Raw genomic sequence first — 72089 nt, 5'->3', positions numbered from 1 at the left:
AAGAGGGGGAGCAGTCCCAACGGACCTCAGATCATCCTGAAGAAACATAAGAAACGAAATCTGGACCCTTCGACTTTCTACACGACGTGAGAAGACTGAAGAATCTCCCTTGTGGTCAAGGAGTGACCACCCTGTGCAAACAGGTACCATCCAGCCCTCGACCCTTGCTTTGCTGCAGTTTCCGCCGGAACTCGAGCGACAGAGATCGACGAGATCAAGCTTGCCTGCCTTCTACCTGCCCGATCCACTGTCCCTGCAGAGCTGAGACCCGTGGAGGCGACCGGAAGCGTGGGGCACGCCATCTTGAAAAGACCGTGCAGCCCACGAGTGACCCTCGAAGCTGTACACCGGGGTTTGAGAAGCCCCAGCCCCGAGCTCCACTTGCACCAAAGCTCACCCCTCCACACTCGACGAGTGCTGCGTGGGGCCCTTCTGCTTGTGTGCGCTCGACGCGTTGGCCCGGTCACGTGCCAGCTGGCTTGTGGCCCCTGTGCCGACAAACTTTGAAATACGACTCGCTTTTCTGGTTGCTCCAGATCTGCACCAGCTCCTGTGAAAAGGAGCACCCACTCTGACCCTCCTGGTTCGAGTGATAAGCAATCTCCCGGTTCCGCGTGGATTGCTTTTGCCAAGTGCTGTTTGCTGCAATCTTGAAGCCGACGGTGCTGACAGCGAGAGCCTACGTGGGACAGATCGTGACCTGCTCCTGGACATCGCAGATGCCCCAGAGCCCACGTGACAGCGGAGAGAAGCCTATCGACAACCGCCTGATTGCGCCCGACATTGCCTGGTTCCGTCCTGGTTCCACCCTGGTCACTGCTGAGTGACCCAGACTCTGTCCCCTCTGCTTTCAGGTACTTTTCTACTTCGATCCACCCTTGGATCGCACCGGACACTTCTGCTTCACAGCGCCTGCAGCTGCAACAGCTTCAAGCACCAAGAACCTGCGTGACAGAACCCGACGCCACTTCGACCCTGTGCACCCACGGCCTGTGGGTGAGGTAACTTTGCAACGCCGGTGTCCATACACTGGTACACACCTCTAGGGTCTGTGTCTAAAGTTTTGTGTTCCTAGGTTCAGCGGAAGTATCTTTAAATTCACTTTAACTGACTTTTACGCACCATTGACAGTGCATTGGTGCGCGCCGCACTTTCCGTGCTGCACCCGTCTCCTGTGGGCTACTCCCGACTTCTTCATTGCCTGTCCTGACTGCTCCCAGCGAATCTCTAGGCCCTAGGCCTAACCATTGTTCGATAAGTGTTACTTATACCACTTTTTTAATATATGGTCTGAGTGGCCACCCGCCCTCATCCATAAACGTGCAACTTTCTATGTGTAACAGTGCTTTTGATTTAACGCTTGTGCCCCTTTCCTCATAAAGAGTACTGGGGAGTAATTTAGAAATAAATACATATATTTTTATAATATATACTTGTGTGGTGTCCTTTCATTTGATTACAGGATTGTATGTGGTAAAACAGCTCGCTTAACACGACCTCTTAAGTTAAGCCTTTAAGGCTGCTTAGTCCATGCTACCACTAGGATAGCTTGTCTACAAGGTTGACTTACAACCTGACATCTTTGGGGTTTGTTTGGACTGATACCCAGTGGTTCCAGAATTGGAAACACTACATATCAGGCCAACTTCTCACACACTGGGTGCATTTATAAATGGTTGAGTTTTACTTCAGGGAATGGATTAGTACATGATGCTGAAAGGGTCACTATAGGATTGCAAGAGCAGTGACAGGGTGTTTGCTGGAGAGTATGGATACTGACAGGGGCATTGCAGGTCTAAAACACAAATGTGTAGGTAGTTAGATGACTACATGAATAGTGCATAGGAGTTTCAAGCAGTCCATGTCCTAAGACCTGGCTCACTGCATGAGTACATGGATACCGACTAAATGATTAGAGTGGTATACGGAGAGACACTGGATACATTTATTATTGGTTGAGTTTTACTTCAGTGAATGGATTAGTACATGGTGCTGAAAGGGTCACTATAGGATTGCAAGAACAGTACCAGGGTCTTTGCTGGAGTGTATGGATACTGACTGGGGAATTGTAGGCCTGAAACACAAGTGTTAAGGTGGTTAGAGCACTAGATGCATAGTGCATAGGAGTTTAAAGCAGTCTATGTCCTAAAACCTGACTCGCTGTATGAGTATTTGGATACTTGTGGAAAGATTAGAGTAGTATAAGAGGAGACACTGGGTGAATGTATTATTGGTTGAGTTTTTCTTCAGTGAATGGATTAGTACATGATGCTGAAAGGGTCACTATAGGATTGCAAGAGCAGTGACAGGGTGTTTGCTGGAGTGTATGGATACTGACTTGGGAATTGTAGGCCTGAAACACAAGTGTGAAGGTGATTAGAGCACTACATGCATAGTGCATAGGAGTTTGAAGCAGTCCATGTCCTAAAGCTTGACTCACTGCATGAGTACATGGATACTAAATGAATGATTAGAGTAGTATAACGAGAGACACTGGGTGAATTTATAATTGTTTGAGTTTTACTTCAGTGAATGGATCGGTACATGATGCTGAAAGGGTCACTTTAGGATTGCAAGAGCAGTACCAGGGTGTTTGCTGGAGTGTATGGATACTGACTGGGGAATTGTAGGCCTGAAACACAAGTGTGAAGATCGTTAGAGCACTACATGCATAGTGCATAGGTGTTTGAGGCAGTTCATGTCCTAAAGCCTGACTCACTGCATGAGTACATGGATACAGACTGAATGATTAGAGTAGTATAAGGAGAGACACTGGGTGAATGTATTATTGGTTGAGTTTTACTTCAGTGAATGGATTAGTACATGATGTTGAAAGGGTCACTTTAGGATTGCAAGAGCAGTGATAGGGTGTTTGCTGGAGTGTATGGATACTGAAAGGCGAATTGTAAGCCTGAAACACAAGTGTGACGGTGGTTAGAGCACTACATGCATAGTGCATAGGATTTTGAAGCTGTCCATGTCCTAAAGCCTGGCTCACTGCATGAGTACATGGATACTGACTAATGGTTATAGTAGTATAAGGAGAGACACTGGGTGAATTTATAATTGGTTGAGTTTTACTTCAGTGAATGGATCGGTACATGATGCTGAAAGGGTCACTATAGGATTGTAAGAGCAGTGACAGGGTGTTTGCTGGAGTGCAGGGATACTGAAAGGCGAATTGTAAGCCTGAAACACAAGTGTGACGGTGGTTAGAGCACTACATGCATAGTGCATAGGATTTTGAAGCTGTCCATGTCCTAAAGCCTGGCTCACTGCATGAGTACATGGATACTGACTAATGGTTATAGTAGTATAAGGAGAGACACTGGGTGAATTTATAATTGGTTGAGTTTTACTTCAGTGAATGGATCGGTACATGATGCTGAAAGGGTCACTATAGGATTGTAAGAGCAGTGATAGGGTGTTTGCTGGAGTGTATGTACACACAAATGATGGATAGAATGCAGAGCAAATCAAACATTCACCCCCAGTCAAGAGATCTGAGTTAAATCCAACGTTCTTGGGCTCATCATGCCCCCACCCCAGTTTAGACCCAGCCATGTGCAAACCAGTCTTTAACTTGTGCCTCTTGGAAACAGAAGAGCCCAAACTGCCAAGCCGGGTCCTCCCTGGATGGGAAACAAGCATCCTGAGACCGTTTTTGGGGCATTACCCTTCATCAGCCAGGCTACCTTGAATCCAGTGGCACAGTGCGCCCGGAACCCACGTATGGACATACCCGGCACATTTAGGGTGAGAAAGTAAAAGACACACAAATGATGGACAGAATGCAGGGCATATCAAACATTCACCCCAAGTCAAGAAATCTGGGTTAAATTCATAGTTCTTTTGCTCACCATGCCACGCCAGTTTAGACCCAGCCATAAGCAAATTAGTCTTGACCCTGTGCCTCATGGGAACAGTCTACCCGAACTGATAAGCCAGGTCCTCCCTGGACTGGAAACAAGCATCCTGGGACCGGTTTTGGGATATCACCCCTCATCAGCCAGGCTAGCTTGAATCCATTGGATCAGTGAGCAGGGGACCCACATCTGGGAATACCTGGCGCACTTAGGGTGAGAAAGCAAAAGACAAACAAATGGATGGAATGCAGAGGAACTCAAACATTCACCCCAAGTCAAGAGAACTGCTTCTAGTCCTGCTGCCTTTTTGGGCCCTCTCCCATAACAGTAGCCTGAGGGGGCTTAGAGCTTTGTGTCCCCCAACAAGACACTTTTACAAGAGCCTTGACGAGACCATCCAACCATTTTCAGCACTGCAATGCTCATAGAGGACATTACAATTAACATTGGCAAAGAGTAGGGGCGTGTCCAACAGCATGTCCGGGAAGCTGCACCCAAACCTAATCCTGCTATAATCATGTTCCTCCACGCCTTTTCTGGATTGTGCCTGTGGTCGGTGAACACGGGGAGGTACCGGTGTGCCCAAGAGGGAGTTTCATGTTTATTTCCTGGCCGAAATCGGGGCTTTTTCGGCGCGACTATCGGCGCGAAGCTCCTAGAATGGCGGCCGGGGCGGAGGGACATAAGCCCTGGGCCGTGCTATGGAGCCCTTTGTCCGGTGTGCCTGTGACAGACCGGGAGGACCGTGGCTTGTGGACGGTGGGGTGAAATTCAAGATATGCCCCCCCCCCGCCCCCCCCTGCTGTGGCGATGTGACTTGCGGTCTCTGCCTGACCCTGAGTGGTCCCGCTGCTGGTGCGGTGGGGCTGGAAGATAGTGGAGCTCCCACTGTTGGACTTGGGATGGAGCTCTGAGGTTGGGGGACAAATATTGAGGATTGCTGGTGCTGCCGGGAGCCCGTGTGGTGAGAGATTTGGGCCCGGGGGTGTCCTTGCAGGCTACAGCGCAAGTCAGCGGTGAGTGATGCATTGGGCTATAGCGCATACCGCGCAGCCTATGAGACCAGCAGCGGTACCGTGTTCCGCCCGGCTTCTGACATGCAGCGGTGCATTTGGGGACTGGGGGCTGCCTTGTGCCCCCCCTTTTTCTGTGAGCTGTGCCTGCTGAAAGCTAAGGGCTTGATTCTCTTCTCAGCCCATTGGAAACACACCCAGGGCCCCTATACCCTGCAAACTTGGACTTTAATGCTGGATGTTCCCCCTAGGCATCTCAGCGGACGGAGGTGAGGTGAGGCTGCGCAGCCTTCTGGCCTGGGGAATGCGGTGTGGTAGAGACCCAGCAATATGATAGAGTGATTCTTTGGGATACACCCAACACCAGTTTTTCAACCTCATACATGCTGATGTCGGAGCTCTTTGAAATGTGCCACAAATGGGTTGCTGAGCCCTGATCTTGTGGATCTACTGTGTGGGACAGCAAAGCAGCAGAGACTGCGGTTCTACTTGGCAGGGGATCTGTACTCTGGGAAGTGCTGCCGTCCCCCTACCCCCTTATACACAGGGTCACTTCTTGTGCTGACTTGGCTGGGCCTTGCTGCAGCTCCGTAGTCCTGACGTCGAAGGGGTGCTGGGCTGGGGCTCTCAGCCCTCCCTCACATCCCCCCCCGGCAGCTTAATCCAATAGAGACAAGTGATAAAAGGGAGACTGCTTATAGGTCCTCCACAATGGTGAAAGACAAGGAGCCCAAGACGGCCAAGCAGGGGAGGCTGGACCACTTTGCGAAAGTCCTTTCTTCGCCCGCAGGGGGAAGAGCGAAGCCTGCCCGTGCCCAGACACGGATGAGATCCTGCAGGCGATCCGTGCCTCTCATGAAAGCCTGGAGGGCAAAATGGCGGAGGTGCATACGGACGTTTCCTTTCTATGCCAAGACCTGTGCAAGGTTTCCGAGAGAGTGACCGAAGTTGAACAACGTGTCTCAGAGCTAGAGGATACCTCGCGGACCAGACATAGTGAAATAGCTGATCTCCAATTGGTAGTGAAGGACGTGGCCTGGAGAATTGACAATGCCAAAAACAGGGCCAGCAGAAACAACCTGCGATTTATAGGTTTTTCGGAACACGCGGAGCGCACCGACCCGGGACATTTTCTCTTTACCTTTCTCAGAGATGCCCTTCCTGAGGCACAATTTTCCCCAGGGCACATAGAATGCCGGGGTTAGACCGCAGCTGGGGCACCCCCCGGCCGCTGTTAGCTCGTTTCTTGAACTTTCAGGACAGGGATCTAATCCTCAGGGAGTTACCGAAGAAGGGGGAGATCAAATATGAGAACACAAGAGTGCTGGTGTTCCCTCACTATTCAAGAGATGTCCAAAAACAGCGGCGTACCTTTGATCTCATAAAGGTGAAACTCCGTGCCCTTGGGATTCAGTATATACTGCTGTTCCCGGCCAAACTAAAAGTTATTTTTCAGGTTACCACGCAGTTCTTCCAGACACCAGAGGGGGCATGGGCGTGGATTGAAGAGCATCCTCAGCTGCGACGTGGGTCACCTTCTCTTGCTCTCCTGGCCACTACCAAGCAGCCAGGCCCTGGATGGGAAAGGCCTCAAGTAAAGCAACGGAGACAAAAGCTCCAGCGCCAAACTTCCATCAGGGCTACACCAGGGAGATCCTTGAGGCTCAGAGATCAGAAAGCTACTATGTCAGATTTGGACGATGACACAGCGCTGGAGGACTTCTCAGATGTCCAGTGGCCATGGAGACTCTGATCAGTCGGACAAGCACGACTCCCAGATTTCGGACAATACACACCCTCTTCTGGAGAATATTCAGCAGTTGGAGGCTTCGGGCACGGGCCCCCGGGTGGGAACTCCTGCATGTTGCATTCTCTAAACAAAGGCGAGGAGGAATGATGCGTGGTGCTGGACGCCCTCCTGGAAACGCTGTATTATCCCCGTGGGGTAGAGGACATTTGGACCCTTTTCTACGAGGAAGGAAAGTATACAGTGGGTTGTTCTCTTTTGTAGTACTATATAGTTGAGTGTGGGGGGGGGCGTTACAGACCTCTGAGTGGTTTACCTGCACCAGTGTTGTCATGTTGATGAGGTTGGGGGTGGTGGGGATACCTGCAGAGTGTGGGGAGGGAGACACAATGGACACTAATAAATATTCTGGACTGCATGTTTGGGGTGGAGAGGGGGTTGGTTTTGTTTAGGACATTTGCATGAATACTAACATTAAAGTGAACTGGCATTACGGGGGCAGTGTTGGGGGGCTTAGATGGGAGCGGGAAGCTCTAACCTATCTTGTACAATGGCTACCGATGGGTACTCAGTTCTGACGTGGAACGTCAATGGACTTGGGAATAAGATCAAAAGGGGGTTAGTTTTGTAATATCATATTGTTACAGGAAACTCACCTCATGGGGCTACACTGCGCTTTCCTGGGCATGGGACAATATGCTAACCTGGCCCACATGGGATTCACCAGAGGATCAAGGGAAGTTGTGATTCTAATCAAGCGGTCACCCCCCTTCCGCGTCACTCGAAGGTGGGAGGATCCAGAGGGCATATATGTGGCGGTCCAGGGGATTTGGAATCATAGATGTTGGTTAATTGTCAGCGTTTATGCACCCCACATCTCCAGCAACATATGCTGGACAAACTGTCCAACCTCCTGCTGCAGGCTGGTCCTGCGTCACATCTTATAGGGGCGACTTTAATGACGTATGCGATCCTGCCTTTGATCATGCAATAACGTGACCGCGGCAGCAGGAGGCTACCACCTTGGCTAAGTTCTAGCTGGACCTCAGGCTCACTGACCTCTGGAGGCACCATTATCCAGCCACACGTGCATACTCCTACTTTTCTGGGGCTCACAGGGTGTTTTCTAGGCTGGACTATCTTTTTGCCCCAGCTGGTGAGATTGACTAGAGTGAGGAGACAGATTATTTAGCCAGGGGAATCTCAGATCATTCACCGCTGTACCTGTGTTTGGGGGCAGAAGGAGTGGTCAGGGCACAACATGGAGGCTGAATGTTTGGGCACTAAGGGACGAAACGGTTGCTACAGAGATTGGGGTGGACACTAAGGAAAATGAGGGCTCCGTGAAGTCAGTGGTCACTCTCTGGGAGGCCTTCAAGCCTGTGAAACGAGACAGGGCCCAGAATATTATAGCCCATAAAAAAAGACAGGACATTCAGGAGACACTGGTGCTGGAAAACAGGCTGTTGGAACTTGAAACAGGGAGTACCCCTTCTTTGAGTAAACATGTCCTCCGTCAAATAGATATTACTAAGCGTGAAAATCAGGCGCACGTTATTAAAGAGATTTGGGTGCATCAACTTGCAGTCCAACATAGACTATATTAGACTATATGAGACTGGAGACAGGGCGGGCAAATTGTTAGCGTGGTTGGGCAGGAAGGAGCAAGAGTCGAGATGGGTCTCATCTATTAAAGAAAAGGACAGTATTTATACCGCGCCTCAGAACATTGTGCAAAAACAACAGTGATGGACAGAATGCAGAACAATGTCATACATTCACCCCAGTACAGAGATCTGGGTCAAAATCCATCATTTTTTTGTTCACCACACCACCCCAGTTCAGACATGGCCATATGCAAATCAGCCTTGACCCTGTGCCCCATGGGAACAGTCGAGCCCGAACTGCAAAGCCATGTCTTCCCTGGACCGGAATCAAGCATCCTAGGACCGGTTTCTGGCTATCAGCCGTCTTCAGCCAGGATAGCTTGACTCCAGAGGCGTGGAGAGCACAGGACTCACGTCTGAGCATACCCATCCCAATTGGGGTGACAAATGCAAAAACCACAGTTGATGGACATAATGCAGAACAATGTCATACATTCACCCCAGTACAGAGAACTGGGCCTAAATCCATCGTTTTTGTGCTCACCACACCACCCCTCTTCAGACATGGCCATATGCAAATCAGCCTTGACCCTGTGTCCGATGGGAACAGTCCAGCTTGAACTGCCACGCCATGTCTTCCCCGGACCTGAATCAAGCATTCTAGGACCGGTTTCTGGCTATCAGCCGTCTTCAGCCAGGATAGCTTGACCCCAGTGGCGTGGAGAGCACAGGACTCATGTCTGAGCATACCCGTGAAGTATTTCGGGGTTCCCAAGGCCTACACGCTCCAGAGATTACCCACTTACACACAAGAACTGTTGGCACGGAAACTGTAAAATGCAAAGAACAAGTTTATTAAAACCCCATGGGGTGGTGGTACACTCAAACAGCACCCTTCGGTAATGCAAGAGGTATCACACCGAACACTGGTGTGACCCCGTTTATATACAATTTTGGGGCAATAAAAGTTTAGGCGGCACAAGTTAAGACACAGTTTTAGAGACATATATGGTCATGTTTCAGAATACTGCCAGCTCATTGGAGAGTTTCAAACCCGCTGGTCAGTTAGCGGCACATTCCTGAAGGTTTACGGGTCAGTAAGAACTGCGCATGTGTGGCTTGACCAGTACTAAAAATAGCCTGTTGCTGGGCAGATGAGAGTGGTCAGTGGAACGGACAAAGGACTAGAGGGCACGTCGGCCACGAGGCCGCTCATGGTCTAAGATGGCCGCTGCAACATTCAAAATGGCGTTTATCGTATATAGCCAAGTTAAGGAGGACAACGTGTAGGTTCAGCTAATCGCTAATCCAAATGGGCCAATTACGACAGACGACCCTTTTAGCGTTTAGCTGAATCTACCTCATAATGAACATAGTCTGGATGTTCGTCCTCGATGTCTATTAACATAATTTGTGTCACCTCTTTGTGTAGCATTATTTTGTCATGGGCAAGAGCTCGCCTCGATGGTAAGCAAGCTGATAGACACATCGAACATAAGGCAGGGCCACATTGGATACACAAGCATATAAAGAACATTGCTCCCACAAGTATACAAAGAATTGTCAACAGCTTCCAGCCCCAAGTTGCAATCATAGACCAGAACCATTCCGACAGTGTCCAAGTTCCATTGTCCGGGTGTATTTCGGCAGCTATTTTATGCAGCTTGGAAATAGCATCATACACAGATGGAGAATTGTCAGGTACGTAAACACAACAGCTGCTTCCGATAATTCTACATGCCCCCCCACGATCAGCTAAAACAACGTCCAACACCATCCTGTTTTGGAGGGTGACAATTCTAGAAATCTGCAGCTCTTCAGTGATATTCCCCAGGGCAATAGCAGTGTCATTCGCAACAGCCTCGACAACGCGTGTCAGCCGTCTTATTTTCCGGCTGTTCAATGCAGCCCCCACAAAGGAGAATAGTCCCAGATTGAAATCCACATACTGTTGTAATGCAGTGTCCGTTTGATCAATGTCCTCTAGGGCAACAGTTCGCTTAACTCTGTTCAAAACGAAATCGTGATACAGAGTGTAGTCATTGTGGTACATCGGAGGGGCAATGAATACAGGAGGTAGCACAAACGATACATAGCATGTGCCCAACCACCCCACTGGAAGCTGATGGTACCCCTTCGTTCCACAGATGAAGTAGGTGTTTCGAGATGCAACAAATGAAATGCCATTCGGGCTATCAAACGTGAGAGTAATATTACATTCGCTTTTCCCCACTGCAATCGTGCCCTTGTTTCTGATGCATAAATCAGCTTTTGTGGCAATAACATTTATAACATGAGCACTGGACACATTCACATTTCGCTGATTGCTATATATGCGTGGGGCAGATACATTATCAGGCCTGTATTCCTCCCATTCAAAACGTGTACCCTCAGCCCGGGGAAACCCATCTTTGTCATGGGAACATACTTTATTCAAACGGAAAAGCACCCCCCCTTTTGTTGGCCATCTCAAAGTAAAGAGGAGGGTGTACCAGGCATTGCATGACCCATTGTGCGAAAACGGGAGTGGAATAAGTGGGGTGCCCCCTCTCTTCTGGTGCCCGGGCAACATTCCACACACCCAGCAGTTAGAGGTATTGGTCATATTATGCGTGTGGTGAAGGATCTGAATGAAGCTGTTATTTAAGTACGTTTGGCGATGGCGTTCTTCATGGAATGGCAATGTAAAATGGAAATGTTCAGACGGCGCCGGGGTAGTCGACAACAAATGTTCTCGTACAGGCACCACGAGTTCGACTACCCAGGCTATAACAGCTATCACCACGATAGTAAAAACAAAGAGAAAGGCACCCAATATTTTCTTATCACGTGATGCCGTTGGTGCCATGGCTCAAGAAAGTTTGTGCAAAGTCTCAAGTGGCACAAATTGTTCACAATGTCTTTCACAAATTGTCTCAGATACACGTGAGTGTATACCTAAAAAAAAAAGAAAAATGCGGTGCTGAACTCCGAGGTAGCCGTTGTTTTCTTCTCCGGGCCAAGACGGGTGTCTCTACTCTGGCAGAACTGATCCCCCCCCCTTGGAATTCCCGGTTTCCGTTTCACAAACCTGGAGCGGTAACCAACCAGTCATAAAAAAAGAACAAAAATCTTCCTATCGCGGGCGTAGATTGTAGCGCTCTCTTCCGGTAGTAGATTGGTCCGGGAAGGCTCCCTCCACTTCGGCCGACGTCACAGCTGGGCTCTTTTCTTTCTCCAAGATCTCCTTATAGTCAGTCAGCACAGCAGGAGTCACCAGATCCGGAGAGACACGGCGACAATGTGTCGAATGCACCCACCGCTTCCTGTTCGTCACTCGTACTGCGGTGCGGGTCGCCAAGAGGACCTGCTCAGGGCCTTTCCACCTGGGCTCCAAACTGCTTGCTCTCTCAAACGAGCGGATCATCACGTGGTCCCCAGGACGAAGATCGTGGCCCTCTCCAGTGGAGTTATCAGGGAGCGCTTCTCGAACCTGTTGATGAATAGAGAGCAAATCATTTGTTAATCGTGCCAAATAATCATTCATCATAACACAAGGCACATCATGTATTAATCGCGGCTTGGGCACCCCCCAGATATTCATAGGGCGGCCAAACACCACCTCATAGGGCGTAAGGCCAGTTCGTGAGTGGGGTACTGATCTAAGAGAGAGCAGTGCTAGCGGCAACGCATCTGGCCACTTCAACGATGTAGACGCCACAATCTTGGCCAGCTTAAGTTTCAACGTTGCATTGTACCGCTCGACCAAACCTGCTGACTGGGGGTGGAATACAGCGTGGAACTTTTGCTGAATCCCCAACCCCTTCAGTACATATTCCACAATCTTTCCAACAAAATGGGGCCCATTATCGCTCCACAGAAATTTGCAAACTCCAAAGCGAGGAAAGAACTCCTTAAGCAACACCTTAGCTGTTGTCAAAGCCGTATTGTCTTTAGTGGGGTAGGCCTCAACCCATTTGCTAAAAGCACACACCACCACTAGGACGTACTTCAGGTTATTGCAGCGCTCGAGTTGGATATAATCCATTTGAAGCACTTCAAACGGTGCTGAAGGTGGAACGAACCCTCCTTTCGGAGTATGGGTCCCCTTCCCAGGATTGTGTTGCAAGCATACCAGGCAGGTCTGCACTACTCTCTTTGCAGTATTCGCAATCTCAGAATGTTCCCAAACTCGTGCTAAAAGCCGAGTGATTGCAAGAGCTCCGACATGGGCCAGTCCATGTGTCATCTGGACCATCGCCTGTAAGTAAGCCGCAGGCAATTTCCACTTCTCCATGTCTTTGCTTCTCCAACAACCTTCGTCATCTAGTACCCCATCTACTGCCCAAGCCGCGAGTTCAACTTCTGTAGCTGATTTTTGAATATCCCGTATCTCTGCTCTAGCATCACTCCATCTCTCAGCCTGTGATTGTACCACGTACATAGGGGAGCTAGTTCGGGACATAGCCGTCTGCCTTGCTATGCTGTCTGCAAAGGCATTTCCTTGGCCCACTTTATCCGTGATCTTTTTATGGGCACTGCACTTCACTATCGCTACTTTCTTGGGGCAAAGCAACGCGTTTAGGAGATCACGCACTAACTCTCCGTGCATAATGTGCTCCCCGTGTGACGTCAGAAACCCACGTTCCCTCCAGAGGAGCCCGAAGTCATGGGCCACTCCAAAGGCATACCGGCTGTCCGTGTATATGTTCACACATAGGCCAGCACTCAATTCGCAGGCTCTTGTTAACGCTATCAACTCTGCTGCCTGAGCCGATTTTTGTGGTATTCTAGCTGTTTCTACCACTGTCTTAAGAGTCGTGATCACATATGCTGCGGAAGTCGTACCATCTGGTAGCCTCAAGCACGACCCATCAACCCATAGTTCCCCATCCACATCAGGAAGTGGCACATCCTGTAAGTCAACACGACCCTTTGTCTGTTCCTCAGTCAGGAAAACACAGTCGTGATGTTTTTCTTCCTGACCCTCCTCGGCCGGATAGGGCAATAAAGTGGCGGGGTTCAAAGTAGCGCATCTTTTCAATGTTATGTGTGGCGCTAAAAGTGTCAGCTCATATCCTGTAAGTCGTGCACTCGTGAGGTATTGGGTCTTTGTTTGGTTTAACAAGGCATCTACCGCATGTGGAACTAACACCAACAATTTGTGTGATAACACTATGCCCTCACTCTGTCGTATGGCTACTGCTGTTGCCGCTACTGCTCGAAAACACCCAGGCAGCCCTCGCGCTACAGGGTCCAAAATGGCAGAGAAGTATGCACATGGTCTCTGTTTATCCCCATGTAACTGTACTAACACTGACAACGCACACCCATCATTCTCGTGCACGTATAATGTGAAAAGTTTCGTGTAGTCTGGTGTTCCTAACACGGGTGCGGAACAAAGGGCCTGTCTCAACTGCTCAAAGGCTTTCTGACATTCATCTGTCCACTCAAGAGGCATCGGTGTAGCTTTGGACAGTAATGCTAACAAAGGTTTTATGATATGCGAAAAACCCATAATCCATTGCCTACAAAAAGACGTCAACCCTATGAAGGCACGCACATCTCTCTGCGTGCGGGGGACTGGTGTGTCTAAAATTGCTTGAATTCGATCAGATGTTAATGCCCGCCCCTCCTTAGACAACAGATGACCGAGGTAGGTCACCTGGGGTCTACAGTATTGAAGCTTTTTCTTGGAAACCTTGTGATTGTTTTGTGCCAAAAAGGAAAGCAACGCAAGCGTACTCTGTTCACATTGTGCATAGGAGTCGGCGGCAAGCAGAAGGTCATCCACGTACTGGATGAGCGCCACGCCAGACTGCAATTTAAAGGAATCTAGTTGACGTTTCAAAGCCTGGCTGTAGATGCTAGGGCTTTCAGTATATCCTTGGGGAACACGACAAAATCTATACGATTTATTATTGAGCGTAAAACCAAACAGATATCTGCTATCTGGGTGAACAGGAATAGAAAAGAACGCATTCTTTAAGTCAATAACGCTAAAAGTGGTGGCTGTCGGTGGAACCAGAGTGAGCAAAGTCGTGATATCAGACACCACTGGATATTGGGGAATGACAATTTTATTTATTTCACGCAAATCAATAATAAACCGGTAGATCTTGCCATCTGAGTCTCTCTTAAGAATCGGTAGAATAGGACTGTTACAGACATTATAAGGGACTTCCTCCACCACCCCTGCAGAAATCAAATCCTGAACAATATGTGTCAGTGCAATTTCACCTTCCTTCGAAATCTTATACTGTGGCACTCGTGGTAGAGGGGCCCCCTCCTTAACAGTAATGTGTATTGGTGGAATGCGCATCTCTCCCACATCCGTATCCGAGGTCGCCCACAACGAATGCGGCAGAGAGGCCAAAGCAGGGATATTTAAAATGGCATAAAATCTGTCAGGGTCAGGGCAATCATCAGGGTCAGGGTAGTTGTCGTTCAGGATAACCCGCACTCCCTCTGGAGCGCAGCGTATCGTCGCTCGAAAATATTTAAGCAAATCAATGCCCAGGATATTGTCTGGGGTATGGGGTGATAACAAAAATTGGCCAAAACTAAAGTATTTGTCAATGCATAGTGCAAGGGGCTTGGACAATGGGCTGGGGGAGGGTGTGCCATCAAACCCTACACACGTAATCATTTCGCCAGACAGGGGAGCCCTCGGAACCAAGTTTTTCGACAGAGCGCTACGAGTAGCTCCTGTGTCGACTAGAAATTGATCAGTAGAACCTAAAATACCCGCTGTTACATATGGACCTTGCTGATCTACTGGCACTTCGACTGATTCCTTACCCCATCCTACGCAATCCTATGCATGCACATAATCTTGATGTTCCACATTCTCTCCTTCCGAAATCTGATATTGATTCCGTCTATCAAACGTATTTCGTTCGTCCTGGCCACGGCCCCTCTCCTCAACCTGTCTACGATCACCTCCGCCACCTCTTGTTCCCGTATAACCTCCTCTTGATCTTCCACTGCCCCTACCACGCTGACTACGCTGTTCACGAAGTACCGGACAATCTTCGGCCCAATGCCCAAACTCCTTACAATAAGCACACTGATCCTCCGCAATGTCCGTACGACCATACGACGCGTTACCTCCACCACGTCTACCTCTCTCATTCCCTCTACCCTGTGTTCCCCGAACCTGCGCCAACATCACCTTCGTTTTCAATTCCTTCGTCTTTTTCTCTACACTTTCTTTAGCCTCCACTTCCTGCCGCTCATAATACTGAGCCATAGTTAACAAGGACGCAGGGGTCGCCGTGGCCCAGGAACTCTCACTTGACTTCAATCGCTTTGCAATCTCTGGTAGGAGATTAGCCACATACTTATCTACAAACAAATGCCGACCCGTATCGTCAGTTAAAGATTGACCACTGTAATCATGAAACGCCTCCTCGAAGCGTGTAAAGAAATCTGAGACCGTTTCATCGGGTTTCTGCTTACACGACGTTAACATGGTCCAATCAATCTTTTTGGAGGGAACGAGCGTTTTTAATTTATGTAAGATAGCTGCCGGGAGATCTAGTATTAACTGACAAGGCTTACATGCTGGTTCTCTATTTAAATCTGCAGCATTTATTTCTTTCCATGTCCCCCCCAAAATCGTTTCATCATTAGTTTTACGAATTTGCCTCCACATATCAGGTGGTAAAATCAGCCCAAAAAACAAATCTATATCTACAAGAGTCATCACACAAGACGATATAGCCCCCTCCACCCCTTCATAAAATGCCGCCGGATTCTTCCGAAGATCAGGTAAAGAATTTTTCAAGGCCATCACATCCGCTCTATTCCATGGCGTATATACCCAGTTATACACAAAATACCCTTTCGCATCCTTCGGCAACTTATCATCATCCGTACCTTCCCCTTTTGGCGGAACATACAAAGGCGCAGCTTCACGCATAGGCATAACATGCAACGCAGAACTCTTATCTGAACCACGGAGAGAACACCCTCTGGCCTGCCCATCATGCTCCGATTCAGACTCCTTTAGTTTCTTTTTCCGCTCCTCCCGCAATCGAGTTGTCTCATCCCGCAGCTTGATCAATTGCGTAAACAGGTCATCAACATCTGAAAGATCAAAATCACCTTTAGTCACATTTTCACGGTATACTGACAACGCTTTAGGCTCTAACGTATCAGAGAGATCACGATACGCGCTCACAACCTCATCAGCCAAGGAAGACAAAAAATACATCAATTCAAGATTCGTCCACCCTGTTTTTTCTGATACCAATTGATCCTGAGTAACAGTACGCTTATTCACTTTGCGAGCCCAACTACGTAGATGAGCGGACCTCTCCGCAGTAAACCTGAGAGCGGATACACCCTTCTTGCCCGATTTATCCTGTCCGTCATCATCAGAATCCACAACTGGAGCCGTCGGCGTAACGTACAGAGGCGGTGACCGATCTAACAAAGAAAAATCATCAATTTCATTATTAAGGACAGGATAAAGTGGTCGACGAATAGGAAACTGACCAGTAGTTTGCAAATTACGTTCCCGTTCCTCCCTTTCTTTCCTCTCCTGAGCCTCCTTTTCCTCAAGCTGTAAAGCCTTATCCCGAGCAGCCTTGCGCTGCTCTTTGTCCGCCAAGGCAACCTCACGCTTCATTCGCTCACGCGCCGCTTTCTCCCACATTCGCACGCAATCAAACATGTTTTGTCTAGACCTACGTTGAAACATACATTGCTCTACAAATTGGATTTTACTCAAATCGTACGACCCGTGTAGGGGCCATTGCAATTCGGGATCGGCCTTGGTGTATTTATGCCACAATTTACTGTACATAATAGGTGGGAGGCCAAACTTGATATACATTTCCCTATTTGGAGTCCCCTCTGGGGGAGCCGGCTGTGATTCCGCTAACCTAATTGAGGTACCATCTCCAAGACAACACATTCCTCGGAGTGTGCTAAAAACAGGCATGTTCAAAAAGTATCACGAAAGCGTGACACCAGACCAAATGGCACTTACAGTTCTCCACACGTTTGTGCCGCTCAAAGGGAAAAAACAAAGTTAGAGAAACATCTCTACATGCCTGCCTATGTGAAGTGCACTACACATATAAGTTCAAAGATCACAAATTCACAATGTTAGCTAACTCAAATCAAAGTTCATAGAATTCGGCAAGCGTCCTCACCGATCACAAAGCACAGATTTTCAGTAAGCGTCCGAAGACTACCTTACCGAACACAATTCGTAGTACTTCAGTAAGCGTCCGAAGACTACCTTACCGAACACAAAGCTTACCAAATTCCCAAAGGTCCAGGTTCCAACTGCCAAGGTCTTGTAAGCCAAATCAGCCAAACGGCACTTTCTCAGCGATGCGGACACTTCGAAAACTCAGTCGGAGACCGGCGCCACCTGGAAGGTCAGATCGGAAGGAAAGGAAAAAACACCGTGGCAGCCAAGACTCGGGTCACTCGTGGCAGCGCGCGCCCATGGCGGATTTCCAAGCCTTCGTCACGACCTCTCCTTCGGGCATCCGAGTCGCCGATGAGTCCCTTCGTGGTCGCCAATTGAAGTATTTCGGGGTTACCAAGGCCTACACGCTCCAGAGATTACCCACTTACACACAAGAACTGTTGGCACGGAAACTGTAAAATGCAAAGAACAAGTTTATTAAAACCCCATGGGGTGGTGGTACACTCAAACAGCACCCTTCGGTAATGCAAGAGGTATCACACCGAACACTGGTGTGACCCCGTTTATATACAATTTTGGGGCAATAAAAGTTTAGGCGGCACAAGTTAAGACACAGTTTTAGAGACATATATGGTCATGTTTCAGAATACTGCCAGCTCATTGGAGAGTTTCAAACCCGCTGGTCAGTTAGCGGCACATTCCTGAAGGTTTACGGGTCAGTAAGAACTGCGCATGTGTGGCTTGACCAGTACTAAAAATAGCCTGTTGCTGGGCAGATGAGAGTGGTCAGTGGAACGGACAAAGGACTAGAGGGCACGTCGGCCACGAGGCCGCTCATGGTCTAAGATGGCCGCTGCAACATTCAAAATGGCGTTTATCGTATATAGCCAAGTTAAGGAGGACAACGTGTAGGTTCAGCTAATCGCTAATCCAAATGGGCCAATTACGACACCCGTCCCACTCGGGGTGACAAATGCAAAAACAACAGTTGATGGACAGAATGCAAAACAATGTCATACATACACCCCAGTACAGAGATCTGGGCCTAAATCTATAGTTTTTTTTCTCACCCCACCACCCCAGTACAGACATGGCCATATGCAAATCAGCCTTGACCCTGTGCCCCATGGGAACAGTCCAGCCCGAACTGCCAAGCCATGTCTTCCCTGGACCGGAATCACGCATCCTAGGACCGGTTTCTGGCTATCAGCCGTCTTCAGCCAGGATAGCTTGACTCCATTGGCGTGGACAGCACGGTACTCACATCTGAGCATACCCGTCCCACTTGGGGTGACAAATGCAAAAACAACAGTTGATGGACAGAATGCAGAACAATGTCATACATTCACCCCAGTACAGAGATCTGGGCCTAAATCCATCGTGTTTTTGCTCACCACACCACCCCAGTTCAGACATGGCCATATGCAAATCAGCCTTGACACTGTGCCCAATGGGAACAGTCCAGCCAGAACTGCCAAGCCATGTCTTCCCTGGACCGGAATCAAGCATCCTGGGACCGGTTTCGAGCTCAGCCATATTCAGCCAGGATAGCTTGACTCCAGTGGCCATGTCTGAACTGTGGTGGTGTGGAGTGCAAAGAAACGATGGATTTAGGCCCAGATCTCTGTACTGGGGTGAATGTATGACATTGTTCTGCATTCTGTCCATCAACTGTTGTTTTAGCACAAAACACTGTGAAGGCATTTGCCTGATATTATTCGGAACCTCATGCAACCCAGACGCAAACAACCGAGACGCAAATAACTCATTACCTTGAGAAGGTTGAGCTCCCCTGCTTGGCCACTGATGAGAGGGATAGGCTCGACAGGAAATTACTCTGGCAGAGGTCCCAGAGGGGAATCTTTTAAAGCATATAGTTCCCTACTGGTGCCACAGCTACTTAGGATGTTTCTGGCCGCAAAAGAGGAAGGGTTCTCCCAGCAGATCTTAGACTGGCGACAGTGGTGGTGATTCCTAAAGAGGGGAAACCCCCAGATGATTGTGGGTCCTATCGACCCATTTTGCTTTTGAATGTTGCAAATAAATTCCTGGCCACTGTTCTGGCGACACGCCTTGTGACCGTTATCACTTCCCTGATACATGGAGACCAAATGGGCTTCATGCCAAAACGTGCCACACGTTACAACCTATGAAGAGTAGCCAATTGGATGGATGTGGTCAAGGCCCGAGAGGAGGCTCATTTGTGGCTCTCCCTAGTTGCAGAAAAGATGTTTGACACCATCCATTGGCCATTCATGCGACACACTTTAGAGAAATTTGGCTTCGGCCCGGGATTCCAGGAATGGGTGGCATTACTATACACTGCTCCTGAGGCCAGGGCTAGGGTAAATGGTGCTCTTTCAGAGATCTGGCCGATTCGGCGGGGGACTAGGCAGGGCTGCCCGCTTCCCTCCCTATTGTTTGCGCTCACTTTGGAACCTCTGGCCTGTGTCGTTAGGGCCTCCCCGAGACTGGGTGGATTCGTGGATGATGCCCGACAGATAGCGGAGGAACGCATATTGTTATATGCAGATGAAATTTTGCTGTATGTGACGAATCCGACATACCTGCTCCCTCAAATCCTGCGAATAGTTGATGATTATGGGTACCATGCAGGATATAAGATTGACTGGACCAAGACCACATAATATTCAGTGGGGGTGATGGAGACTCAGGCTTTACCTAGCTGCTTCCAGTGGTCCATGGAGGGCTTTACTTACCTTGGTCTTTACATTACTTTGGATGTGCATGTACATTACTTAGTCTTGCTTGCAATATTTGGCGGGTCTTCTCAAATTTCCAAGAGGATGTTAGGAGATGGCGGAAGCTTCACTTAACCATTATGGGCAGGGCCGTCATGTTTAACATGGTAACCCTCCTGCAGCTGCTCTACATATTGCAAAATACTTATATTAAGATTCCATATATGATATTTAAGGGTATTGATAGTGAGCTACGGTCCATCCACGTATTGCACTTTCAACACTGCAGCGGAATCCCTATATTGGGAGTTTGGCTTTTGCAGACATTAGGTTCTATTATAGAGCGACTCACCTTATTGCCATTAATGAATGGGTTCATGCATCTGAGGATCATTCAACTTATAGGCCTGAAAGACTCCAGTTTAGAGAATGAACCCTTCTTCACTATCTTTAAGGAGGTAAGGGAAGTAGTAGACTACTCCAGGTGACCCAGAGGATGTTGGAGGCATGAAAGAGTGCAGAGCGACAAATGAAGTGGGACCAAAAATGCACCAGAGAACCCCCACTGTGGGAGGGGAATAGAATAAAAGAGATTGGAAAATTGAGTGGATTTAGGCACTGGGCCTTAATAGGGATCTCTACAATTGGTGACGTCCTTGACCATGGTGTGTTGGTCTCTTTACACACGCTCTAAGCTAGATATCAACTACAAAAAACTCAGACAAATTCATATCTTCGTCTGCAGCATGCTTGGGTTGCAGAGGGGTTGGATGGTACGACGTTACCGGAATATGCCCATTAGAAGGTCGTCTTCTTCAGGAGGAACTCCCAGGAAAAGCTATTTCCTTTACTTACAAACCTTTACTTAATAACATGCCTGATAGACTGGGTGCACTTCGTGCAAAGTGGGAAAGGGTTACCGGTGTGTTGGAAGAAATTGGTTGGGAGGCAGCTCTCATTCATCCATGTGAAGTAGCAATCAAGTTGAGGTTACGTCTCATCCAGTACGAAATACTACACCGCACATATTTTCATAGAGCCAAATTGCACACAATAGGAACAGCAGCAAGCCAGGAATGTCTTTGTTGTCGCACTGAGCCTGGGACATTTATACATACCCTCTGGGAGTTCACTGAGATACAAGCCTATTGGGGTGTGATAGTGATGGAAATCAATTGTATATTGGAAGCCCAGATAGAAGTAGAGCCACTATTTCTCCTTTTGGGAATTCCAATGGAGGTAGACATCCCAAGGCCCAAACTTGTTTTAGCTAACCTGGGGTTTGTAGTAGCCAAACGAGATATAGCTAAGTACTGAGGGCTCCGCAAACGCCTACTAATAATGAATGGAGGGAAAGTCTGGACTTGTACATGGTTTCAGAACGGGTGACATATAGGTACCGGGGTTGTCCTAAAAAGTTCCGGAAAATATGGGCCCCATGGATTAAATATTATGGTCTGGAGGTGGAAGGAGATGAAGAGGGCGGGATTCTATCGTCCGGGAGGCCTGGGGCAGAGCCTTGGCCGATTTATTGTTTGTTTCAAGTATGTGTAACCATATGAAATGTATTACTGCCTTTGACCTCACTTTGCACCTAGTCCGCTCACACTTATGTTTAGATGCAATGTGTACTGTGTATTCATGTATTCATGCTTTGTTTTATGTTTCGTTTTATCTGGAAAAGGTAATAGCATTCCATCTCATATTCTGAGAAAGGTCTGCATGCCCAGAATGTGTCTCTAAGTACAACATTTGACATTATGGGAGCACTTAAAAATTGACATTTTACACCTTCACTAATGAATTTAGTAATGTTAAGTTTCATAAAGGAAAGTTGAGGTGTGAAGGGTGAAGGGTGAAGGACCAGGCCATAAAGTGATTCAAAGATTAGGATAAAGATTTCATACTGGTCTTTGCCATTGGCTGCGATTCACAAAAAGGGGGTGGTGATGAACAGAGTGTCTGAGTTAAACAGACCACTCTTACCCAGTCCAAAGATCAGGGCTTGATCCATCACCGTTATTTATCTCACTGCCCCATCCCAGCTCAGAACCTGGCTATATGCAAATCAGTCTGTCCCTGGCCCAGTGCATCATGGGAACAGGGCAGACTAAACTACCAAGCCAATTCTTCACCAGAAAGGAGACAAGCTACCGGGGACCGGTTTCTGGCATTTCAGCCTTCGTCGGCCCGGCTTGCTTGAATCCTGATGGAGCAGTGAGAAAGGGACTCATGTCTGAGTATACCCTGCCACACCTATAGTGGCCAAAAACGATTTACAAAAAGGGGGTGGTGATGAACAGAGTGTCTGAGTTAAACAGACCACTCTTACCCAGTCCAAAGATCAGGGCTTGATCCATCACCGTTATTTATCTCACTGCCCCATCCCAGCTCAGAACCTGGCTATATGCAAATCAGTCTGTCCCTGGCCCAGTGCATCATGGGAACAGGGCAGACTAAACTACCAAGCCAATTCTTCACCAGAAAGGAGACAAGCTACCGGGGCTGCGATTCAAACACCACAAAGGCAGGAGGGAGAGATGATTTTTTAAGTGAAAGGTTGATGAATGTTTGGTTGAAAAGCTGACTTGTTGAGTTCCATGAAAAAGCTTTTGCAGTAATCTAGATTACTTATGACAGGTGTAGAAAGGAGTTTTGCAGTGGATTGGACAGGGAGGTGGTGCTCAATTTTTCTAATGCTTGTGAGCTGATGATGTGTCCCTATCCTGTGAAAGAGATGATTCCTCAATTGTGATTCAATATCCTCAATAATCATTGCCTCATTTCTCCTTGTGGAGGATGGAATGATGGTCTCTGAGATGGGAAAGAGACGAGAAGGGTGGAGATTTTCGATTCTAGAGCATTAAGTAGAAGAAAGTCAATGGTGAAGTAGTAGCAGATAGTTAGGGACCAGGTGAGATGTAGGAATTTACCTTTATGGTGAAAGAGGGTAAAGAGAAGATTTGGGAGTCATTCACATATATGTGTACAATAGCGGAAGAAAAAAATAAATGTTGCATTTGTCTCCAAGGGGGTGAGTAGTGACATACAGTATTCTGCAGTGGAGATGGAGGTATTTGAATATTACTGGTCAGTCATTCAATTTAAAGTTTAGCTGACCACAAATATTTTTCATATATCTTTGAGTATGTGATGGATGTGTAGCTCCCAGAAATCCAAGTGTGGTCATGGAGAATAATTTTGAGGTACAATAAATGAAAAGTTTGCAACATTTAGTAGCTTATTGCCTACTGAGTTTCCTGATCATCCAAGGAGATAAAATGGAGGGCAAAACCAGAGTAACAGTTGGTGGTCATGATGATGGGAGAGGGACTAGTGCAGAGTAATGGAAAATGAGATGAAGTGATAAAGAAGGACCCTTCATGAATTACATAAAAAATAAATTATTGTATGGTTTGACTGATGGAGATCAATTCCCAGAAGCAAAGAATTTTCTTTTTTATGTTTGCATGTGAGTAAACTTGTGAAGAGTGCTCCGATTGTACCACTTCTAGTCGTAAGAAACTGAATAATACTGTAAAGGTAATTCGATTAAAAAACTTTATTCGGTATGTAAACAACCATAAAAGTAGTTGACAGTAAAATAATAATACATGATTACACCAAAAATAAAAACAAGATCACTTACAAATAGCTTTATTTATCAATAACAGTGGCAAAAGTACATGACAAACTATTTGGAGGACTTCTGTCCAGTATCCATAAAATTCATCATGACATCATAAAACAATACTTTTATGTATATTGATTGCTTCGGTTATTAAATGTGCAACTGTATAGGCATCCTTAGCGTTCTATGGCTTACAGGAGCATGAGCCAATGCTTCTGATTTTGGCATACAATTAAAATAAAAAATTAAAAGAGTGCTGTGCATGTGCCAATAGTGGTGGTAAAAACTGTAAGTCAACCACCTTTGTCACTAACAAGAGTTATTGGGAAATATTGGTTGCTGTTAGCTTTGGATTTCCTTACCCCTGGGCATGTCCTGTGAAAAATATGTTCAGATTTAGGTGAAATATCAATATATACTATCAATAGTATATGCTGTTTAGTCACTAATAGATAGAGAGGCTGCCTGCAGAATTATGTATATGTTGTTAGGTATTGAAGGACTGGGATGTGTGTGCAAGAGTGCAGTAAAGTATCTCATATAAAGAAATAGGAGAAATATAAGAATAATTGACAGGTGATTTTGTTTGAAGAGAATTGAACAAAAAGCTGGTGACTTGCTCATCTCGGAGTGAAGTAGATTGTTGAATGTTGCAGTGTGGACATCATGCACGTTTTTGAGTGACAATATTCAACAGCTTCATTAGCAATAAGCGTAGAGGGCGTGACAGATACGTGTAAACGGGGAGCAGTAACGTTAAGGTAAAAGATGAAGGTTTTGATAAGTCTGGAATGAAAATAGTTTGTTTATGCTTGATGTGAGCAGTGTTGAGGGCAAAAAGCAGATGTTTTTAAGATTTCACGACTTTAACATTTTTTCCAGCGGCGCATCTGGGACCGCACTTTAGTTTTTAAAGATTTAATACCAAGTAGGGTCAGGGGTAATGTGCTTGTAATGTCATGGTTCACAAAGGGAAGTGTAATTCTAATGTTAAGTGTATGTTGTGAGGTTACTTAAGGAGTTGGGATCAGGTGAAATAATGAGATTGTTGTGCAGTGTTGTGGTGATTCAGGGATGTCTGGAGATGAGTGAATTAGATGATTACTGGGTGGAGGTACTGTGAGGAACAAGCAATGCATATGTGGTCAAAGGAGGATAAGCACAAGGAGATTTGAGTGTGAGTGATGTGATGAGAGATCTGTATGCAGTCAAGAGGATTGCAGTGTGATTGAATGGAATAAGTAATGTTTACGGTACGATCAATAAGCAGTTGTTAGAAGAGTGTGTTTCTTTTTTTATTCTGGGGTGGGACTGTGTCAATCAGTGGGTCAAGTGTTAGTGAGTTATTGTTTTGGAGTATTGTTGTGAAAGCTGTCAGTGATGTTGTCACACAAAGGCTCAGTTTGCCAACTTTACATGATGATTGTGGGAAATAGTTGAAGTTTGCATGGTGAGTCACTAATGCAGTGTGTATTCAGAAGACTAGGATTGCCATTGGCTTGCAAGAGGTTCTGGACTTATGTTGGTCATGGACTTCAAGGGGCGCACCAATCAAAATCTTCATGTTGATAGCTGGACTACTGTCCCTGTTGGGTGCTTCACACGTGTGGCACAGTGGTGGCAGCATTAGTGTTCTACTGGTCACTGTGATCTTGGGTCATAGCACCAAGATCCTATGCACTTAACCATGTGTGTGTATGCTAGTGTGGTGGTGTGCAGTGAATGAGTAAATAGAGTGACCCAGGTCTGTGAATTCCATTTTAGAAGCCATTGACTGTTCCTATACACAACATGGCTATAAGGATTCCTTGCCAGTGGAAATTTATTGCTGACATTCCTGAAATTGGAGGAAGGGAACCCAGGCACTGAAGTGGGAAAAGTTGAGACAAGCCTCCCCCTTATGAATTCGATTAGGTCCTTTCTGATACAGACGGCGGCTAATGGAACAGTCATTTCATTTGCTGTAGGGTTGTGGAAGTTCAGCATCTGTTTGTGCTAGTTCCCAACATACTCTAATTTCAACCTAAATGAAGCCTTTTCCAATATTTGGTTGCATTGGGCTGGTAGGCCTTCTGTCCACAAGCCTTAAAAACATGCCAATCGGTCAAGTAGAATGTATTTGTTTTTGTCCTTATGTATCAGGTTTTTTCAGCTGAGAATAGTTATACTTTGTATTTCAGAAATATAGGATCATCTCCACTGAAGGACGGTTTGTCCGAAATACATTGGTAGTTGATTGACAACAAAGGAGGTCTCTACGTTGTTTTTGAGATAATGTAATATACTTGGAACACAGTTAAAAAGATTTGTAAATAGTTGCACCGTAAATAAAGCATTGGATAAACTTGGATTGCTTTTGCAGTGATAAGGTTAGACCGTTCTGTGCAATAGTTAGAACTACAATGCAATCCAACTGAGGAAAACAATTTTAAACATTTTGAAACAAAGGCTGCCACCTGTGTTAGCTACCCCTGCTGTTATCAGCAACTGACTCCCACTGGTTCTGATTCCCGCATTGGGCAGGAAAACCTAGAGAGAAAGGGAGGTGTGCCCACCTTTGTCAACCCGAACCCTCAGGTGGGGGAGGTGAAGCGAAGCACACAGGAACCTCCAAATTTGTGTACTTACCTGCAAAATGTTTAAAATTATTTTCCTCAGTTGGATTGCATTGTAGTTCTAACTGTTGCACAGAACGGTCTAACCTTATCACTGCAAAAGCATACCACTGCACTTCAGTGACATCTACAGAAAACTTTGTTAATACTGTGAAGTATATAACTGCATTTACAAAATATTACTGCATTCTTGAAAAGTGTTGCTACTTTTAAACCACTGTGAAACTTACCTGCACAACCTAATGGTCTGAATTCAATCTTTGAGTGCCCCTTTTCGCATGGTTACCCCTTGCCAGATACATGATGCCAACATGACAGAGTGGGCACAATCCCTGCCAAGCAGACTTATAGGACCTATATTCTTTCCCCAAAATGTACTTTTTTCCCACAATTTGCATACCTCTGGGCCACATGAAAGTCCTCTCAAGAAGGCACCCCTAGTACCAAGGGGCTTGTGACCAGACAGGGCCTCTAAGAGCATGCCACTCTCAGAGACACCTCACCTTAACATCCACAACCTGCCACTGCAGGTAGCATGTTTTGGTCCAGACCAAACTAAAGAGTTAACTCCTTCCACGCTGATGACGAGCTTGGCTCGTCATGGCGTAGCCTCCTCGCACGCTGATGACGAGCCCAGCTCGTCACGTAACATGCGCTTTTGAAAATCTCAGCGTAGGAGCGGAATTCCGCTTGCGAGCATGTGGTTAACACAGCCCACATCCCTGTGTGCAGTATCCACCCACACTGCCTGCAGCATGGGTAAGTTACCCCTCTAGCAGGCATTGCATCACTAAGGCCAGGGTACACCATAGCACAGGTGAGGGCATCGCAGCATGAGCAATATGCCCCTACATTGTCTCTGCCATTTACAGACATTGTAAGTGCAGTGAAGCCATTTAGAGAACATGGGCTGGGAGTTTGTCAGCATGAACTCCACAGCTCCATGATGGCTTTACTAAAGACTGAAAAGTTTTGCACCAAACTTCTCAGTACATTAATCCCACACTGATGCCAGTGTTGGATTTAATGTAAAATGCACTCAGGGGGCATCTTAGAGATTCACCCTAGAGTAACGACCATCACTGGAATGGTTCCTGAATGGCTAACTGCCATCTGCCACCTCTCAGGGTCCTGAAACAAAGCACATCCTGGGCAGAGGTGTCATGCCTCCTCCCCCAGGATGGGCAGGTTCTACAAAGAGAAAAGTTCAAAGGTGTGCCTGCCTATGTTAGCTAGCCCCAGCCTCTGCTGCTTTCAGCAACTGTCTCGCACCGGTTCTGACCCCCACTTTGGCAGGAGAATCAGCAGAAAAACCAAGAGAGAAAGGGAGGTGTGCTAACCTTTGCCAACTCTAACATTCAGGTGGGGGAGGCGAAGTGAAGCACGCATCTCAGTCATCTTGAAGATGAGGGGATTCCCCCAATGAAGAAAAGTCAAATGCCCCCGCCCCACTGGAGGGTGGCATAAGAAGGGGCCGTAGAGACACCAGGTAAGAGACCCATTGGTCAGAACCTGCACCCCCCGTAACACCCCTAAATCTAGGTATTTTGGGGCACCCCTGAACCTTGCTCCTTAGATACGACAATCTAAGAAGAAGAACTGAAGAGCTGCACTGCTGCGCTGCAGTGAAGATGACAACAACAACTGCTTTAGCCCCATCCCTGCCAGCCTGTCTTCTGAGTCAGAGAACCTGCAAGCTGAAACCAGCGAGTCCTGCAGCTGAGCAGCCTCCAAGAACCCTGGAGGACTTCCCTACCTTTGAAAAAGACTCTTGTCTTCTGAGGACATGGATTGTCCAACAAATAAATTCCAACTTCAAGGACTCCCGATCCAGGCGGATCCACTTCCCCAGCTTACTCTGCCACCCTGACACCCATCGCCCAAGTTTGAGTGATTCACCTATCCTGTAAAGTCTCCCCACCGATTCCTGACCTCGTCTGCATCAGTAGCTGCTCTATCCAGGACCCCATTTCCCCCTTGACGCTTGCTGCCCTACTGTGACTGAAACCAGTTGAGCGACCCCGACACCAAAAGGCACCCCTGAATCTTCCACCCCCTGACTTTAGGAAGCCTAGCTGATGGTATCCCCCAGCCATCCAACTTACCTCCAGGTTAGTCGCATTCATCCAATCTCCTGGTCCAAGCCTGCAGCCTTTTTCCTTAAATGGAGATCTCTGTACGAAAGCATTGATTGCCCGACACTGATTTGAACTCTACACCCGGCCACCCCTGTGCTGCTGGTAGTGTAGCTTTGGTGCTGCTTTGTGGCCACCCTGTGCTCACTTTAATCCCCGGGGCATTTTCCCTAAGACCGTTGGTACCTACCTGCACACCGTTCCTCTTCGAGGTACCCCAAGGCTTTATTGGATAACATTGTGCCCACTTACATCTACATCCGGCTGCCCCAGTGCCGCTGGTGTTGCAGTACCTACCTGGTCTTGAACCTTGCTCTGTGTTGTCCTAAACCCCCAAAGCCTGGGGAAATACGTTGAGTACTTATCTAGAAACTGTTTAACATTGTGGGTACCTACCTTAAAACTGTGCCTCATGAGGTAGCCCCATCACCTTTGGATAACATAAGGCCCAGTGACCTTTGCACTCAGTCGCCCCAGTGCTGCTGTTAGTTCAGTACCTACCTGGTCTTAAACCTTGCCTTGTGTTGTCCTAAACCCCCTAAAGCCTGGCGAAGTAAGTTGAGTTCTTACCTGCAAACTGTTTAACATTGTTTTCCTCTGTAGGATTGCATTGTAGTTCTATCTATTGCACTGAACTGTCTAACCTTATCACTGTAAAAGTATACACCTGTACTTGATTGACATCTACAGAAAACATTTTTATTACTGTAAAGTATATAACTGCATTTACAAAGCATTAGTGTATTCTTGAAAAGTATTGCTACTTTTAAACCACTGTAAAACTTACCTGCACTAAGTGATTCTTAGTTCTAGAAGTAAAATAACAATGTAACGTTTTCTACAACCTAATAGTCTGAATTCAGTCTTTAGGTACCCAGTTTTGCATGGTTACTCCTTACCTTTTTGCCAGATACGTGATGCCAACTTGACTGAGTGTGCCTTGGGTCCCTACCAATCGCGCTTAAAGGGCCTAGGTTGTTTCCAAAAACTGTACCTTTGAATACACATTTCACACACCTCTGGGCCACATCCATGTCCCTAGTAAATGGTACCCCATGTACCTAGGGGCCATGTGACCAGAGAGGGCCTCTGAAGGCATGCCACCCTCGGACACCCCTCACCATAACAGCCACACACTGTCAATGCAGCCTGCATTTTTTGGTGCAACCCAAACTAAAGAGTCGATATGGCCACATCCCTGTGTGCAATGCCCACCCACACTGCCTGTGGCATAGGTAAGTCACCCCTCTAGCAGGCATTACAGCCCTAAAGGCAGGACGTACCATCCCACAGGTGAGGGCATAGCTGCATGAACAATATGCCCCTGCAGTGTCTGTGCCATTCACAGACATTGTAAGTGCAGTTAAGCCATTCCGAATACATGGGCTGAGAGTTTGTCAGCACAATCTCCACAGCTGCATGATGGCTTTACTGAAGACTGAGAAGTTTGGTACCACACTTCACAACACATTAAACCCACACTTATACCAGAGTTGCATTTAATGTAAAATGCACTCAGAGGGCATCTTAGAGATTTCCCCCAGAAAACGGCCTTCCCTGGAGTGGGTCCTGAATGGCTACCCACCAACTGCCACCTCTCTGGGTCCTGAAACAAAGCACACCCTGGGCAGAGGTGTCATGCCTCCTCCCCCCAGGATGGTCAGGTTCCATGAACGGGACGCTTCAAAGGCTTGCTGCCTTTGTTAGCTAGCCCCAGCCTCTGCTGCTATCAGGAGCTGAGTCTACTGGTTCTGACCCCCACTTTGGGCAGGAGAATCAGTTTAAAAATCTACAGAGAAAGGGAGGTATGCCCACCTTTGTCAACCCCAAGCCTCGGGTGAGGGAGGCGAAGTGAAGCACACATCTAAGTTCCCTCCATCTTGAAAGATGAGGGGACTCCCCCAATAAGGACGAGGCATATACCCCCCTGGAGGGTGGCATAAGCGGGGGCGAAGAGACCCCAGGTAAGGGACCCATTGGTCCCAACCTTCACCCCTCTATAACACCCCTAGACGGTCACCCAGGCCCTCGTCACCAGCCGTCTGGACTACGGCAACTCCCTCTACGCCGGAACCACCGACAAACTCCAGAAGAGACTCCAGCGGATTCAGAACGCCTCTGCACGACTCATCCTGGACATCCCCCGTCGCAGCCACATCTCCGGACACCTGAGAGATCTGCACTGGCTCCCGGTCAACAAGAGAATCACCTTCCGTCTCCTCACCCACGCACACAAAGCCCTACACAACCAAGGCCCAGGATACCTCAACAGCCGCCTCAACTTCTACGCTCCCACACGCCAGCTTCGATCGACCGGCCACGCCCTCGCCGCCGTCCCCCGCATCCGAAGAGCCACCACAGGAGAAAGGTCCTTCTCCTACCTGGCCGCCAAGACTTGGAACTCCCTCCCGACCCACCTCCGCCTGACCCAGGACCACCTTGCCTTCAGGAAGCAGCTCAAGACCTGGCTGTTCGAGCAGTAGCGGACCCTCCCTCCCCTAGCGCCTTGAGACCCTCCGGGTGAGTAGTGCGCTATATAAATGCTTTGATTGATTGATTGATTGAGGTATTTAGAGGCACCCCTGATCCTTAATCCCTAGATACGAACACCTAAGAAGAAAAACCAAAGAGTGGTGCTGTAGTAAAGATGATGACAACAAATGCTTTGGCCCCATCCCTACCAGCCTGTCTTCTTCTTTAGAGAACCTGCGAGCTGAAACCAGCAAGTCCTGCAGCTAAGCAGCTTACAAGAACCCTGGGGACCTGCCCTGCCATCGAAAAAGACTCGGCTTCCGAGGACACAAATTGTCCAACAAAGAAAGTCCAACTTCATGGACTCCCAATCCAGGCTGATCGCCGTCCCCAGCACGCTCTGCACCAGACGCCCATGGCCCTATTTGGAGCGGCTCAACTAACCTGTGATTCTCCCCAGCAATCTGGACCTTCTCTGTAGCAGTGGCTGACCTATGCAGGAACACCTTTCCCCCTCGATGCCTGCAGCCCGACTGCGACTGGAACCAGTTGCGAAACCCCAATTCCAAAAGGCACCCATGCATCTTCCACCCCCTAAATTTATGGAGCCCAGCTGATGGTGTCCACCAGCTATCCAACTTACCTGCATAGCCATAGGTCATCTTCATTCAGCCTCCTGGTTCAAGCTTGCAGCCTCTTTCCAAAAATGACAATCTCCGTTGGAAAGCATTGGTTGGCCGACACTGATTTGAACCCTACACCATGTGCCGCTGGTGGTGGAGCTTTGATGCTGCTTTGTTGCCACCCTGTGCTCACTTTAATCCCCTGGCATTTGCTGTAAGACCGTGGGTACCTACCTGCACACTGCGCCTCTTCGAAGTACCCCCAGGCTCTTTTGGATAACATTGTGCGCAGCGAACTCTGCATCTGACCGCCCTGGTGGTGGAGTACCTACCTGGTCTTGATTCTTACCCTGTGTTGTCCTAAACCACTTAAGCCTGAGGAAGTAAGTTGAGTACTTACCTGCAAATTATTTAACTTTGTGGGTACCTATCTTCAAACTGTGCCGCTCCGAGGAACCCCCGGCTCCATTGGATAACATTAGGCCCAGTGACCTCTGCACTCAGCCGCCCAAGGGCCGCTGTTAGTTCAGTACCTACCTAGTCCTAAACCTTGCCTTCTGTTGTCCTTAAACCCTAAAGGCTGAGGAAAAAGGTTTTAGTACTTACCTGCAAACTGTTTAACATTGTTTTCCTCAGTAGAATTGCATTGCATTGAACTGTCAAACCTTTTCACTGCAAAAGCATACAACTGTACTTGATTGACATCTACAGAAAATATTCTTATGATAAAATATATAACTGCATTTACAAAACATTACTTCATTCTTGAAAAGAATTGCTACTTTTAAATCACTTTGAAAGGTACCTGCGCTAAGTGATTTTTGGTTCTAGAAACAAAACACCAAAAAAAATAACGTTTTATACAACCCAATGGTCTGAATTTTGTTTTCGAGTGCCCCTTTTTTCATGGTTACCCCCTTACCTTGTTGCCAGATACATGATGCCAACTTGACTGAGTGTGCACTGGGTACCTGCCAATTGGGCTTACAGGGCCTATTTTCTTTCCCAAAACTGTACCTTTGCCTCCACAATTAGCACACCTCTGGGCCACATGCAAGTACCTTGTAAACGGTACCCCAGGTACCAAGTGCCTTGTGACCAGAGAGGGCCCCTGAGGGTATGCCACCCTCGGAGACCCCTCACCTTAACTCCCACACACTGCCACGGCAGACTGCATGTTTTCGTGCAGACCAAACTAAAGAGTTGACGTGGCTCACATCCCTATGTGCAATGCCCACCCACATTGCCTTCAGCATGGGTAAGACACACCTCTAGCAGGCATTATAGCCCTAAAGGCAGGTCCAGCATACCACAGGTGAGGGAATAGCTGCATGACATGAGCAATATGCCCCTACAGTGTCTGTGCTATTCACAGACATTGTAAGTGCAGTGAAGCCATTTTGAGTAGGTAGGCTGAGAGTTTGTCAGAACGAATTCCACAGCTCCATGGTGGATTACTGAAGACTTAGAAGTTTGATACTAATCTCTCAGCACATTAAACCCACACTGATGCCAGTGTTGGATTTAATGTAAAATGCACTCATAGGGCTTCTTAGAGATGCCTCCTGTAAAACAACAAGCCCCTTGCGTGGTTCCTGAATGGCTACCCACCATCCACAACCTCTAGACAGGTTTTGGCTCTCTGCGTAGAGAGCTTCTGTTCTTTGCATCCTGAAACAAAGCACATCGTGGGCAGCAGTGTCAGGTCCACGAAGGGGTATCTTCAAAGACCAGCTGCCATTTTTAGCTGCCCCTGATGCTATCAGCAACCGGCTCCAGTTCAAAGGGTCCCCCGACCTCAAAAAGAACCTGAAGAGAAAACCGCAACATGAAAAGGCACGGCTGCATCCTCTGTCCCCAACTTTGGAGAGCTGAGAGGTCCCAGGTGTCCCCCAGTTAGCGAACATACCTGCCCAGTCATTGATTGCCTCCGTGCAGCTTCATGTTCCACGGCTTCAGAGCCTCTTTCCGAAATCAACGACCTACATTGGAGAACATTGGGCGTCAGATGCTGATTTGCACCCGACATCCCTGTGCTACTGCTGACGTAGCTTTGGTGCTGCATTGTGGCCGCTCCCTGTGCCCACGACAACCCCCACGGCATTTGCCCTAGGACCGTGGGTACTTACCTTTAAATCGTGCCTCTTCGAGGTACCCCCAGGCTCTATTGGATAACATTGTGCCCAGCGACCTCTGCATCCAGCCGCCCTGGTGCCGCTGGTAGTACAGTACCTACCTGGTCTTGAACCTTGCCCTGTGTTGTTCTAAACCCCCAAAGCCTGGGGAAGTAAGTTCAGGTACTACCAGCAAACTGTTTAACATTTTTTTCCACCATAGATTTGCATTGTAGTTCTATCTATTGCATTGAACTGTTAAATTTTGTCACTGCAAAAGCATACAACTGTACTTGATTGACATCTACTGAAAATATTCTTAATACTGTAAAGTATATAAGTGCATTTACAAAACATTATTGCATTCTTGAAAAGTATTGCTACTTTTAAACCACTGTGAAACTTACCTGCAGTAAATGATTCTTAGTTTGAGAAATAAAAAAACAAAGTAACAACTTTTTGTACAACCCATTGGTCTGGATTCAGTCTTTGAGTGTGAGACATAGTTTCCTGCCTGAGAGTGTACAACAAATGCTTAACACTACCCTCTGATAAGCTTAGTTGCTCATCCCAGTTACCACTAAATTGAGAGAAAGCTATTATCTACTTTAACCTATTCCTTACCTTTGGGGACTCACTGGACTCATACTATAGCTCTTTTTGGTACACTATATCCAGCTTCCTACAAACATCCACACCTAAATTACAAAATGCAAGTTCAAGCCAAAACCTTTAGCGCCCTTGCATTCTAAAGAAATTCCTGACAAAATACAATCCATACGATACAGGTAAGAAAAACAGAACTCCTGAGGAGCTCTTGATAGTAAAGGTCCTCAGTGCAACATGCAGACTGGTCATCACATAAGCCTAAGTACAGTACTATACCATCACCATCAATGAATCCATCAAAAAAAGCAGAAAGTTCTTCAAGACAATCAAGAACTGCATCCCTCCTGCCAGATTCACCTATTTATCACTCCACAGAAAAGTGCAATGCCATCAACCTCTTCTTCAGTGAAGAAAAATGCAGAAGATCCGAGAACATATTGACAGCCCTAAAGCTACTTCATCTCGTGAGAACCTGGCCTGGTAGTTCAAATTGGTCTGTTTTCATTGGAGCAGGGTCAGAACAGATTGTCATATGTCTACGTCCAAACTATGATGGCATGGTGGGCAAAATAATGAAATGGGATGTGGCCTGAGTAATAATTACCAGTGACTGAGATTAATTCAAGCATTCTATCCATCGCAGTTGTGTATACTTTAGTGTTGTCCTAAATACTGTGGGCATACAAAAACAAGAATAGCTGGCTAATTGATCAGTAGTTGAAATGGGCTGTCCCACTGCCCTATGTTGTATGCTGTGCTAGGTGGAAGGAAAATGTGGATGGCACAAAAACTAACCAGAAGCTGAAGTGGCTGACACTGCTGCCCAAGCAGGAGGCACCCTAAAAGCCCTGAGGCAGCAGCAGACACAAACAACCATGGACAAAGTCAATAGCTCTTGCCTATGCAAGACCCATTGGTTTTGCCCGTCTTTTAGCCATATTGATCTGCGGTGTGGCAGCTGTTCAGCATGGCTAAACGTTAGTGGCATGGCATAGAGTGGCATAGAAGAGAGTGGCGTAGATGACAGTGGCAATGATTAGCGTAGAGCAGTGTAGAATAGAGTACAGTGGCATGGAGTACAGTGACGTAGAGTAGAGTGCAGTGCCTTAGAATGGAATGACGATGAGTAGATTTGGGTGGTGTTGAGTGAAGTGGAGTGGTGTGGCACAGAGTAGAGTGGGCGTAGAGTGAGGTGATAGAGTATAGTGGCATTGATTGGAGTGGAGTTGAATGAATGGAGTGCAGTGGCGTAGATTGGAGTGGTTAAAGTGGAGTGGAGTAGCGGAAAGGTGTAGAGTAGAGTGGCTTAGAATTGTGTAGACTTAAATGGAGTGGTGTTTAGTGGAATGGCATACAGTAGAGTGGAGTGCTGTAGAGTAGAGTGGCATACAGTAGGGTGAAGTAGAGAAGAATTGCATAGAGTGGCATACAGTGAAGTGGCGTGGAGTAGAGTGGAATGGAGTGGTGTAGAGTGGCGTAGAGTGGAATGGGAAAGAGGAGTGGTGTGGAGTGGGTTAGAGTACAGTGGTATAGAATTGTGTGGTTTAGAGTAGAGTGGCACAGAGTGGCGTTGTGTGGAGTGGAGTGGTGTAGTGTGTGGTAGAATTCAATTGTGGGAAGTGGAGTGGCGTAAAGTGGAGTGGCATAGAGTAGCACAATTGTGGGTGTAAGTAACTCAAACAAGGAACCAAAATTAAAATGAGTTCAAAGGTATGGAGCATGAAAAGGATGAAAGGGATGAATGTCTGAAAGACAGTGATGATAGGTGTACGGTTAAGGCAAGCATTATGAGGGTGTAATCTGTTGTTAGTGTGGAATTTTACATTGTAACAGCTTAAACCAAACCACATAGAATAGCAAAGGATGATCTAATAGTAGAGATTTGGGGTAACAAGGTTCAACTTCTAAGGCAGTACATTTGGAATGGGTTGGTGTTTTCTTGGGAGAGAGAATACAGTTCTAGTTTGCACCCAGGTCTGTTCAGGCTAAGTTGAATTTAGTTGATCAAGTTCTAGAAATATGTACTTTCATTGTTCTATACTGTTCAGATGTTTTGATTTTCCATTGTGGATCAGTTACTTCTTTCTTGTCTGTTGCACCAGCACTATGCTCTTACTTCTAGGCACTTTATGCTTGGATGGACTGTACCTCCCTCTTTTGCTGCTTTTGAGATCTTCTTGTTTAAAGACTAACAGCTTACATAATTTCTGCTTGAGATGGGCACTTCCAAAATTCTAGCTGCTCCTTAAGAAACTGCACAAGGCCCCTCATCTCAGCTCATCACTCCCCACATGAGGATTCTTAGGTTCAATAGACTTCATTTTCTCGACTGTTCTCCAACACTTCAGCTTCATTCTTGGTGTTGTAGATAAGTCGCAAGTAGCACACTCATGGTTATATTTGAAAACCTCTGTCCTTTTTTCACAGAACTCAGTATGAAACACCATGAAAGAGGCGTCAAATGCTTCCAATGCAGTGTTTTGTTAAATGGACATTTACACCTTTGTCCAGAAGTCTGTCAAGATAAGGGTAAACCATAATGTAGTCAATGAGATGAATATAGTCATGTTTTACAAGATGGGAGCACAGCTGCAGTGTTTCTGCAGGAGAGAATAGAAAAATAAACGTCAGCTGTTAATTGGATTCTTCACACAGGAGATCACTCGGGAAGTTATAAGGAACAGATTGACTAGGTTGTGTTTCATGGTTTCCTTAAATCTTATTTTTGAGGTACGTTTTGGAAGAAGGAGGCGGACAGGACACCCTCTCATGCACACATACACAGAACAATGAAAGCAATGTATTCACTCACACACACGCAGACTCAAACACATTCATTCACAACACTCTTCACCAAACATTCATATATCGATACAAGCATGCACGCACCAAACAGTTTAAAACAAAAACAAACACTTACCCGCAACCAGCTCTGCCTCTGAGGTTTCGGAAGGGTTGGGACTGCTGCCTTTCCTCATAAAGGGCAGCCAATGAGGGAATGCAACAGTCCCAACATCATCACAGAGTGGGATGGGGTCAGTGAGACTGCTGACCCCACCCTACACTTTGATGAAGTGTCACTGATTGACACTCTACCCTCGTCACTTTGGCGCTTAAAACTGAAGTGTCAAGGTGCGAGGCAATCAGTGATACTACCCCTCTTCATTGAGGGGAAGGCCTCAGGGACCTTTGCTAAGCTGAGGACATTAGGCCCACAGGAGCAGTGACTTCCTCAGTCCAGCAAAGTTCAACTCAGTCAGCCAGGAGCCTGCGCCAAATGCCCATGTGTGGCTTGTGGCAGCTTGAACTGAAAGTGTATTTAATGGTGGATACCAACCTATTGTGGGCGCACTACCATAACTTCAGGGTACAAAATTATAATAATCAACAATAATAAGATGGTGCTTCTAGAGAAATGATGCGTATCCTACATCACTGGCTTCATATGAAGCGGCAATATGTACAGTAGCCTCTGAGCACACACACAGTTCACTAGTATACGTGTTGGCTGGTGTAATCAACATTGGAAATAAAATCATAAGGACTTTTGATACATACTGAAAGTTGACTCTTCTTGCATTGACTTTGGAAACTACAATCATTAATCCGACTCCGGAGAATTGGAGTTACTTGCCATATATACAACTGAAGTATACTAGTGAACTGTGTGTGTGCTCAGAGGCTACTGTACATTGAACTGAAAGTGAACAGTGTCTGTCAGGCGAGCTTTGTGCAACCTAACAGACACTGTTCATGAGGGGCGAAAGGAGGAGGGGCATGGCGACTCAGCCCCAATGGACCAGTCACTCCCCATTTTAAACTGGATAAGATCAGGTAAAATAAAAAGCAAAGGTATGGACAGATATACATTCGCCAACATTTTAAGCAAAGGATTAGCTCAGTTGGCTTCAATGTGAAATTAGAAAAATGGCAAAAGGGAATATTTTGAGTTTGGTGGATGTGGGAGATCTACCAAAAAATTATGAATGTTCTGTGTGCACTATTAAGAGATCATATCCAGGATGAAACTCTAACTAGTATTGACAGTAATCCATCAGTTATTTGCAGATGGACCACAGCCATCAAGCACTGATTAACCCTAAAGAATGTTGTCATTTTTCACCAGTCGTTAAGCGCTCAATAATCTATGGGGCATATTTACAAGCCCCTATTGCCACAGAAACGCCACTTTTAGTGACATTTCTGGGCTATATCGGCTTCGCCTTAGTTACAAGGCATGTTTAAGCCACTTAACGTGTCTTAATGCTGTCTTGTAAAAAAGGAAAATGGTCCCCTTTCACGCTATTTTTAGCTTGAAAGGGGGGAGGCAATGGGTGTTGTGGTGGGCATTCCAACGCAACACCCATTGGTTTTGACGCTGCCCCATATTTACAAGGGCAGCGTAAATATCGGGCAGCACCAAAATTAAGACTAGAGAAAACCTGGTCTTAAACAGGCGCAACAAGGAGGAATGTTTCATTTCTCCTTGTTTTTGCTGTTTCTATGTGTGCTGCGTTGTGCAGCATACATAGAAACAGCAAAAGACCACTGATTGTTTATGTGCAGGAAGGTGACTCTTCCTGCACATAAAGAAAATTTGACAATTAGCAACTTCTATGTGTGCTGTATTAAGCAGCACACATAGAAGTTTCAAAATGCCATTGTTTTGTGCAGGAAGGGACACCTTCTTGCACATAAACAGTCTTTCCCTACAACACAGGCACCCTTGCAGTATGGTGCAAGGGTGTCTGCGTTGACATTAGGCAGCAAATTAGCACCAGTGCAGGGGGAAATGCAGGGCTGCACCGTATCCTTGTAAATACGGTGCAGCCCAGCGTTTTGTATGTAGCGGAGCGGGGCGTTAAGACAAGGTGGCTAAAGCTGCCCTCCACCACTTCCTAGTAAATCGGACTGAAAGTGTCAAAAATAAATGTAATTATAGAGTGATGATTCAAGAAAGTTACAATATCCTAATGTAATATTTAGTTACATTTATAAATTAAATAATTTGCCATTTTCTAAATATTTATTGTTTTTTTGTTTTAAACAATCATTTGCTTATACATTAAAACAGCAACCTATTTTTCAACCAACGTATCACAGAGAAGATGGAGACTGCCTGAATATAGCTCGGAGCTACTATTATTATACACCACTTTCATTGGCCCAATGATGATTGGTTCAATTACTTTTGCCCTATTAGAAAAATATTGCTCTTTTTTGTAGTTGATGGCCTTGGGAACCAATCTTATTTGTACTGGCCATGTATCAACTTTAACACCTGCTGCATCATCTACAGATCCATTACAGAAGGCTGATTATCGTACCTAGCAGGACATAGTCCATCTTTGGTGGTCTCTGCAATACCAGAAGCCAAAGCATTGAGAGGCTCGAACCTGCAAGAAGAAAAAGAATATTACCCTCTTCAGTCAAGGCTCCAGGGAACACCCACAATTTTAGCAGACAACCCTTCATCCTCCCCAAGTAGCTTTTCCATCCTTCTTCTCAAATGGTGGTTCTGCAAAGAAACACAAACTCCAAAAACATAATTTGCAGAGAGATAAACTCCATAATATAGATTGCCTCAATCTCGACCCTTCTTAAATATCTCCCTACAAAAATGTAATTGTGTATTTAATTCCTAAATTCAGTGAAACATACTACCTATATTAGTGGGTAAATTTACTGTCCAGGGTAATTCAATTAACGGTGTTTTGTTCAAACGATTTTACTTCCGCATTCGGAGTAAATGAGGTCGGAATAGGAAATGACGTGTAAATGCAGGTTTGCCACACTCAAAATCTGCTCTTTTCCAGCATTACAATCTGTTATGCCTAACAACCGAAAGTGCAGCAATTTCACACTACTACGAATTCTAGATTAGACTCAAACAGTGCTTATGCGCAATATCCGATGTAACCCAAACTTCTAATGATAATGGAGAAGTGGAATTGTTGGAAAATTAGGCACAGGTGGGGTTTGGGTAAATTAAGGTTTGGGACAAGTGAAGTGTTTTGAAGTAAGGAGTCGGTAAAGTGTGGAAGGTTGGCAAATAATGGAGGATGGAGTGTGCAAAATGGGAGACGAATTGAAGAGGGTGGAAGTCAGAAGTTTTTTTTTTTTTTAGAGCTTTATATAGCGCAAACTAGACCCGAAGATATCAGGTAGCTTTACATGAGCACCAGTTTTCCTCAGATGAACACATTCTATTTTGTTAGACACAGGGAGATTAAAGTGATTTTCCAAGAATCACAGGATGCTGAGCGTAGTTGCCGATACTCAAACCCGGTGGACCAGCTACGAGGTCGCCAGCTCCTAGCCGTAAGGCTACAACCTCTAGAAATGAAGTTTGAGTAATAGGGGTGATGGGCGAAATGTAGGGGAGTAGAATTAAATGGACTGGGCTTAAAGGAGGGACTGAAATATTTATTTTATTTATTACTTTATTTCTGCCAATTTGGCCATAAAAGTCACATACATACATAACAAATCAAGCAATATGCATGGCAGCAATTAAGAAAAATGGTACATGGCAAAAAATAGTTTTAACATTTCTTTTTCTTTAAAAAAAAACATTTCATTTTTAGTAATATATTTCATTTCAATTTAAAAAACTATAAAGTTTTAAAAATGTAAGAGTTTTGTAAACATATACACCTGTCAACTCAAAGTACCTGTCCTTGTTTCTTACGGGTTATGTAAGCAGAATATAGAAATTTACTTATGCTAAATACAATATACTGGGTTGTATTACTTTTCATGATCCTATGGGCTATTGAGCAGGACCTAGTTCCCAAGAGGTTACACATTGGTTTTAGCCATTTCTTTCTAGCATTCGTGTATACGCTACAAACAAAAAACATATGAACCTCATTCTCGATACAAACATTGGAACACATAGGGCAACACCCCGTTTTAACATTCGATTCTCCCCGTCTTTTTTGTGCCCATCGTTCGGTATTGTAGTTCAGCATGAGTATCCCATATCTGAACTTTAAGTAGAGGGTCTTTGCAATGGGTGGCTCTATCTCGTCCAGGAATGATTCAAAGCGGAACTCATCCTTGAATGACAGAAAAACCTGAACTGCGGAACCAGCACTACTTCCATCCACTAATTTTCCACTCATGTAGGTCCAAAAGGCTCGCTTAACTATTAGTTTGGAAGAGGTGGGCATTTTGTCGGGAGTCTCCCACATTGAATATAAGCCCAGGAGTGTAAACCATTTTTTAATATGCACTAGCCATTGGATGGAATTAAGAGAATCAAGAGTCATCAGTTCTTGCAGACCATTTCTGTATTCTATCAGCTCCGTAGTAGTCCACAGCCTAACCCAGAATATTAATGGTCTTAGGATAGCTACATGGTCTGTTCTCCTAAAGTTCAGGTCAAGTTGGAGAGGTAAAAGAGGTGTACTATTAGGAACCCTTACAGAAGCGCGCATGAATTTATTATCCAGGTTTTGAAAACTATTTTTTGCCCATGGGCCCCATATCTCTGCTCCATATAGCACAGCAGATTGTATTTTAAATTTAAAAAGTTCTAAAACCGGGGTTACACTTTTGCTTGTGCTAGTATTCATTTTGCATAAAATTGGTTTGACATTTTGGGCATATGTTATCTTACTTTTCTCGATTTGGGCTTTCCAACTTAGTTTAGAATCGAGTACAACACCCAAATAGGAAAAGTTTTCCACAGTACCTAATTTCTGGCTATTCAAGGTCAAGAGCCCTCTATCTGGCATACTGGGATTTAATGACATGCATTTTGTTTTATCAGCATTAATTTCCAAGCCCTTTGTCTGACAATAGCAGCTAAAGGAATTAAGGAGTGCCTGGAGGCCCTTTTTTGTTTGAGATATAAGTATTGTGTCATCTGCGAAGAGCAACGCAGGCACCCTTTCTCCATTAAGCTGCGGGGAATCATTAACACAAGCATTCAAATATTCGGGGACATCATTAATAAACAGAGAGAACAAGGTTGGGGCCAGGACACATCCCTGGCGAACCCCGCGTTCAAGGAATATTGCGTGTCAACTCGCCATTTGGGCCCCACCTGACGTTTGCAAAGTTGTCAGCATGCAGCTCGACTATTTGGGCTAGGAGGCATCCCGGTAGACCTGCTTCTCTTAGAGTTTTCCAAAGTAGACTACGTGGGACGAGATCGAATGCAGCCCTCAGGTCAACGAAGGCTACATACAGGTGACCTTTTTTAATGTGCACATACTTCCAGATCAAACAACAAAATCGAAAAATTTGGTCTGTAGTGCTGGTCTTACTCCTAAAGCCAGCTTGAAATTTGGAAATTATGTTCGTGTCTTCCAGCCAATCGTTGATCCGGAATAGCAAGTGTTTGGCATATAGTTTTTGGAGCGTGTCCATCAGACTGATAGGTCTGTAGTTAGAGGGTATCAATCTATCCCCCTTTTTAAATATTAACACAACCTCCGCTGCACGCCAACTATCTGGAAAGCTGCAGTTTGAGGATAAGACATTAAACAGGCGGTTCACATAAGGGGCCCAGACGTCAACATCGTATTTGTAGAGATCCCCCGGTATTTTATCCGGACCAGGGGCTTTGGTGTTTTTAAGTTCGTTGATCGCCCTTACTGTCTCATCCATTGTAAAGTTGAGGGGTTCAATAGGGGGGGGACCATATGCTCCTGTTAAGGTCACCATCGTATTGTTTATAGAGAGATGTAAAGTGAGTTACCCAGGTCATCTCGTCCAGGAATACATCTTTCACAGCTCTCCCAGCGTGCCCCCCATTTGCCACCAGCCTCCAGAAGCCAACGTTATCATTAATTTTTGCAGCAGCTAGCATTTCAGCCCAAATTGATTCCTCCAAGAGTGTTTTTGGATGTTTTTTGTGTACGTTTGTATTCCACCCTTGCGAGTTTAACTTCTTCCTTTGCCTTATTTTTGATGGCAAACAATAAGTTTCTTTTAGCAATCCTGCATGAGTGGTCATACCATAACTTTCCGTGATTGGCCACTCTTATGTTTTGTTGCTTCTTTCTTGGCATTTTTGATAGATACGTTTTTAGTTCTGAAAAGAAGACATTGTGAAGTTCAATGAAATGATCAAAGTGTTCAGGTAAGAAGGCATGATCAACTATATGTGCAAACGTTTGCTCAAAAAGAGAGTACACCAACGCTAAGGCCTTACCATCCGCCAAAACACGTGGCCATCTTACTGCGCGTCTGTTGTTGTTAATGTGGACATCCTCACATAAGCTTACATGAGTATTCTCGGTTGATGCTGTGATGGTGTCACTGACCATATTCATGTTGATGTAAAGTTCCAAAGGATAGTGATCACTTTCCCCCCTACTTGTAACTTTCAAATCAATCAAAAAGTGCCAGATGCTAAGAGAAACAAGTACAAAGTCTAGATTGCTTTTAGCTTTGGAGAAGGTTGGTTGTTTTTGCAAGTCCGACGGGAGACGGCCATTGCCTGCTCTAAGGCCATGATCTGCAGTGAGTCTTAATAGTTGGCTGGCCAATGTAGAGTATTTAACAGATTTTGTGGTCTCAAGCTGGGGAATGTTGTACGCTTGGTCCTCGTCTTCAAACACCTCAGAAATGCCCGGGACAGGTTCAAAATTACAGTTTAGGTCTCCTCCCAAGATAACCGGGGTGTCTCCAACTACGTTTTTCAAGAGGAGATCCAAGGCTTCAAGTGTTGGTGAAACCTTGGAGTGGCCGATCGGGTATAGAGACAAAATATCGACTCCAAAATATCGACTGGACATAATATCGAGTTTTAAATATAGACTGGACAAAATACCGACTGGACATAATATCGACTACAAAAATATCGTTTTTCAGGTAAGTGAAGTAATATCGACCGTATAAAATATAGATAGCAAAAATATCGATTTTTTAATAATATATAATATTTTATAGTGTATTTTTATGTAATAATATGTGTGAATAGTGTGTATTAATGTTATAAAATATTTTATTACATGAATTTTGTTTTGATAATAATTGCGTAATGTAATTCTGTAGCGGGTTGTGGGTTTATAGGGGAATAGGGTGGGAAGTAATTTAATAATAATTAATTAATTAATATATGTTTGTTAATATTTTTAATTAATAATTAATTGATAATTAATTAATATTAATTAGTTAATTAATTAATATAATTTTGAATATATTTTGTATTAGTAAATAATTGTTAATTAATTAATTGTAATTAGTTAATTACATTAATTAGAGTACATTTTTTATATATATAATTTTGTGTTATTTTTAAGTAATTAATTTTGAAAAAATAATATTAATTATTAAAATAATTACACCTAATGTTCTAATATATTTACTTTATTGTTATTGTTAATTAATAATTAATTGGTAATTAAATAATATTGATAAATTTTGGGTAAAGGAGCATTTTTAGGGTTCAGGGTCAGTTTTCAGTTCATGGGTAAAGGGGTATTTTTAGGGTTCAGGGTCATTTTCCGGCCATGGGTAAAGGGGTATTTTTAGGGTTCAGGGTCAGTTTTCAGGTCATGGGTAAAGGGGTATTTTTAGGGTTCAGGGTCAGTTTTCAGTTTATGGGTAAAGGGGTATTTTTAGGGTTCAGGGTCAGTTTTCAGGTCATGGGTAAAGGGGTATTTTTAGGGTTCAGGGTCAGTTTTCAGGTCATGGGTAAAGGGGTATTTTTAGGGTTCAGGGTCAGTTTTCAGGTCATGGGTAAAGGGGTATTTTTAGGGTTCAGGGTCAGTTTTCAGTTCATGGGTAAAGGGGTATTTTTAGGGTTCAGGGTCAGTTTTCAGGTCATGGGTAAAGGGGTATTTTTAGGGTTCAGGGTCAGTTTTGGGTTTTTGGGTAAAGGGGTATTTTTAGGGTTCAGGGTCAGTTTTGGGTTTTTGGGTAAAGGGGTATTTTTAGGGTTCAGGGTCAACAAATAAGATTTAAAAAAATTATTTTTATTATTTTCATTTATTATTTTATTATTATAATTTAATTTAAGTCGTTTTAAGTATATTTTAGTAATTAAAATTTAATATTAATTTAATTTAACACTGTTTTTAATAAAGTCGATATTTTTTACATCTATATTTTTGTTAACGATATTTTGTACTCGATATTTTTGTACTTACCTGTTTGTAGATACAAACTCGATATTTTGACTGTCGATATTTTGTCCACGATATTTTGGCAAGTCGATATTTTGTCAGTCGATATTATTTCAGTGATCCGGCCGATCGGTCTGTTGTAAACATTGATGATGTAACATTCGTTTCCACTGGGAGGAATGACCCTTAGGGCCAGAATATCAGGAGTGCCTGTATCGACAAGATCAACCTTCATGACCAAAGTGATTTTTAGCCAAATTATTAGGCCCCCTGATGGTCTTCCTCTGTCGGACTGGACTGCCTCGGTACCAAAGGTTTTGTATCCTAGCGTAGTTGCCGATACTCAAACCCGGTGGACCAGCTACGAGGTCGCCAGCTCCTAGCCGTAAGGCTACAACCTCTAGAAATGAAGTTTGAGTAATAGGGGTGATGGGCGAAATGTAGGGGAGTAGAATTAAATGGACTGGGCTTAAAGGAGGGACTGAAATATGATTTGGGCAGATTGTTTGAGAAGTTGAGGTGACTGAAGGTAACAAGACTAAGGTTTGTTGATTATAGAGAGTGAGGTATAGGCATGGGGGGGTATAAATTGTAACAAGGAAAGCAGATTTGTAAGAAAGCGTGGGGCATATTATCAAGGGGGTTTATCTCCGCTTTTTTGGCTTTAAAAGCCAAGAAAGCGGAGATAAAATTAGCTCCCTATTACGTAGCTGTCGCTACCACCAGTTAGCGACAGCTAGTAGGAGATAGCCACCATCTTGGGACCCGCTTTGCATGTCAGTGATATTTATCAATATTGACATATAAAGTGGGCGTGCCAAGATGTTAGCGACTGGAAACAGTCGCTAACATCGCTATCTCCTATTACCAAATTTTGGAGATATTCGAGCTAAGCGTGAATATCTCCAAAAGCTAACACCTGCCCCTGAGCAGTTCTTGGCCATGTTATCCAATGGTAGGTGGATAACATGGCTAAGAGCATTAACTCAGTAATGCATGAATATCGCGGACTTTTCAGCGATATTCATGCATTTCGGCCGATTTTTATCGCTTAGGAGATAAACCTTGTTAATAGCAAGGTTCCTAAGCGATAAAAATTGCCGCAGCTCAGCGATAAAAATATCCCCGCTAAACCAACATAGCGATAATTATCGCTAGTTGTTGGTAATATGCCCCCAGGTTTTGGAAATGGACAGAGATTAGATAAAGGCAGGGATTGAACAGATTGAAAGAAAAATTGGTGGCTTTGCAGGTTTCTGGTGTAGAAGGCCTAACTTTTTATAACGCAAATTGTATTGCATTTTTTCTTAACACATGTATAATTACATTTGTTTCTAAGCACTAATGTTGTCTAATTCTACAAGTATCGGCTTGCACCGGGATTCTGGATTATATATTTACAATTTTTGTCACATCTCGTACATTGGAGCTCATATTCCTATACCTATTGTCTGTCGTGCATGTGGTGTTGTCTTCCTGCATGGGGTATAGAAGGCCTCATGAAGTGGTGGAAGAAGGGAGGGTTTGCCTGAAACGATTTAAAGAGGGTATAGGTGTGAAGATATTTCGAAAATTGGGGTTAAAGTGGATTATCACACTGGGTTTGAGCGTTATTGCTTCACTGCCTCACATTCTCTCTTCGTGGCAGGCAAGCAGAGGTTGCCTTTTGACCATGTCTGGGTCTTCAGTTCGACGGCTCCATAGTAACTGACTTTTATTTACACCCAGAATATGTCACAATCTGTTCCTCATCACAATTGGGAAAGACCATGAGCCTCGAGGCTGTGTGGGTGGGAGGGAAAATCACAGCAGCAATTGTGCTTTCCAAGTAATCTTTTTTACCTGTCAAATGTATTTAACCAGTAACGTGGACATCTGGTTGTCTAGTCTCTGAGGTGATTGCTGATTTTACGATGTCCTTTCCTTGCTTGTGCTACAGCGGAGTTGTCCCCGTTCCAGTACGTTGTTTTTATGTTCCTTTAGCCTCGTGACATCATAGTGCAGATGGTGTGATGTCATCAGGGTTTTTGCTGATGCTATGGAGATATGCAAAATCCATAAAAGGGGTAGACTCTATGACAATTTAGTAAACATGCTGAAGGGGTCGGGGGGGTGTCACAGGTCACCTTTCAGTCTCAAAATATGCTCTGAAACCTCTTTTTCTGGATCGCGGTTAGACTTCGAATTATAATATTTACTTACATTTTTCATTTATTTATTCGGTGCAATCTACAAACCTGATAATCACTCAGCGCATCCCCGGAAAGAAATAAAAGAATATAACTGAATAGACAATGACCTCTGGACCACGTTAATATGAGAAGAAATACTCTTGGAAGTCCTTTTTTGAACCAGTAGGAGATGGTTTATTTGTTTATACCTAATTAAAGGCGTTCCATTTGATTTCTCTACGCATGTACATTACAATACGACCAACAGCAGTGATCGAGAACTGAATGTGACTTCCGATTCAGAGTCAGCAGTCTGTCTTAGTAAAAAGGAAAGGCATCGGATTTAAAGGCAGCAATATTGAACGCCCACAAAATAAAAATGTTGGGGCATATTAGTCAGAACCTCGTTAAAATTATCACTTTTAGCGGCAGGAAACTGCCGCTAAAATGGCGATAATGAGCTTGCTAATATGAGTTATAGTATTCCAATAGAAGCCCCGGTTAGATGTCCTGCACATCTAACCTAACCTGGGCTTCTATTGGAATTCTATAACGCATATTAGCAAACCAATTATCGCGGTTTTAGTGGCAGTTTCCTGCCGGTAAAACGGCGATAATTTTAACGAGGTTCTTGCTGATATGCCCCGTAGTGTGGCAAGAAAAGTGCATTTTTAACAGATTATCAGACTGCAGTTATCTTTTGAATTTTTGTTAAATATACCCATAACGTGAACTATTCAGGTATTTATGTATTTTTGTAGTGACATGTGTACTATTGGGCATGTCAATAGATGGTGCATGAACTAATATTTGAAGGAAATATGTTAAAACGTCGCTTTTTTTCGTAATATCTATTTGCATGGATGTTTTTCTACTTAGTGAGCACTCAAACCCCGTGTGATTAATTCTAGTCTTTCAGCCCAGCCCAGTCTTACCTGCTGCACCAACGACAAATCAGTTAAAGGAGGCGTCCCCACAGTGCTCAAGACCTAAAAGAAGAAGTGGGGGACTAACCTAGGGGCATATTATCAAGAACGGCATTAAAATTATCACCGCTTTAGCGGCAGGAAACTGCAGCTAAAGCAGCGATAATGGTTTTGATAATATTTCCTTGAGAATTCCTATAGAAGCCCATGTTCTGGTGTGAACCTGGGCTTCTATGGGAATTCACAAGGGCATATTATCAAGCCCATTATCAATGCTTTAGCGGCAGTTTCCCGGTGCTAAAGGGGCAACAATTTTAACGCCGTTCTTGATAATATGCCCCCTAGTTAGGCAGTATGCAAGTGACATCACGGCGCGGAACAACACAGCGCACAATATCACACGAATAGACATCATAGAAAGTGACATCACAAGCCACGACTTATCAGGAAGTGGCATCACAAAAACTGACTTCAGATCTAAAACCCTCACATATATGTTTAACAGGTCAATCATGTGTACGTTTGAGTGCATTGCGAGAATAATAGCACAGTGAGCTGTGGAAGATAATATGTGACTTCTACACCTTGCAATCCCTCAGTTTTATGTAACACATCATGTACATTCATTTACAAACATATAAGTTATTGTACATGTAATATGCACATGTTGATTTAAAGAGCTCTGACAATCTGCATTGGAATGAGTAGAGCAATACAAGAAAACAAAGAGGTACTTAAATTATTTCAACGCCTCCTCAGGGGAAGTACGCTCTATATGAATGCAATTTATTTTGTGCAAATACTGGGAAAGTCCAACACATCTAACATTCTTACATTGCATGCATATCTCCTAAACAGGGACTGAACAAAGTGAAAAGCTGCCTCTAAAGCTATTTGCGAAGTGCTAACAAGGTGTGAGCCTTTGTTTCCCCTCTGCTTCATTTGCATCAGGTGCAAATGAAGCTTGCTCCAGCCAAGAGACTTGAACAAAAGTAGGCCTGATGACTCCTCAAATTCGGCTTTTCTTATGGGTCCAGCAGGAGTGTAAAATAAGAAAGCCCTGTCCCCGCCTGCACGTTGTTGTTTGCTGCAGATGGAAAGCAGACAAAGTGCAGGCGCTACTGAAAGTGTCCAGGTGTGGAAATTAAACTGGTTCGAGTTCAGCACATTATTCAGTGGATCCCAACTTCTTGGCAGGTTGGACGTCGTTCACCCTGTGAAAATAGTGGGTGGACGCCGTCCACCCGTGTGTAGTCTTGACTCGTGCCCTGCATACCTAGCATGGTGTTCACTGCAATACCAGAAGCCAAAGCATTGAAAGGCTCGAAGCTGGGAGAAGAAAAAGAATGCTACCCTCTTCAGTCAAGGATCCAGGGAACACACACAAGTTTAACAGAAAACCCTCCATCCTCCCAAAGTAGCTTTTCCATCCTTCTCAAATGAAGTTTCTGCATGGAAACAAAAACTCCAAAAACATAATTTGCCGAGGAATAAACTCCGTAATATGGATTGGCTTAATCTCAACCTTACTTAAAAAGCGCCCTGCAAAAATGTCAAATTGCATTAAATTCCTAAATTCAGCCAAACTCACTACCTATATTTGTGAGTAAATGTACTGTTTGAGCTCCAGATGTGACATAATAAGTCCACTTTTTTTGTAGACACGTTAAAAAGACCAAAATTTGGGTGATCGGTGTTTTACAGTTTCTATTTTATCAAAAAATGTTTTTGAAGTCAATGTCGTGGTTACAAATGCCACAGCATTACGGCGTAGTAAAAATCTCCCCAGGGTAACTCGATTAACAGTGTTTTTGCAACAACGATTTCACCTCCCCCTTCTGAGTAAATGAGGTCAGAATAGGAAATGACGTGGAAATGCGGGTTTGCCACACTGAAAATCTGGACTTTTCCCCTATTACAATCTGTTATGTCTGACAACCGAAAGTGCAGCCATTTCACACTACTCCAAATTCGAGATTAGGCTCAAAGTGCTTATGGGCAATATCCGATGCAGCCAGTCAAACCCATCTTTATCTGTCAATGATCCATAAAAGCATACAACACTTCCATAAACAACATAATAATTTAAACATATACACCCGATGTTACCCAAACTTCTAATGATAATGGAGAAGTGCAATTGTTGGAAAATAGGGCTCAGGTGAAGTTTGGGTAAATTAAGGTTTGGGATAAGAGAAGTGCTTTGAAGTAATGAGTCGACACACTGAAAATCTGCACTTTCCCCCCATTACAATCTGTTATGTCTGACAACAGAAAGTGCAGCTATTTCACACTACTCCGAATTCGAGATTAGGCTGAAACAGTGCTTATGGGCAATATCCGATGCAGCCAGTCAAACCCATCTTTATCTGTCAATAATCCATAAAAGCATACAACACTTCCATCATCAACATAATAATGAAAACATATGTATCCGATGTTACCCACACTTGTAATGGTAACTGAGAAGTGCAATTGTTGGAAAATAGGGCTCAGGTGAGGTTTGGGTAAATTAAGTTTTGGGTAAGAGAAGTGCTTTGAAGTAAGGAGTCGAGGTGTGGAAGGTTGGCAAATAATGGCGGATGGAGTGTGCAAAATGGGAGACAAATTGAAGTGGGTGGCAGTCAGAAGGAATGGGTAGATGATAAAAATGGGGTACGAGTAATAGGGGCGATGGGCATAATGTAGGGAAGTAAACTAAAACGGACTAGGTTTAAGGGTGGGACTGAAATATGATTTGGGCACGCATGTGTGACAAGTGGAGGGGATTGTTGGTAACAAGAGTAAGGTTTGGTGATTGAAGAGAGTAAGGTATGGAGTCGGGGAGGTATAAATTGGAACAAGGAAAGCAGATTTGTAATAAGGCAGGTTTTGGAAATGGACACAGATTAGGGAAGGGACTGAGAAGACTGGAAGAAAAATATGTGGCATCGCAGAATTCGGATGTAGAAGGCCCCTTGAAGTGGTATAAGAAGGGAGGATTTGCCTAACACTATTTAGAGCAGGTGTAGGTGTGAAGCACTTTCGAAAACTAGGGTTAAGGTGGATTATCAAATCAGGTTTCAACTTTCAAGTCTGTTTTGAGCGTTCTTGCTTCACTGACTCACATTCTCTCTTTGTGGCAGGCAGCGTAACCCTCTCCTCTTCCGTTGAGGGAGTCCCTGTAGTTCAGCCATGGACTCCCTCTTCTCGCTGGTCTCTGGCTCCAGCAGAGGTTGTCTCCTGACCATGTCAGGGTCTTCAATGCGACGGCTCCCTAGTAACTGACCTTTATATATGCCCAGAATACATCACAATGAGTTCCTCATCACAACTGGGAAAGACCATGTGCCTCGAGGCTGTGTGGGGGTGGAACCGAAGTTCACAGAAGCAGCTGTGTTTTCCAAGTAATCGTTCTACCTGTTCAATTCATTTAACCAGTAACGTGGACAGATCGCCGTGTAGTCTCTGAGGTGGTTGCTGATTGTATGAGGTCCTTTCCTTCCTTCTGCTACAGCGGAGTTGTCCCCGTTCGAGTACGTTGATTTCATGTTCCTCTAGCCTAGTGACATCATAGTGCAGATGGTGTGATGTCATCAGGGGTTTATGCTGATGCTATGGAGATATGCAAAACCCATATGAGAGTTAGGTAAACCTCATCGGTGTATTACTGTACTTTGACCTCATCCTCCATGGCAATTTAGTAAACATTCTGAAGGGGTGGGGGTGTTACAGGTCAACTTTCAGTTTTAACATATGCTCGGAAACCCCTTTTTCTAGATCTCGATAACACTTCGAAGTATATTCCTTACTTATTTAGTTTTTTTCATTTATGTATTAACGTTGTGCTTTCTACAAATCTGATAATCAATCAGCACATCCCCGGAAAGGAATACAAGAATGTAACTGAATAGACAATGACCTCCACACCACGTTAATTAGAGAAGAATATTTTTGGAAGGCCTTTTCTGAACCAGTAGGAGATGGTTTTGTTTGTACCCAATTGAAGGCGTTCCATTTGCTTTCTCAACGCATGTACATTACAACACGACCACCAGCAGTGATCGAGAACTGAATGTGGCTTCCTTTTCCGAGTCAGCAGTCTGTCTTATTTAAAAAGGAAAGGCATCTAATTTAAAGGCAGCAATATTGAACGCCCACCCAAAAAAAAAATTGTGGCAAGAAAAGTGTAACTTTAAGACATTATCAGACAGAGATTATCAGTCTGAAGTGATATTTTACATTCATTTAATTAACTATACCCATAACTTGAATTATTTAGGTATTTCTTTATTTTTGTACTGAAGGGTGAACAAATGGGCATCTCAAAAGAGGGTACATGAACTAATATTTGATGGAAATATGTCAAAACTACGCTTCCTTTCGAAATACAAATATCTAATTGCATGGTGGAGCACTCAAACCCCGCGCCATTAGTTCTAGTCATTCAGCCTAGCCCAGTCCTAAACTTCTTGTTCATTGCATGGGAGGCAATATAGCTTGCCTTTCTGTCTAATTGGGCCCAGCATTTACTGGACCTTTTACAAGACTTCAGATTAAGCAAACACTTAACAGCAAGGCTATATTTTAAAGTGTATATCTTGCACCCATTGCTTTCCTTACACATGCTACATGAAACCGTGCTGTTCTATTGACTCAGCAACTCCCCCTTCTTCTCGCTCTCTTGTGTTGCCCCTTCTTTCTTAACTTTGCCTCCTTCTCCCAACTGTACCACACACTGATTTTAGGCAAACTTATGGGCTGATAGAAGTTGTACCAGGAACCAACATGACATCAGATTCTCTTCTTTCCTCTTCCTGATGGCACTCTCTCTCTTCTACCTCTTCGTTCCATCTTGTGTTCTTCAGCGCTTTGAAGTTGCTCTTTGATGTAACAAACTGTTAGACTTGACATCCTTGACGTGGTTACCCCTGACTTTTTGCCTTTGCCTCCTGTGTTTTTTTTTTTTAATTTCAAAAGTTTTTTTATTGGTTGTTTCAGCATAGACATAAAAAAAAAAGTAGATCCGTTAGCATAATTTGAGTCATACATTTACAAATCAGAATGACTGTACGCTGCAATATATCATAGTAAATGTCAGTACAAAAGTACATGGCTGGCATCTAGCCTAGAACAGTAAAGCCCGTAACTTATATTCAATAACAATTTAGCAACAGACATTGTAATTCAGCAGCATTTTACTCAATCATTTAAGGACAACTTTCCTCGATAATTAATAGTGCAATGAAGGTAATCGGGGAGAATATGTTGGTGGATCGTGGACGGTGTGAGGGCCATTCTAAGGTGGCTTATGTGACGTGAAGTAGTTATCAAGAGTCGACCATAGTTTTCTCGTGGGAGGGCGCCACGGTGTCTGAAGGAGTGCAATATTGTCTGCTCCACGTAAACTGATTATCCAGTTCAGCCACCCTGCGTAATTGGCCTTGCTGGTATCTTTCCAGTTGCTGAGGACTGTCTTAACCGCTGCCGAGAGGAGAAGGTCAAGTAATGCTCTATCATCTGCTTCAAGGGATGGGTCCTGGGTGAACCCGAAAAGTAGGTAAGGGAGCTCTTTTACCGGTGAGATGTGAAAAAGCTTTGAGATAAATTCAAATATCTTCCCCCAGAATTGTGCCACGCAGTCGCATTCTAAGATTATGTGTGACAAGTCACCTTCCGCGCGTTTGCAATTCCAGCAAAAGGCATCAGGGGTGAGGTTGTGTGCAAATAATTGCGCTGGGGTCCAGAAGGCCTTATGTAAGAGCCAGTATTTTGTCTGTGACAGTGTAGGGCTGATTTTGTGTCTCGTGCAAGATATCCATGTGTTGGTCCAGTCTGAGTCCGTGATTGGCCTGGATGAAAGGTTATTCCAGAATTGTGTAATTGGGGCAATAAGGCCAGATTGTTGGGGACGGCTGAGTCTATAGAGAAAGGAAACCTGGTGTCCTAGTCGGTTTAGTCTGGCAAGGTATGACGGGAGCGAGGGTGCTGTCGGGGAGAGTTTGGTTTTGGACAGAGCCGTTTTTACGTTTAGGAAGTTATAGAATTCAATTGGTGCCAGATCGTATTTGGTTTGTAGGTCACTGAACGGGATAGGGTCTGCCCCAGCGTACAGCTGGTATGGGAACAGTATGCCTTTTTTGATCAATGTTTCATTGTGCATGGGTTTACCCTTGTACATAATGTTACGGTTGTCCCAAAGGGATTCCCATCGTGAGCCCCGAATGGTGTTTTCTAGGATTTTATCAAATTTCAGGAGAGCTGATTTTGTGTTATGAAATATTGATCTAGAGTGGGTCAGCTTGTTTAGGTTAGATGAAAGAGCCGCGCTAGGGGAGATACCGTCTAGAATTTCCTCCTCAATTTCTAGACACACAGGAGTATAGTCAGGTGAGGGAGCGAGCCAGTGGACTCCTTGTTTGGCTAGGAATGCGGCCTCATATCTTTTAAAGTCTGGCAAATTGACCCCACCCGCGGATTTGTCTAAGCGAAGTTTTTTTATGCTGATTCTTGCCCTTTTCCCCTTCCATAGGAAATTTGAGATAGCCATGTCTAATTTGTGATAGAAGTCAGATGTGAGGGTTAGTGGGAGCATAGACATGAGGTAATTAACTAGAGGTGAAATCATCATCTTGATGGTCTCCACCCTGCCCCACCAAGTAATGAAACGGGGGGACCACCCCTCTAGTTGGGTCTTGATTTTATTTAAAGTGATTTTTTCATTTCGATGGAGGGTCTCCATGAGGGAGTCACCAAATTCGATACCCAGGTATTTCACAAACTCTGGTTGCCAACATAACCCTGAGTCCCCTAGCACCTCTTTGGTGGTTAGAATATTGAGTGGTTTGACCTCAGATTTATCCCGGTTGAGTTTGTATCCTGAATGGGTAGAGTAGTTATCTATGGTGGTCATTAGTGCAGTGATGGAAGATTCAGGTGATTCCGTTACAATCAGGATATCGTCCGCATAGGCGGCAAGTTTGACGCACTTATCTCCGAATTTCACACCTTTGATGTTTTCATTTTTTTTTATATGAGCAATTAGGGGTTCCATTGCCAAGAGGAAAAGTGAGGGGGAGAGGGGGCAGCCCTGTCTTGTCCCTTGTTCCAAGGGAAAGGGGTCCGACAATGAACCATTTATAGCAATGCGTGCAGAAGGCGAATGGTATAGGGCCATAACCAGATCAGTGAATGATTCTCCCAAGTTAAAGGCGGACATGCAGCTCTTGAGGAAATACCAGGAGACTCTGTCGAACGCCTTCTCTGCGTCGAGGGTAATGGCTACGGCCGGGGCTGTGAGTATTTTGGCTTTTTCAATGACGTGACAGAGGATCCTCGTATTATCGTTAGACATGCGCTGTTTCATGAAGCCAACTTGTGATGTGCTAATTAGCTTAGGGAGCTGTAAATTTAGACGTGTGGCGAGGATCTTCGCGTAAATTTTGCAATCCAAGTTAATTAGGGAGATTGGCCTGTAGTTTTTGGTTAGCAGAGGGTCTTTACCATCTTTAGGTATGACTATGATGGTAGCTTCACTCATTGAATTGGTAATACTTTTTGTTAAGTTAAAGGATTGGAATAGTTTTAGGAGAGTCGGGCTCAGGGAGTTTGTGAGTTCTTTATAGAAGCTGGCTGAGAACCCGTCAGGGCCCGGCGCTTTCTTACATTTAAGCGATTTAATGGACGCTGATACTTCCTGTAGGGTAATCGGAGAGTTCAGTGTGACCTTGTCATCATCGGTGAGTTTAGGAAGACCCAGTGAGGTTAGGTATCTGTTACACTCTTCCGAGTCAAAGTCTAGATTATTTTTGTACAAGTCTTGGTAAAAGGATTTAAATGTATTGAGAATTAGGTTCTGCTTTGTTTGGATGACATTGTTGTTATCTTTAACTGAGGCGATGTTGAATTGCTTATTTTTATGTTTTAGATATGCGCTAAGATCTTTCCAGCTTTGTTGCCCTCACATGTTCTTAGAGCCTTAAACTTATTGACCCAGACCCCCGCCCTTCTACTGAGTATCGAGTTGTATTCATATTTGAGTTTGGTGAGGTCTTTTAAAATCATCGAGTTCTGGAGATCTGCCATATGGGCGGTTTCCAGCTTTTTGATGTTACCCTCCAGAGTGGACAAGTCCTTGTTTAATTTTTTGTTAGCTTGAGCCCGAATGCCTATTATTACTCCTCTCAAAGTGGCTTTTAGTGCCTCCCAAACGTTTGCTATGTCTGAGTCAGGGGTGTCGTTAAGATTGAGGTAGTCTAAGATGGCATCCTCTATCTTTCGTTTGTTTTCCGGCTCAGTAAATATTTCGTCATTGAATCTCCATCTTTTAGGGGGGAGAATGGAACTGGAGCCCACTAGTTTGGTCTGTATGCTTGAGTGGTCGGAAATTAGTTTAGGGGCAATACTGGTTTCTTCGATGAGGTGAGTGAAGGGGCTATTAATGAGGATATAATCTATCCTCGAGTAGGAATTGTGAGGAGGCGAGTAGAAGGTGTAATCTCGGCCGTCAGGGTGTTGGAGTCTCCATGAGTCGTACAAGTTGAATCTGGAGCATAGGCGGCGTAAACTAGTATGTGAACGTGTAGGGTGGTAGGTGCAATTCGAGTGGCGATCGATGATTGGGTCTAGTGGCAGGTTGAAATCACCCCCCATAATTAGTAGTTCTCCCTGGGGTATGCAATCCAGGGTCGGGGTGAGTGAATCCCAAAACTCTGGATCGTCATTGTTGGGGCCATAAACGTTCAAGACATGGATATGATCTTCGTTTCTTTGAAGGTGTGCCATGACGAATCGGCCGTTATTATCGTGAGAGTGTGAAACTACGGAGATGTTGGATTTCTTAGCTATTAGGGAAGAACCCCCCTCTTTTTGCTAACTGCTGGAGAGCAAAGATTGTGAGATATCCAATGTTGGCTTATAAAGTCAGCGTCGTCTTTTGACAGTTTAGTCTCCTGCAGTAGTAGGATGTCACCCTTGGATTTGGCCAGATACTCCATGACTTTTCTCCCTTTGACCGGATGATTGAGCCCTTTAACATTGAGGGAAACAATATTAAGGCCTTTCGAGATAGATGTATTACGAGTCATTGTCTACTACGGTGTCGCTCTTGGTCAGGCGTTATATTGTTGAAGAGTCGGTTAGAAGGAGGTGGGTGTGTGTTGAGTATGAATGAGTAAGCTGCATTACTGCTTCTGAACTGTCTCGCGTGTATTGCTGTTACAGTGGTGTCGATTGAACAGGCGTATTTCGGGTTTGTGGTGAACATGGTACTGTAGACTATTACTGTGGATAGACTAGAAGCGCGATATATTGGGTCCCTGTGTCCTTTTGCAGACATATAGTTGAGAAAAAGCATCAACCTCAGATAAAAAAAGCATGCTGAAACAAACCAGATTTTTTTCTTCCCCTTCCCCCCCCTTACCCCTTCCCCCCTCCCGCCTCCTGTGTTTTTGATGCTATGCTGGATTTCACATTGTTGCTGGTTTATACACTTTGGGCACTTTGCCACTGCTGTTCAGTGTCAAAGTGCAAGTGCCTCCTGAGTAAATTGCTATCAAGATTGGTTATCCATGGTTGGCATATTTGTGTCACCAAGACGTCCCTAGTAAAGTGCACTGAGTGTGCCAGACCTGGTGATAACAAATGCTACTAGTGGACCTGCAGCACTGATTCTGTCACCCACCTGAGTAGCCCTAAAATGGTGTCTCAGGCCTGCCACCGCAGTGCCTGGGTGCAGTCTGTGAACTGCCATGTCGTCCTGGCAAGTGCCCACACTTGCCAGGCCCTACCCTTCCCTTTCTGTGCACATAGGGCACCCCTATAGTAGGCCCAAGGTACCCCCCTGGGCAGGGTGCAGTGCAGGTGAAAGATAGGACATGTACTGATGTGTGTAACATGTCCTAATAGTGAAATACAGCCAATTTCATTTTTCACTTTTGGAAGGCAATCTTGCCCATAGGATAGAATGGGGAAGGGTGTGTACCATCATACCAGCCTATCTTTCCATAGGAACAAGATGGATACATGGAATCTGGTACCCTTGAATTCAGAATTTAATAACACATCTTTTTGTGAGATGGTTTTTAAATCCTGCGTTTAGAAATGGCACTTTTAGAAAGCTGCTGTTTCTCTTTCAAACCTTCCTGTGTGTCTCTGCCTGTTTGACTGTCTGGCTGTGGGGAGTGACAGGGGCTGGTGAGGTGTCTTGGCTCCAGGAGTCTGGGTGTGTAGTCCTAGGCTGAATAGCCCCATCTGCAATTAGAGAGGTGGGTGGGGAAATCCCTGTAGCTGGGTCGGGCTGTGCCTGCCTCCACAAAGGACTGGCTCTACCTCCTGCTGGGCATCTGAGGACCCTGGCCCCCTGTCTCAAAGGAAGAAGTTGGGCACTGGCAGAGTGCCCCCAGGACTGGTTTGAACTGGGTCCAGAACCCCCAACACATGAAGAACAAAGACTTTAGGGGTATAAAAGTAGAACAGAGACCCCTTGAAAATTATACTTCTACAATCAAGAGGAACCTCTGCCGGAAGTAGAACAGCTGGAGAAACTAAGAAGACTTCCCTTGCTGTGTGCTCTGGGGCTGACCTGTTGTTTTGTTGCTTCAACTAAAGGAGAGAAGAAGGACACTTTGCTGTGTGCTGCGCTCCCCCACCTGCTTGCAACCAAGACTTTTCTCTGTGCTGTGTCCGCTGGAGTCTCCAAGGACCTGAGAAGAACTTGCCTCCTATTCCTGGAACACAGGTTTAAAAAGTTCCCAAGAAGAGCCTAGACGCTGTAAGAAACGTCTCATTCGCCTAGCCGTGCTTTGATACTGACTGTCTGCTGTGTGGGAAGATCGGTGTGCTCATCAACACCCAACTAACACTGGCAGGGTCACTGTTGGGCTCTCTGTGTTGGTAATCTCCCTGAAGTGTCTTTGTGCCATTGTGGGCGGCCTGCCTGCGACCTAATCCCCAAATCACCCCGTGAAAAGAGAGACGACAGGCAGGACGAGTATTCCTGCCGTAGTTCTGGGTGCAAACCTGCACCCTGAACTACGGCAGGAATACTCGTCCTGCCTGCCGTCTGCACCCAGAACTACGGCAGGAATACTCGTCCTGCCTGTCGTCTCTCTTATCACGGGAACAACTTTGCCTGAACCTCATACATCCTACTCTTAACGCAGTGGATTCCTCTTCGTCCCAATCACCTCGCTACTGAACTCGATTGGGCTCTCCAAATCACGCACCTTTAAGTTCGTCCTTCTTATTGAACAGTGACGTTGGACTGAACTTTTCGTCCAGACAATCACTTCTAGAACACCTGGTCTAGAGCGGGCCGGGTTGGAATTATCACTAGCACAGCGACCTGTGGCCATATACTCATCGACTACAGCCCTGAGGAGTCGTCAAACTTGTGTAACCCTTTGGCGACGAAACACGTGTCGGCTGGTCAACCATACATTAAAGAGGAACCTTATCACCAATCGTCCTCTTTTGTCTACGAATGTGGATTCCGGAACATTTAAATGTCCATTGAGACATCATTTCTGTACTTTTCAATTGGGTGTGCAACAGATCTTTTTCATAAAGTTAACGTACACCTGCAACTTTGGGTGCAAATTAGCACCATTGCTGACCTCGGGGTCAGCAGGAAGATACCTGAGAAAGGGATCAGAGTTTGTAGAGGCAGGGTTGAGTTGTGCAGACACGTGGGCAATTAAGATTTCGGCTGGATGCACACAAGTACAGAACTGTTTGGTCTGATAGCTGCTATTAAGCAGAATTAAGAATTACGTGTGTGAGGACTAAAAGAACACTATAAAAGAACATTACAAGAGAACCACTTTTATTTCTATCTGCAACAGAAGTTATTATGTATGTTGGTCTTTCTTGCATTATTGATTTTTGGTCTTGCCTAAACTTTAGATAAAAAGTTTATTTTTGATAATTACCTGGGTGGTGTCCTTTTGCGGGGTGCAACAGTGTTATTGTGGGTGTTGGTGCAATATACTTTACACATTGCCTTGGGGATAAGCCTGTCTGCTCGTGCCAAGCTACCAAGGTGGTGAGCAGGGGTTATCCACAGTGTGTGCCCCTTTACCCTGACTAGAAGTAAGGGTCCCTATTTAGTGAACGGTACCCACCTCTGCCAACTAGAGTCCCCCAATTCTAACACAAACACTGTAAAAGAAACCATTATTCCGTAAGATTCTGAAATCTATGAATTTGATAGATAGTCTCTAGCATCCAGTGCACTTGGATATTACAATCCTTACTGTGTTGTCATGGCCATCCGAGGTGGTCCAACTAAACACCACCTTCCTTAACTTCACCTCCCCACACACAGAATAGACCACAGATCCATCCCTTCACCCTCTTACCAACCACTCTATTATACTCCATTTATGGACATTGGTATTGACATACTCCTATAAAATGCAGATTAAGGAGAATCTTCGTCTCAGAGATGGAGCTTAAAAGATATTTTGAAACTTGGGGTCTGTGGGAAAAAAAGTAGCCCAGGCTGGAGTTCTGGGCCTGTTCTCTTTAAGATGGGGCTTGGGACATGCAGTGATTGGCAAAATATATCTTTTGAAGCAGACTCTAATTTTTCGCCTCTTGTCCTCCAGCTGTAAGACTTTGGTTCAGAACCCCTTTTTTTCTGCCCTCCACTTACATACCTGGGGCTGTTTTGGCTCTAGTCCTCAGCATTTAGCAACTTTCCATCACCACCAACTGTGCTCCTGACATCCTGGTTTGAAATAAGCCCCAAGTCTGCCATGGGTCCTTAATATTCCTGAATACTACCTGAGTCGTCCTAGATTACGATAAAAAATAACGCCTACGAGAGCAGCTACTAAGGAAGGCTCATGTCAGTCTTGAAACTCTGTAAGCTTACACCGATCAGTAGCCCTGGGCTAGAGTGCCAGGGCTTGCCCTTCACCACCCTAGAAAAGATATCTGACTTGACGCCTGATGTCTCTGATCTCTCTGAGGCCCTTCCTACTCATTATTGTTTCATCCTACTCAAACTTCAAGTGCTTCCTCTGGACATCAAACTCTCTTGTAGAGAAGAGGTAAGATCTGTATCTGCCATCAAACATTGACAAAGAGAATGGTCAATGTTCTGTTTCCCTTAACACTGTGAAGCGGACCTAGGGGCCATTTATAGATTGGCAAAGTGAGTCAGATACCATAAATTGACAGTTTACCTCCCCAACCAAACTTGCTTTTTTGCCCCACCCAATTAGAGGTGGGGCAACTGCAGAGTTAGCCCTGCCACACCCTCAGCTAGCTCGGTTCACACAAGCCCATGACCTTGAGAACTGTCCATCACTGGAGTGCAAGGCAGACTTGGACAGGGAAATACATTAGTAACCTAGCACACAAGAAAGGAGATCAATGCACATCAGGATGATTGATTGTTTGTCAATAACACATTTACACCATAGGTTTGTGTTTGATGAAAGAAACAGAGGTTCTGAGCTGCCCCAAAACAACATGGCAGCCTCTCAACATATCCCTCAGCCTACCCTTTAGCCACCTGTGTAGTATCTGCTCTGTAGACTTAGAGATCCCTGCCAGATATGAGAGAATCTCTAATTATGGAAAGAGGGATCCTTCTCTGGGTTGGGAGGGGGGAAGAACCATAACCTCTGCTGGCAGGTGGGCCGGTCCTCTACTAATTTAGAGCAAAAGGAGTCAAATAGCCACTAGTCTCGCCTTTCGTTTTGAGGGTGAAACCCACCAGTTTCACCTCCTGGATTTGATCCATTTGTATGGTCTAGAACTCCCTTTTTTTTTAAAGATAACAGCCCTCGGTTGATGGATTAGCAACTTATTTCTAGATTCACCTCCGAGTCGGGAAGAATCCAGGTTTCTGTAATGAAAAGGATCTCCCATTCAATTGATTCCAGTAGGACATTAAGTTCTATGGCATTTTTCACCAAAGAGCGGACTTTTAGAAGGCCACATTTAATTCCCTCCCCTCCTGATGTTATGCTGACAAGGGTTGTGGTATTAATCTTCACATGTTAGTGGAAAATGTTGGATAAAGTAGTGGATCGTTGGCTGGGGAAAGGTAGATTATATGATGGAAGTGATATGTTGGCAACATTTTGTGTGGTTCAGTCCTTGCCTGTGAACCTTTCTGAAGGGCCTTGGTGGAAATTCAAGATTAATTTGAAAGGACCCTTCCAGGCTCTGACAAGGAGAGAAGTTTAGGCGATTGTGGTTGTAAATTATCATGATAAATGTCCAGAGTTGAATGTGGATGAAAGTGTGACTTTGAGTACTGTAATACATTTTTATAGGATGCCTTTTGTAATGAGGGCGTTACTAAGCACTTGGTTACTGATTATAGGCTACAGGTTGACCTGCATTAGGGTTTCAAATTATCTTGTCAGGAGTGGTGTGGAGCATAAAGGGATTACTTCTAACCCCCTTAATCCAATGTGCAAGTTGAGCATTTCACTTATGTCGTTAAGAAAGCTGTCCAACTAGCAGCAAGTGGTGAAAGAAATGGGAACAGAGCATTCCATTCTATATTGCTTACATGGCCATGCTTAATTCCGTTATGGGTTTCACCATTTGCATTGTAGAGCAGATTGAAATGAGGTCCCGTCTAGCACCATGGTGGAAAAGAGAAATATATTTTATTCGGATGGATAGAGAGGGACCCTTCTGAGAATCTGCCTGGAGTGTATGATTATGTAAGAAGCAGACATCATAGGAGTTATAAAAAATCATAATCTAAACTGTCTAGGTCTGTCTCCGTCACAAAGAATGAGCAGTTTAGGTTGAAGGAGGTAATGTGTGGAATAGGAGTAAGATATCCCTGTATAGAGGGCACAAGTAATTTTGTACCTTTACCCTGTCCCTGGCACCATCTTGCCATGTTTGCTAATGGATGAAGTTACTTTTTGTTTCTATGTCCAAATGGAGTAAGTTTGGGTGATGGCAGAGTTAGGATAGTAGTAAAGCTATGAAGCTTTCTGCCAAGTTTATGGATTACAAAATGTTTTAGAAGTTTAGGTTGCGGTAGCTTTACATTTTTTAGCCTTTTTTATGGTAGGTGATCCGAATGTGTGTTCCTTTTGTTATGTTTCTGTAATGAGGAAAGCATCTGTTATGTGTCCTTAGAATCTGTGTATAGAAAGATGTGATGCTGGTGATGTGCCCTAGTAAATTGCCCTCCCGGTCTCATGACCATAAGTAACGGGGCGTTACACATGGTGTACACATGGTGTTTAATGGCTATTAGATATAACGAAACCTATGGCACTAAATGGGGATAATGGGGTAGTAGCAGAAACTCATATTGAAGAGGCCGCCGTGTGACCCTTACCATCCAATGGGGAAAAGAACACAAAGGTAGAATCCACAAGGCACGAAAAAAGCGCCATGAGATTTCCATGCTGCCTGATGCAAATGACCAGGCATTACTAAATAGCACAGTGCTGGCCACTGAATGGGAACAAAAGGAAGCCATAATAGAAGTAAACCAGTCAGAAGGGAAGGAAAATCATCAAAGCAAAATGGCTCCACGATTGAAACAGGAGAGCTATTTGGAGAGCAAGAGGAATGCAACAAAGACAATATGCAATGGTACACAGTTTTTATGAAAAAACCCTGTACCCCTACTGCCCCCCCTCATTGTAGAGCCATGTGTTAAGTCTATCTCCTAGCCAAAAGTAAAGTGCAAAAAGAAGAAGAAAGTTAAGAGAATTAAGAAAGCTAGATTGCCTCTGAAGTGCAAAAAAAAGAGGAGTTTTAACCCCGGATGCAGGAAATTTTTCCGGAGACACCGCGATCAAGGCAGGAACTCCCTTAAGTGTACTTGAAGATAACGACACTAGAATTGATGGTGAAGAGCAAAGTGGTGCAAATGGTAGGAGCTTTGCGCAATGAAACCCATGTGCCAGCGTTTTTCTGCCTGAATCAAACAGCACAGTAGTGGGAACTAAACCGCTGGGGATATTTGAGAATTGTAATATATTATCACCACAAGCACTAGGAAAATTTACTTTTAATGATCTATTCCCTGATTAAGTATGTTCATTACCATTAAATCAAGCATGCCAACTAGAAGTGTGTTGGGATATTCATGCTCTTAGTTTGTTAGCCTTGCAGGATAATACATTATTTTATCAATCCCTGTGAGCGCCCTAGCCCTAGATCCCAGCCTGGCTAGAGTGGGGTATATAGTGACATGGATTTGTATGCACCATTTACTCCGTAACTGATCAATGATAACATGGACCATCTGCATGTGAGTGGCCTAGATATGATTCCCCAAAGTAGGGATTGGAGCGTAGCATTGCAGCGAGAATGCCAGATAGAGTTGGGACAGGAGAACGCAGAGCAACACAATACGCAAGTCCTCCTCCTCAGAAGACCGGAGGCACTTTACAAATTTAATCCTGGTGTCCTAAAGAAAGCAAACAATATGACAGTTACCAGGGGAGAACTAGAGCTATTATTATCAATCAGTAGAGGAACATTAAACCCTCAGTAGCTGGTGGCATTAATTGGCACTGTCTGCCAGCAGTACTGAACAGCCCTAATACAGCAGGTTACAAAACTTATTGCACCTCTGTGTCAAACCAGGCTATGTCGTCCCTTACCTTGTCCTGTCACTGAAGCCTCTTGGATGACGTAGATGATTTCGCAGAGATACAAGGGACCAACTTCCCAAATGACTAACTATATACTTACTGGTTTTTAATTCACAGCAAAAATAAAACTAGAAATGGGGAGGAGGGCCGGTACTGGACGTTGGATGATTGGCTTGTTCTTGGTGTCAACCTGTGAAATGACAAGTACCAAGGGTTTACTTAGAAACCAAGCGAATATCTCCAGACTACTCTACTGGACATTAACATTCCCTAACCTAGCTTCTTTGTCTGTGTGTGTAGTAGTTCTTATTTAACGCCTACCTGCGATCAGTGTTGTCTTGTCAAACGTCCAATATTTCTTTGTCTTGTCTTGATGTTCAAGTCATCAGATAGCTTTCTGGTAGTTGTTCTAGAAGTGCTGTTAGTGGGTCTTTGCACGGATAACTACAATACAAAAGACTCAAATTAAAGACTGTTCATTCCTAAACCTTCCTCTTAATTGAAACCATAAAACCTGTCACTTACTCACATTTGCTTCTCTAATCTCTGAAAGTGGGTTCCTTTTGTATTCCTGTGAGATGTCCAAGTTTTAAATGCAAGAAAAGAATTTCTTATGCAATTTTCAAACCCTTTACCAGATATCTTTCTTGCATCACATCAAGACTTCTAATTTTCTATTAAAGGCTGTACCAACTTGAGAGCCTTTCACATCAGACAAAATCCTAGTAATGCAATAAAGCTGTTATAACAATCTGTGAACTTGATACATTACAATAGATTCTTGTAATGCAGCTTTTTGGGAAAAACACAAATAATGTCTCAGCTTTGCCTTCCACAATAATGTCTCTCAGTAAAACGTCTTTGTAATATTATTTCCCCTTTTTTATGAAGAAAGAAATGTTTCCAAAAATTGTCCTAGGCCTTTCTTGCGTCGGGCGCCTGTTTGTAAATCTAAAATGTACTTATCTCTTTTTCTTCTTTGTTTTACAGGATTCCGTAGCGAGGAGTAACCTCTGGAATGAGTACTGGCTGCAGGATTTCCTCCAACAGGAACGATTCCAAAAGATCTTCTAGACGCGATCCTTCTCTGAGCCAAGGCGGAAGGCAAAGCGTCTTCTGGAAGGCAGGGTTCCTTTTAATTAGGTGACCGCACCCAGCCGCACGTTTAACGTCGCGCCGATAAGCATACACAGAACCTGTAGGTAGCGTTTGTCTCTGCTCGGCTCAGCATCTCTTCTCTTTAGGCAATGACTTATTTGGAAACTTAAACAACAGATCATGCTTGGCCTCAAAATAAAACGTGAAAGAAAAAACAAAATTACAAGGAGTGTTTATCGATTGACATAGTGAAAGTGCAAATACATGATGAGTCAAAGTACTGTTACACCAAATCACACTGATTTTGATGCGTGCAGGGTGCACGTGAAAGGAGTGGGATTTTCAAGGTCACAAAAGAAACACCATATATGCATGGTGGCACTCTGGGCTTATTTCTAGGCGCGATTTAGGGAAAGATAAGGCAAAATATGACACTCTGCCGCCTCATTTTAGCTAAAAGGGCACCCAGTTTCTTGTCCAAAATTGTACCACTAGACCTGGGGAGATGTGAAGCATAAAGGCAGCGGGATAACCATCATATTCAGGAAAATTGCCGGCCTACAACCAAAGTTTGAGTATGAGAACTAAGTGGCATTTGTTAGTACCAAGAAGATTTGCTGATTTCAGGAGACTTTGGCTGTGAATGGTACTTTAGCTGAATCAGTGCCAGGCAACATGTTTTTTTACCAAAGCAAATAGATCCAGTAACCACGGGGGAGGGGGTGGTCTCTCCTCCTGGATCTCAACCAAACTAGCTTATATGGTTCGCAAGTTTCTTCATTCACGACTCAATTATGTTTGTTGCACCTACCAAGGCCCACAAGAAACCACAAGTCATAGTAGTTGTTGCCAATGTCTATTTGAAGCCCAACCGTTGTGATAAACCTGAGGATCAATAAGCAATACTACGGGAAGTCATCCATGGAATAAAGGCCAAGATGAAGCCTGGCGACATTCATTATCTGATAGTATGTGGAGGTTTTAATATTCACCCACCCAAATGTATATGAAACGAGGAAACGAGCAACGAGGAAGAAAGCTGGGGTATCCCTTTGCCTGATATTGCTTGCTCTATTCAAATCAGCAGGCAGGGTTAAGGGTGAGCCCCGCTAACTTCCTCTCCAATCTGGAGCTAAGCTTCCAAAATGGCCGAATCACCTGGGGCTCCTATGTTCCAAAGTAATAAGAGAAGTGGTATCCTATTACCAAACAACCAATGAGAACTGGTGATGAAATGCGGGTAAATCAGTGGCCTAAGGGTGATCACAACCCTCTGTGCTTCAAGCATGGAATATTGACAGGGATTAAAAGTCCTCCATGTTATATTACTTGTATCTTCCCAGATAACAGCTGGAGAGATGTAAAATGGATTGCGGCTAGCTACTCAATCGACAAGAACATGCTGATGGCATCCATAGAGGAATATCTTCTGAATATTCAAGCTGTGGAAAATGGAGATCATATAGTGATAATAAAAAATTATAGGACTCTGTCAAGTGAGCTTACACGCAAATGGTCTACATCGAGAGTGGCCAAGTAGAATGGTCTGTTAAAGAATTATTCTGGGTGGTACCATAAGAAGAGTAGACTTGCCAAGTCAAAGGTCTCTAACCCATATAGGTACTGGCATCATTCGTTAATTAATGATCAAATGTTTAAGAGCGAAAGGAGCAAATGCAAATCCCTATTAAGGAAGAAGAAATCAAACTACCAACAAGGAGTGCGCGCAACCTGATTGAGGCAGCAGAAGAGAAAAATAGTAGATTCTTTTTTGGGGAAAATTGCTAGAGTGTTCAGGGATGGTCCAAATAGTCATGGCCATCAGATTTTCTCACACACCGGACCACTGAAAGGTAGTATATAATAGCAGTGGTGGTTTGACACATTTTGGAGAACTTGCCAACCATAGACCAAATGAAGAACTAAGAATTCTACACCTGGCGGTATAAAGAAGTCATAGAGCAAAAGGCCAAAAAGCCCTTGGCCCGATCGTGTCCCAGTGGACATGTTTTACTCTGACCTAGAGGTCTGGTCAATGGTCCCATCTAAGATGTTTAGCTCAGCAATTGGGAAAACAGCATTCCCTCTTCATGGCAAACTGCTATCATGGTGCCCTTCCATATAAAAGGAAGTAAGATGCTCCCCAATAAGTACAGGCCAATTTCATTATCAGAGAGCATCTGAAAAATCTTTGGCTGTGTACTTTCAAATAGGCTGCAAGGGTGGATTGACAATAATAATGTTCTAATTGATGCAAAGGCTTGATTCTGTACAAGCATCAGCAGTATCGATCAAGCAGTCAAACCATATATGGTGTGTGCCAAATATAGAAGGGTGCTCAAATTGTCTCTATATCTATCATTAATAGATTTAAAATTAGCGATTGATCTAGTTAACACTTGAAAAATGGGGGTAGAAAACAACTTTCCTTTAAGCTCTTAAAACTTTGCATGCGGAAACAAGCTCTTCTGTTCGCTACAGAAGCTCTGGGGTGTACACTACTCATTTTACAATCTGCTCTGATGTACAGCAAGACTGTCTACTTGCCCGCTGTACTATTTTTAAACAAATGCAACAAATTTGTATCCAAAGAGAGCCTTGGATGCCCTGAGGTTGTGCAGTAAATACAAATACTCATTCTTCTTTTTGCATATGATGCAGTTCTAGTGATGCTATTGATGTGTACCCAAAACACAATGCATACATCTTTGGAGAACTTTAAGAGGATCTGTAGCCAGAAAGATCTTTGTATCAACACACACAAATACTAAAATGATGCCAATTTCAGTTGCTCCGCCTAGACGGAAATCCACAAGGATAACATGCCAGGTGCTTGAAACCATTAGGTGCTATGACTTCTTGGGCATTCGCTTCATTAACAAACTGAACTGGCGTGACCATATTGAAAATGCAACCAATTCCTTGCAGCGTCAAGCAAACGCCATCCTTCGGACTAGAGAAAAAATTGGTTGCCACATCCTGAGAATTATCTTACAAGTTTACAGACAAAATCGGTAGTAGCAGCTACTCTGGTTATACAGTGACTGCACGCCATCGTAAATAAATGAAAATTTATTCCTGCCATCCCCTTTTGAATTTAGGTAAATCGCAGCTGCCATGGTGTTGGGATCTACTCATTACATTCTATTCTGGAATGTTCCCTGCGTGGAACGATGCATGTTCTATGCACGGCAGTTGCTGCCGGGGAGCTGTTGTACCTGGACATAAATAAACTAGATCCTACCTTTTTGATGTGTGGAGCTTGCTTCTCTTCACTGGTGACAATTGACTCCAGCTCTTCAAACTCCCCACCGATGGTGATCCCGTCGATTCTGGAATCCTTCTTCCCGCCTGTTTCCGTCAAGCACCACCAGTCCCCGATGTTATTTTCTACATTATCCTCAATCTCCTGTGCTTCCTTTAGCAATTCCTGCTGTTTGACTGGCATTTCCTGCGATCGGCTATAGGATCCAATGATTCCTAAGGTACTTTTCCTGCTTTTCATCCTTTGGCGCGCGATCGAGCTGCTGTCCTGCTCTCGTGTCTTTGCTGCATGACGCAACCTTGCCTGACTTCCTCTGCGACTCGCATGCAACGTGCCGACGTTGCGTGCAGCCATTTTGGATTTTTGTCTATTGTGGATGTTTCCTTAGCAACGCTTGGCTTCTGTTGCTACCGGCTGATGTTACTTCGTATTATGAAGTGAAGTGCTGTGTTTGGCTTTTCGCTGATGCGCTGAGCTGTTTTTACCTTGCGCTCAGTGTTGTTTGTGTGCTAATTTTCATTGCTGATGCGCATCATTTCTACTATTATCTCTATGTGCTCTGTTCACATTGTATTCTCTTCGCTAATGCACACTGCATATTTCTTTCAACGTGCATTATTGTCTGCTCTCCCGCTGGTGCACACAGCATATTTCCAGCCAAATACATCATCTTTGCAATAACTTTCCACCTCTGTTCTATTCTTCTTTTGCTGATGCACACAACTCACCTACACCAACGTGCATCATCAAGCGTTCAGTGCCATTTCTCTTTTTGTGCATTTGTTTTTTTTTGTAGTACATTTTTGCAGTTGTTTCATATTTGTGTGGCAGCAACTCACCCACGCTCAAATATGGATCGTTTTTTAGCACCTCCACCATTTTTGCAAAATGCTGGTACTCCATCCGTTGAGTGGGAAGACTGGAAAGATACGTTTGAAGCGTATCTTGAAGCCATAAATGGTGAAACTTTTACTTCTAAAAAAAGAAAGCTCTTTTAATTTATAACATTGGTTCTGAAGCTAGAAATGGTCTTTACCTCCAGAAACTGTCAGCACTGTAGTGAGTGGTGGAGACAGTGCTGATTCTCTACTTGTCGATGAATATGCTTCAGTCATTAAAACTTTAGATAAACGTTTTTGTCCCAAAAGGAACATTGTTCTTGAATGCCACACATTTCTTCAACGTGCTCAAACTCCTGGTGAGTCTATTGATGATTTTGACGCGGCCCTTAGAATACTAGCTATCAACTGTAATTACAGAGAATTCAGAGACAAGATCATACGTGATCAGCTGGTTGAAAAAACTTCAAATAAAAAAATTCAAGAAAAGTTGCTTGCCTCTGACGATCCTGATTTGGAAACTGCTATAACGTTGGCCAGAAGTATTGAACATTCCCAATTTTGTGTTAAAGAAATGGGTAGCACTTCTTCTACTTCCGAAATCAAACTGTTAGACACAAAATCGGCTTCCAATCCTGTAAAATCATCATCTGCCAACATTTTTAAACCTATCAGTTTTCCTCATTCTTCTCCTTCGATTACGTCCAAAAGTAAACCTGAACCGAACGACGTAATGTGTCTCCATTGTGGTAGCAGGTCTCATATGAGCAATGCCAAATTTTGCTTTGCCCTCAACCAAATGTGTTATAATTATGGAAAGAAAAAACACTATTCCAGAATGTGTAAAGCTGTTTCCTTTAAGAAAACCCAACTCAATTGGTAAAAGCCATCGCTGGTGAATCCGATGGGGAGTGTTATGACTTGCTGATGTTGTCTCCTTCTTCATCTCAAATGGAAGGTGTAGTTGAATTATCTTCTTTGGGTGGTACCCATAGGAATAAAATCTCCTTCGTGCAAAATTACTGTGAATAGCACATGTCTGAACTTTCTAGCGGACTCTGGTTCCCCATTTACCTTAATCAATGTTGCAGATTTTGGTAAAATAAATGGTGTTCAACTAGAACAGTCCAAGATCAACATGTTTGCTTATGGGGGTAAGAGAGTTGAAGTGTTGGGACAATTCACCTCTAATCTCATTTTCAGTACTGATCGCGCCACTGTATTTGTAGTCAAAGATGGTACAAACCTGTTAAGTTGGGATGAGCAAGGAGCGTTGAATATCATCTTGCGCTCTATGAGTTTTAATTATCCTCAGCTTGCACTGTTACTCAATTATCCAATGTCAATTGGGAAATACATGTTTCCTGATGTCTTCAAAAGCAAACTTGGAAAGCTCAAGGGGTTCCAGCATCACATAATTTTGAAAGATGATGCCCAGGCTGTTGCGCATAAGGTCCGCAGGGTGCCTTTGAGTCTCCGTTCTGAACTCAAGAAAGAATTGGAACGACTTTGTGCTGCAGGGGTCATCGAACCCATTGAGGGTTCCGAATGGCTCGCCCCCATTGTTTTGACCTGTAAATCTGACAACTGTCTCAGAATGTGTGTTGACCTAAGAGACCTCAATGCCAACATTTGGGTTGATCGTCAACCACTTCCCAACATCAATGAACTGTTAAGCACTTTTCACGACTCTTGACATCACCTCTGCGTACCATCAAATTGAGTTATGCAAAGAGTCCAGGCATTTGACATCTTTTGTTACTATGGAAGGTGCATACTGTTACATCCGTATGCCTTTCGGACTCGCCTCTGCATCAGCAGTGTTTCAGAGGTTGATGAACAATTTATTC

The sequence above is a fragment of the Lissotriton vulgaris genome, chromosome 8, assembly GCF_964263255.1.
Source record: "Lissotriton vulgaris chromosome 8, aLisVul1.2, whole genome shotgun sequence".
Classification (NCBI taxonomy): Eukaryota; Metazoa; Chordata; class Amphibia; order Caudata; family Salamandridae; genus Lissotriton; species Lissotriton vulgaris.
The sequence above is the reverse complement of the archived record's forward strand: the minus strand, read 5'-3'. Positions refer to the sequence as shown.